This window comes from Phyllostomus discolor, chromosome 3 (assembly GCF_004126475.2).
Source record: "Phyllostomus discolor isolate MPI-MPIP mPhyDis1 chromosome 3, mPhyDis1.pri.v3, whole genome shotgun sequence".
Lineage (NCBI taxonomy): Eukaryota > Metazoa > Chordata > Mammalia > Chiroptera > Phyllostomidae > Phyllostomus > Phyllostomus discolor.
This window is the reverse complement of record NC_040905.2, coordinates 130,944,760-131,016,848: the sequence shown is the minus strand read 5'-3', so window position 1 is coordinate 131,016,848 and position 72,089 is coordinate 130,944,760.

Here is a 72,089-nt window from a genome sequence, read left to right as displayed (position 1 = left end):
AACAACAAGTGCTGCAAATTTTGGGATAAAAGAAAGCCTAGTACCCATTGGTGGAATGCAAACTGGTGTGGCCACTGTGAAAACCAGTATGGAATTTCCTCAAAAAAGTAAAAATAGAAGTACCATTTGACCTGGCAATTCCACTGCTGGGATTATACACTAAGGATCCTGAAACAGCAATTCAAAAGAACCTATGCACCCCAATATTCATAGCAGCACAATTTACAATAACCAAGTGCTAGAGACAGCCTAAGTGCCCATCAGTAAATGAATGGATCAAAAAACTATGGTACATTTACACAATGGAATACTACATACACAACAGAAAGAAAGAAGGAGCTCCTACCCTTTGTGACAGCATGGATGGAACTGAAGAGTATTATGGTAAGTGAAATAAGCTGGGCAGTGAAAGACAAGTACCTTATGATCTCACTTGTATGTGGAACCTGATCAACAAAGCAAACAACAAGCAAAATAGAACCAGAGAAATGGAATTAAAGTCCAAATTGACAGTGACCTGTGGGAAGGTGGTAGGGGAATAATATGGGAAAGAAGGGAAAGGATCAAGTCAAAGAACATGTATAAAGGACCCATGAATAAAGTCAATGGTGGGTGGGTTGATTGAATGTAGGAGATGGGATTGGGTGAGGCATGGGAGAGTAATGGGGGGGGGGGGGAATGGGGACCACTGTAATTGAAAAACAGTTAAAAAATGGAAGAAAAAAAAGAACATCAAATGTATTATGCAGATGTTTGATGTGAGCATGTTGCTGATTGGTGGTGCCATGGGCTTCAGTAGGCCAGCACCAGGCACAGTCTAGTTCTTGGAAGGCTGGGTTTGGAGAAGGGCAGGGTAAGTAGAGGTTCTTGTGGCCAGGAGAGGCAAAATACACTTTTTGAAATATGTGTAAATGTGTCTTTTGGAACTTGAAACTCACTTTCCTGTCAATGTGATCAAAGCTGGTAAGGTCCCAAGCCAACACACAAGTGCCAATTTAATTCACAATCAATTGACCACAGACTAATAAGGCAACTGCCAGAGGATTCATGTTTCCAGGAAGATGTATCTGCAGTGTCAGTGTGGGGTGCCAAGAAAAGTTACAGCATTGAAAGCAGATTTTATTCAGGAATTATTGCAATAGGGGGAAAGAAACATCAGTATAGAACTAGGCTCAGTTTCAAGAACAGCACAGACAAATGGGGATTTATAGCCAAAAAACAAGGTGGGATCAGTGGATGGAAAATCATTATGAGGACACATCAGTGATAAGGGGATATTGTGGCTAAATCAACTTGACAGGGGTGCTGAAGTCAGGCCAAGGTTATCAGACATCACTTGCCGAATAGAGAAGCATGAGGGAATTTGATTAGATATTGAAGGTAATCAGATGATGAAGGTGGGGTGTTTTGAAGAGGTTTGTTAAAATTGGGAAATGAAAAGGCAGACATAGAAGCCCAAAGCTAAGGATAATTTTAGAAGAGTGTTCAGAGGAGCCTGACAAAGTTTGGTCAAGTAGAGAGTCTTTATCAATAGCTTACTTCTGCCCCGAGTTCCCTTTCCACTTAGGCCTGGAGACAACAGGCAGGGTAAGACTGGAACTCTAGAAGGCTGGTGGGGAGAGGTTGCTGTAAGGACTTGGCCAGCAGAAGGCAGGTGATATGTCTGGGGCTGAGGATGGGGCTAGTGGGAAGGAAAGCAGAGTTAATTTTTCTCTTCACTCATTCTAAAATGTGTTTCCTTTCATATATGCAAAACACCATAGAATGAATATTGTACAGAGATTTTTTTATTGGTGCCAATGTAGAATCATTTAATAGTCACTTTAAGAAAAAGTGAGTAATATATTTCAATATTCACAAAAATGTTATTGCACTGTGCCTTAGTAAATTGATAGTGAATTTACATTAAGGAAATAGTATAAGGAGGAGAAATATAGCAGTCACTCATTCTTTTATTCAACAAATTTTCATTAAACCAGGATCTATTCTCAGGTTCAGGAAGATGGCAGTGAACATCAACAAAAATTCCATTTATTGAGATTCCATTCCTATGCAGGAATAAGCAGGTGGTTAAGTAATTAGTAATCTCTATGCTATGTTAGGTGGTAAGATTTTAGAGGAGTATTTAAAGTAAAGGAAGACTTTCCATCCATAAGGATGAAATATCCACATTCATTCTCTCTCTTGCAACTAAAATCCCTAAACATAATGCAATAGCAAGTATTAGAAGACCCTGAAAGGTTGAAAAAAGAAGGCGGACTGCCTGGGGACCACAGGGCATTAGAGTATCATTGTGGTGAGTTCTCAGGCTTTCTAATTGCCTCATTTATATCCCACAGAGAATTGGAGATGCCTGCAATCTGAGACTGCCAACAGACATAGACAATAACACTCCAAGAAGAGCTTGTTTGCCTGAAACATACATCTACCATTGAACTTAGCGATTATATTTTAGGACATTTGTTCAAGAGAAATGGAATATTAAGTTCACACAAAAACCTGCATACTAATGATCAAAGCAGCTTTGTTGTTAATAGCAAAAAGCTAGAAACAACCTAGATGTCTGTCAATGGGTTAACTAAACTGGTACATCCATACCATGAGATACAGCTCAGCAATACAAAAGGACCAAATTACCTTGGCCAGTGTGCCTCAGTTGGTTGGAGCATCATCTCATAAACCAAAGTGTAATGGATTCAGTTCCATTAGGGCATGTGCCTGAGTTGTGTGTTTGATAGCAGTTGGGATATGTGCAAGAGGCAACTGATGGATGTTTCTCTCTCACATAGATGTTTCTCTCCCGCTCCCTCCCTCCTTTCCCCCTTTCTCAAAAATCAATAAGTGAGGGATAATGGGGGAAAATAGAGGAGGGGTCATCCAAGAACATGTATGAAAGACACATGGACAAAGCCAAAGGGTGTAGATATGAGGCTGGGAGGTGACAATGTGTGGGGCAGAGGGGTGTGGTGGGGGGAAACTGGAGACAACTATACTTGAACAACAATAAAAAAAAATAAGTATGTATTTGGGTGAGTAAATTCCATTTACTGATGGGCATTTCAGCTGTTTCCAGGACTTGGCTATTGTAAATAAAGCTGCTATGAACACAGGGGTACACAGGTTCTTTTGAATTGGTGTTTTGGGATTCTTAGGGTATAATCCCAACAGTGTAATCTCACAGTAAAGAAAAAATCAGGAAAATAATGAAGGAACCAACCATATAGGAAAATATATATTTGTTAACGATACCTCGAACAAGGGTTTGATCTCCAAAATATATAAAGAACTCACATGATTCCACACCAAGAAGACAAACAATCTAATTAAAATATGGCTAAAGCAGTAATTTCAGAAACATATACTAATCACCTAATTGGGTTTTTCTGCCCTTAAATTCTATAAAAAGATATTAGATATCATTAATTCATTTTAAAAATGGTCAAAGGACCTGAATAGACACTTCTTAAAGGACGACATACAGAGGACACATAGGGATATGAAAGGATATTCAACATCACTAGCCATTAAAGAGATGCAAATTAAAACCACAATGAGATGCCACTTCGCACCAGTCAGAATGGCTGATCATTAACAAATCAACAAACAACAAGTGCTGGCAAGGTTGTAGGAAAAAGTGAACCTTAGTACACTGTAGGAATGCAGACTGTGGAAAACAGCACAGAATTTCCTCAAAATACTAAAGATGGAACTGTCTTTTGATTCAGTAACTATTTTAAATATAAGGGGATTAAACTATTCAACCAAAGAGAACACATCAGAAGAATAAATAAATGGATGCAATTATATGCTGCTACATAAAACTCACTTTAGATCTAAAGCCAAAAAAATGGGTTGAAAATAAGAGAATGAAAAATATATTCCATACAAACATTACCAAAAGAAAGCTAGGTTGCGATACTAATTTCAAACATGATGTCTTTTTGTGGAGGGCAAAATGGAAAGCAGGAAGATCCTAGGGGCCTTTATGACCACAGCAGAAACAGATTTTTCCATTGAGGACTCATGTGGTATTTGCCAACAGTGACTACAGCTGATGGAGCACCTGAAGTTCATGCTACTGCACCCTCCCTGGAGGAGAAGCCACTATTGTGCCCCCAGGAACTGGAACAATGGTACCTTCTTTTCTCGTTCTGGTGTCTTGTTCTTGTCTGAACCCGGAACCTTGGTGCTGCCAATACACATACATCTACACTTAGGACTGTGTCACAAAAAATATATATCCTTGGCTATAACCTCTTCCCAATGAGAGAAAATAAGAGCAAGCAGACCCCAGAAACCATTGCCATGGACACTCATGATCTTGGCTGCTGAGGATCCTAAAAGTCTTCATTGATGCTTCCTGGAGTCCATGTCATTGTGCCCCTGGACACAGAGCCACTGCTGTGTTTTTGCTCAAATTGCAGCCACTGTATCCCATCTAGCCAATGTCCCTGAACCACCCATAGGTGAAGGTTCTTCCCCACTGAAGCCACCAGTCCATAAAAGCTAAAATATGTGACAGCTCTTTCTACCTCACTGATATGAACCTAAGGCTATAAGACACACAAGAATAAAGAAAAACTGCCACTACCAAAGGAACAATTTTGCAGGAACTGATCCCAAAGAAATAGAGATCTACAAATTGCTTGACAAAGCATTCCAAACCATTGTTTTAAGGAAGCTGAGGGAGCTTAAATAATAACTCAGAAAAATAAACAAAGTCATGAAAACAATACAGGGAAGAACTGAGAAGTTCAATAAGGAGATAAAAAAATATTAAAAAGAACCAAACAGATTCTGGAGCTAAGTAATACAAAATAATGAAATTGTAAATAGTATAGGAAGTGTCAAGATTAGACTCAATCACACAGAAGAAAGAATCTCAAACTTCAAAAGTTGGTCATTTGAAATTAGTCAGAGGAGAAAAATAAAATAAAATAATGAATAAAGACTATGAGATTTATGAGACATGATGATGTGAGCAATCTATGCATACTGCATTCTAAGTGGGGAGAAGGGAATAGTAGATGGACAGAAAGTTTATGTAAAGAAATGATGGCTGAAAACTTCCCAAATCTTGGAAGGGAAATGGACATCCAGATTTAGGAAGCTGACAGATCTCCAAAGAGGATCAGCCTAAAAAAGACTACACAGAGACACATTATATTCGAGTTGTCATAAGTTAAAGACAAAGAGAAAATTTTTAAGTAGCAAAAGAAAAAAAAGCATGAAAGCAAATCCTCACATATGGAGTAATACCTATAAGACTATCAGTGGATTTATCAGAGGAACTTTGCAGGCCAAGAAAGAGTGAGATCATATATTCAAAGAAATTTTTTAAAAGCCCGCCAACCAAAAATACCATACCCATCAATTACCTTTGGGAAAATGAAAGTCTTCCCAGACAAACAAAAACTGAGGGAGTTATTCACCACTAGACCTACCTCATAAGACATGTTTAGGGTAATTTATAAGTTGAAATAAAAGCATACTAAGTGGCAACACAAAAGCATATGAAAGCACAAATTACACTGGTAGGAATAAAAATATATACAAATACATAAGACTTTAACACTGTAATGGTAGTATATAAATTACTTTTAATACTAATGTAAAAGTTAAAATATAAAAATTTATAAAGTGTAGAGTTTTGTGCGCAATTTGAGATGTCATTAATTTAAAGTAGATGTCTATAAATACAAGATACTTTAATGCAAAACTTGAGCTAACCACAAAGAAAAAATAATAGATAAAAGGTAAAAAGAGAATATTCAAAGAAAATCACAAGTAAAAAAAACCCCACAACTAATAAAGTAAGACAGCAGGAGAGAGAGAGGGACAAACCTATGACATAGAAAAAATGAAAATGGGACCCTAGATGGTGGACTAGTAAGTGGAAAATACACTAACCTCCTCCCAGGACCAACCTGGAATTACAACCAAATTGTAGAGAGTTCATCCTGAATAACCAACTGAACACTAGCTGGAGAGAAGCCTTATAACCATGGACAGACAGAAGAAATAACTTCACCACAACATGACAGGTAAGGAGTACAGAGGAGGCATGAGAGGGATGGCTGGATTCCTATGGGAACCAACTGAAGTTCCAGAGGGATATTTCAGTGGCCAGGGGATTCCCCCTGAGAAGTGTGGGATCTAAAGATCAGCTGGGCTCCTGAGCCTACAGCACCAAAGCTGAGAAAGGGACCATGGTAACATCCAGCTGTGAAAATCAGCAGGGTTTCTGTCTGACAGGGAGGGATGGCTGGAGATGCAGTGAGCCTCTTAAAGGGCCAATGCACAAAATTTCATTTTCAGTCACTTACCCTGGGCTTTCGCAGAGGGAGGGCAGAGTGGACTAGATGCATGAGGAGAGTCTGGAACTAGTGGCTCTATGGAGAGAGCTGAAGGATCAGCTACCAGGATCCCTGTGCTGAGTCATTCCCCATATGGCAGAAGCAATCTTTCACAGGCACAGCACTCCCCTATCACTGGCATCAGACTGAAGAGAAGCAATAGCCTTACTACAGGAATTACTCTGCCCCACCTTTTGAACTTTAAGCCAGGCTGCTGAGTAAAACTTGAGGCTATATCACTGATTAAGTTTAACAACTAAGGCATATCTCTGGGAGCTCTGAGGTTTACCTGACACTCTTCAAGGCCTGGTGCTGGTAAAAGACAGGCTTGGTGCATAGCCTGGCTTTTTCATCTTACAAACAGTCTCAGGTGACAGAGCCACATGCTGTGGATCACTGATAGCTCTGACAGTTGCCCAGAGCCAGTCACAAGCAGTGTTTGATAAAAGGTTTCACCAGAGTTTTTTCGATCTACCTAATATGTAGAAACTAATACAAAGGAGGAGCCAAATGGGAAGACAAAGAAACAGACCTGAAATGAAAGAACAAAGGACCTCTCCAGAAGAGGAACTAGATGAAATAAAGATGAACAATTTATCAGCTTGAGAGAATGATTATTAGTTTAGAGAATGGTTATAAGGATGCTCAACAGCATGAAAAAAGATATAGAAACCATAAAAAGGATGAGTCAGAAATAAAGAATGCAATATCTGAAATAAATAATACACTGGAAGGAATAAATAGTAGGACAAACATGGCAGAGGATCCAATCAGTGATTTGTCAAAGAAGGTAGAATAAAACACCCAAGAAAGCAGCAAGAATAAAAAAGTATTTTAAAAAATGAGGAGAGATTAAAAAAGAAACATTTTGGACAACATGAAGCATAACAACATCCACATCATGGGAATACCAGAAGAAAATAGTGAGCAAGGGATCAAGAACCTACCTATTTGAAGAAATAATGACCTGAACTTCCCTAACCTGAAAACGAAAAGAGACACACAAACCCAGGAAGCTCAGAGAGTTCCAAACACAATGGACCAAAAGAGGCCTACACTGAGACACATCATAATTAAAATGGCAAGGTCTAAAGACAAGCAGAGAACCATAAAAGCCACAAGAGAAAAGCAAGCATCTACATACAAGGGAGCACCAATTAGACTGTCATCTGATTTCTCAACAGAAACAATTTAGGACAAAAGGGAGTGGTATGAAATATGCAAGGTGATGAAAAGCAAGGATCTTCAACCAAGGCTATTTTACCCAGAAGGCTATCATTTAAAATTGAGAGGAATAAGGAACTTCCCACACAATATAAAGCTAAAAGACTTTAACACCAAACCAGTATTGCAACAAATGTTAAAGGGCTTGCTTTAAGAAAAAGAAAAGGAAGGAGAATAGAAGATAAGATAATAATTTAACAATAAAATGGCACTAAATAGGTATCTATTATAAGCATCTAAAATTTAAATGGTTTAAAAGCTCCAACCAAAAGAAACAGGGTAGCTGAATGGAAAGAAAACAAGACCTAATATATGCTGCCTCAGAGACTCATCTCAGGCCAAAAGATAGACTAAAAGTTAAGGGATGGAAAAGATGTTTCATGCAAATGCAAAAGGAAAAAAGCTGGGATAACACTACACGTATCCCACAGAATAGACTTTAAAACCAAAGCTATAGTAAAAGGCAAAGAAAGACACTACATAATGATAAAGGGAACTATCCAACAAAAGGATATAACTCTAGTAAACATTTATGCACCCAACATAGGTGCACCTAAGTATATAAAGAAAATCGTGATGAATATAAAGGGAGAAATAGACAGAAATACAGTTATAGTTGAATATTTTAATAACCCATTGGCTTCAATGGGTAGATCTCCTGAAATCAGTTGCATTTTACATGCCAATAAGGAACTATCAGAAAGGGAAATTAAGAAAACAATCCCATTCACAATTGCTTCCAAAGAATAAAGTCCTAGGAATAAACTTAACCAAGGATGTAAAAAATCTGTATTCAGAAAGTTATTAGACATTGAAGTAAGAAACTGAAAAAGATACAAGTGAGTGGAAGCACATACCATGTTTGTGAATAGGAATAATTAACATCATTAAAAATTCATACTACTCAAAGTAATCTGTAGATTCTTTTTTTTATTGTTGAAACTTTTTTTATTTTAATCATTGTTCAAGTACATTTTCTCCCCCCTACTCCCATTCCAGCCCACCCACCCAACCCTCCCCCCTTCCCCCCCATTACCCCCACCCCTAGTTTTTGTCCATGTGTCCTCCAAATTTGTTCCTGTAAACCCTACCCATTGCATTTACGCAATCTGTAGATTCAATGCAATTCCTATCAAGATTCCAATGACATATTTTACAGATATAGAACAAATATTTCAAAAATGTATATGGAACCCCAAAAGGCCCCTTATAGAAACAGCAATTATGAGAAGGAAGAACAAATTAGGAGGAATCACACTACCTAATATCAAACTAGACTATAAAGTCATAGTAATCAAAACAGCATGGTACTGGCATAAGAAACAGACACATAAGTCAATCCAAAAGAATGGAGAGCCAAGAAATTTACAGTCAATTAATATTTGACAGAAGAATTAAGCACATACAATGAGCTAAAGATATTTTATTCAATAAATGGTGTTTAAACACTTGGAGAGATAACATGCCGAAAATAAAACTAGATTACCTTCTTACACCATACACAGAATAAATTTTAAAAAATGAGTTAAATACTTAAATGTTAGACCCAAAACCATAAAAATCCTAGAAGAAAACACAGGCAGCACAATCTCCAACATTGCTCATAGCAGTACTTTATTGGATATATCTCCTAGGAAAAGAAACAAAAGAAAAAACAAACTAATGGGACTACATCAAACTAAAAAGGTTTTGCACAACAAAGGAAAGCACCAACAAAATTAAAAATACCCCATAGAACTGGAGAACATATTCATCATTACATCTGATAAGGGGTAAATATCCTAAATTTATAAATAATTTACAAACCTCAACACACACACACACACAAAAACCCAACCTAATTAAAACATGGGCAAAGAACCTCAACAGACACTTATCCAAAGAGGACATATAAATAGCCAATAGACATAGAAAAAGATGCTCAACATCACTAATCATCAGAGAAATCAAATTAAAACCACAAAATATAATCTCACACCTGTCAGAATGATTAGCATCAATAAATCAAAAAACAAGTACTGGCCAGGATCTGGAGAAAGGGCAACACTTTTGCAGATAGTGGTAATGTTACTGTAGAAAGCAGTCTGAAGACATATCAAAAAAATAAAAATGCATCTGTCATTTGACCCAGCTATCCCACTTCTGGGAATATATCTGAAGGAACCCAAAACACTAATTCAAAATAACATAAACACCCCTATTTTCACTGCAGTGTTATTTACAATTGCCAAAGTAGAAAAACAGCCCATGTCCTTCAGTAAATGGATGGGTAAAAACAAAACAAAACAAAACCGTAGACACAATGGACTGCTACTCAGCCATAAAAAAGAAATGTTTACCCTTTAGAACAGTATGAGTATATCTGGAGAATATTATGCTAAGTGAAATATGCCAGTGAGAGATAGACAAACACCATATGATTTCAATCATATGTGGAATCTAATGAACAAACTTAACTAACAAGCCAAACAAAGACAGATTCATAGATAGAGAGAAGGATGACAGCTAAGGGAGGGAAGGTTAGTTGTTAGATGTGTTGAGGAAAATGTAAAGGACTAAGGTACATGAACAACAGTGGAGTTATTGTGGGGTGGGTGGGTATAAGGGCATTAAATTGTATGACAAAGTCAAGGAACATATATAAAGGACCATGGACAATGACAATGGGGGAGGGTTTAATGTGGGAGGTGGAGGTTTGGGCAGGGCAGGGGAGAGTAATTCGGGGAAAGTGGGGACAACTGCATTTGAACAACAATAAAAAAGAAAAAATACAATAAAAAGAAAAATGAAAATGAATTAATAGGTACTTACCTATCAACAATTACTTTAAATATAAATGGCTTAAATTCACCTATAAAAAGGCAGAGTGGCCAAATGGATTAAAAAAAAAAAGCAGAATCCAACAATATGTGTCTACAAGAGACCTATATTAGCTTTAAGGACACACATAGGCTTAAAGCAGGGGTAACCATAGATGAAATAAAGTTCAATTCTAAGTGTCATAAGGTACAAAGAAGGTCATTATATAACAGCAGGGCCAATTCAACAGAAAGGTATAACATTTATAAATACATGCACAACATCAGAGCACTTACTATTACAAAGCAAATATTTACATATCTGATGACAGAAAGATAGCAATACAGTAATAGCAGGGGACTTTAATACACTACTTAGAATAACTGATAGATCATCTAAACATAAAATCAACAAGGAATCAGTGAACATAAACACTACAAATCAAACAGATCTAACAGATATACATAACTTTTGACCCAGGAACAGAAGAATATACATTATTCTCAATCACACGAGGAATATCCTCCAGGATACGACCCTTGTTAGGTTGTAATACAAATCTTTAAAAATTTAAGAATATTGAAGTCATCTCAGGTACTTTTCTGATCACAACATGATTTCTTCTTTGGCCCATAGTTTGTTTCGTTGTTTAAATCCCATATATTTGTGAATGTTCCCATTTTCCTTTTACTGATTTTTCTTTCATTCCATTGTGGTAAAAAAGATACTTGGTATGATTTTAATCTTCCAAAAAATATCCCCAACTTTATTGAAGTATAATGACAAATAAAGTAATTTATATTTGATGTGTACAATTTCATATTTTGATATATGTTGTCATCACAATCAAGCTCACATAGTTATCTTTATATATATGTGTGTGAACACTTAAGATCTACCCTAATGTCACCATGCTATACATTAGACTTCCAGAAATTATTAATTTTGCATAATTGAAACATTGTAACCTTTGACCAACATTCCTCCATTTCCCTCTTCCCCAAGCCCATGGAAACCACCATTTTCTACATTCTTATTTTACGAATTTGACCACTTTAGATTCCACATATAAATGGTATCATGCAGCATTTGTCTTTGTCTTGCTATTTTACTTAATATAATATCCTCTTGCTTCATATGTCTATAGGTTAATAATTTCATTGTATGTATATACACACTTCTTTACCCATTCATCCATTGATAGGCATTTAAACTGTTTTTCATATCTTGGCTATTGTGAATCATGATACATTAAAAATGGTAGTATGGATATTTCCTGTATCAGGTGATCCTGATTTTTATTTTTTGGCTATCTATTTTGAAGTTTTATTGCTGAATCATGTGTAGTCTTATTTCTAACTTTTTGAGAAACCTTCATACTGTTCTCCGCAATGACTGTATGAATTTACATTTCCCATCAATAGAGCACAGAGTCCCTTTTCCCCTACAACTTCATCAACACCTATCTTTTCTATTTCTGATATAACATTTCAAACAGGTATAAGGTTGTATCTCATTGTGGTTTTGATTTGCATTTCCCTGATGGTTAGTAATATTGAGTATCATTTTATATACCTGTTGGTAAATTGGGTTATTTGGTTTTTTTCACTTTTGGTTAAGTTTTTAAAAAATACATTTGTCTATTAACCCCTTATCAGATATATGATTTGCAAATTTTTCTCCCATTTCATGGATTGTCTTTACACTCTGTGGATTCTTTTGCTGTGCAAAGCTTTTTTTAGTTCTATGTAATTCCACTTCTTATTTTTATTTTTGTTCCCTGTGCTTTAGTGTTATATCCAAAAGTCTTTGCCCAGATGAATGTCAAAACATTTTTATGTGTTTTCTTCTAGATTTCATAATTTTAGGTCTTATGTTTATGTCTTTAATTAATTTGTGAGGTGATTTTTGTGTATGAAACAAAATAGGATAAAATTTTACTCTTCTGCATGCGGATGCCCAGTTTTCTCTACACTACTTATTGAAGAGCATTTTTTTTCCATTTTGTGTTCTTGGTGCTCTAGTTAAATATCAAATATCAACAAATCTGAGATGACTTTTTGAAAAGGTAAAGAAAATCAATAAACCTTTGGATAGAGTAGTAAAAAAGAGAAAAGACTCAAATAAAATTAGAAATAAAGGAGGAGATATTCCAACATCCATTATTGTAAGTGGGGTACTGAAATTGTTTACTATTATTGTATTGCTCTCTATTTCCCACTTTAGTTCTGTTAATATTTGCTTTATATATTTAGGAACTCTGACATGGGGTGCATATATGTTTATTATTGTTATGTCTTCCTGATAAAGTGAGCCTTTTATCGTTACATAATACTTTGACTCTTGTGACAGTTTTTAACTTAGACTCTACAGGGTCCAGCACAAATCATGCCCTTTTTATTAAAAAAATATTTTGTTACATAGTCATAAACGTATAATTCTGTAATATTACAGCATCATACTCAAGCACACCATATGATATTTTGGGTGAAATGTTCAAATTAAAACTATAAATTATAACTATATTATTATCCTACCAATCACACTCAGGCAGACATTACTTCTGCTGGACCCTGTATTTTGTCTGATAGAAGTACAGTTGGTCTTTATTTCTTTTGGTTATTATTGGCAAAAATATCTTTTTTCATTTATTTATTTTCAGCTGTGTGTGTTCTTAAACTTAAAGCAAATCTTTTATAGATAACATGTGGTTGGATTTTGCCTATTTAATTTTTTTTTATTTTATCCATTTAGCCACTTTATTTCTTAAGATTGGGAAACTTAATCCATTTATGTTTAAAATAATTATTGACCGGTAAGGACTTACTATTGTCATTTTATTCATTGTTTTCTGTTTGTTTTGTACTTTCTTTGTTCCTCTCTTTCCATTTTTCTCACATTTTACCTTCTCCCTCCTCACCATATTGACTTTTTTCCCTGCCTTGTCCCTTGATTATAAAATGACTGCTACTGGTTTATACTTTTATTTTGTTATGGTAATAAGGTATTTTTTGTATTATTTTAATTTTACTTTTTTCCCATTTTTAATTTTATTGTTGTTCAAATACAGTTGTCTGCTTTTTATCTCCACCCCAGCCATCCCCACCTCCCTTCCTTGATTCTACCCCCCTTGTGTTCTTTATAATTCTTCTACATGTCCATGTGTCCTTTATAATTCTTTTACATTTATTGAGACTTGTATTTATGGTCTCAAATATGTTTTATTCTTGAAAATGTTTCTTGTGCACTTGAGAAGACTGTACTCTGCTGTTATTGGATGTCAAGTCTGTTATGACTAGTTGATTTATAGTGTTGTTTAAAATCTTATATCTCTTTGTTGATTTTTTGCCTAATGGATAGTTTTTCATCCATTATTGAAAATTAGAAAACTAATGGACAGTTTTTCTTCATTATGGAAAGTGAATGAGTGAATCAAAAAACTGTGGTACATTTACATGATGGAATACTATGCAGCAGAAAGAAAGAAGGACCTCTTACCCTTTACAACAGCATGGGTGGAACTGGAGAGCATCACGCTAAGTGAAATAAGTCAGGCAGTGAAAGACAAATACCATATGATCTCACCTATAACTGGAACTAATCAACAAAACAAGCAAGCAAAATACAATAAGAGACATTGAAATAAAGATCAAACTAACAGTAACCAGAGAGGAGGGGAGAGAGGGATAATAGGGGAAGGGCCATCAAGGAACATGTATAAAGGACACATAGACAAAGCCAAAGGGGGTAGGTCTGAGGGTAGGAGGTGGGGATGGGTGGGACAGGGAGGTATGGTGGGATGAAAACGGAGACAACTGTACTTGAATAACAAAAACAAAAAAAGAAAGTGAGACATTAAAATCCCTAACTATTATTGTTAAATGTATACTTCTCTCTTTAATTTAGTCTGTTGTTGCTTCATGTATTTTGGAGCTCTATTGTTAGGTTCATATATGTTCATAATTATTTTTTCCTGTGATCTTGTTTTTTATAATTTTAATTGTTCAAGTACAGTTTTCTGTTGTTCATAATTATATCTTACTGTCATATTCATACTTTTTTCATTGTAAAACATCCCTCTGTATCTTTCATAACCTTTTCTTTTTGTTTTAAAGTCTCTTTTACCTGACTTTAAAATAGTGACTTCAGGTTTCTTACAGTTGTTTTTCAAATGATACATATTTTCTTATTTTTTTATTTTTAGCTTATTTATATATGTGAATCTAAATTGTGTCACTTGGGCACAGTATATAGTGGTATTTTCTGTTTTTTAAAATTCAGCTGAACAACTTCTATCTTTTTTTATTGTTGTTCAAGTACAATTGTCTCCATTTTCACCCCACCTCTATCTTTTGATTTGATTATTTAGCCATCAAAATTTAATATTATTATTGAGGGTTGGAGTTATGTATGCTATTTTACATTTTGTTTTCAATATGTTTCATGTCCTTTTTCCCTTTAATAATTCTTTATTGCTTTCTTTTATACTCAATTTTTTGGTGTATGATTTCAATTATTTTAATAATTATTATATATTTTATCTACATTTTATTGGTTTCTCTGGAAATTACAATATCCAGAAATATAAGTTACATCTTAACTTATACCTACTTCATATTTATACTAACAATTCATTAGGATATAGGATTCTTACTCCAATATAGTTCTCCTCCTTCTTTACTCATTTTGTGCTATCATTGTTATACACATTGCATCTGTACATATTATCATAATTATTACAATACATAATTATGTATTTTCTAAAGAAACTCTGAGTAGAAGATAGAGGAAGCATGTAGTATAGGGTTTGTTATATTAACCATATTTACTATATCTAGTTCTCTTATTTTGTCCTTGTGGATGTGAGTTATTCTGTCTTCATTTCCTTACTCCAGTATAGCTTTGCTCTTATCCATACCTACTCTGCACCATAATTTTTTTAAAAAATCTTTCATAATTGAAAAATATATTACAGAACTTCCAGCCAAAATGGAATGATAGATAAATGCTGTGTTTATCTTCTCACATGATCACATCACATGAAAATTACAACTAAACTACACAACAACCATAATTGAGAACTGCTTTATATCAAACTGAACAGATTTTCACTAACCAAGAATATACAGAGGAAGCCACATCCAGACTAGTTAGAGGCATTCTGACACAGAACAGACTGATACGACACCCTACATGTGATAGTTCAAAGTTGGAAGAGATATCTTGGATGTAGAAGTTCCCCCAAGAGGTAAAATGTTCCAGCCTCACATCAGGCTCCTTAATCCAGGGTTCCAGTGCTGGAAAGAGAAGTCCTCATAACTTCTGACTTTGAAGACCAGCAGAGATGATGACTGAGTGAAATGGAACACTTCCAGTTGCCCAGGCATTTCTCTTAAAGGGCCTGTACACAGACCTACTCACTGACAGGCACAATTGCTTTGAGATCCAACACTGGGGCAGCAGCTCAAAAAACAACAGGGACACCCACTGAATTGTGTGACTTCAGGGTAAGAGGTGAAGGGACAACTTTCTCCCAGATAGAAGTGTTGTCAGAAGTCTTCGTTCCTTTGTTGAACCCGACCCTAACACAGCATGCAGGCACAGGCGGGTGCCATATCTGAGTCTTCATCAACCTACCTAACACTGCCCTTCTCACTTTGGTGATTCCCTGAGACCCCCCAAGTTGCAGGCCCACCAAAGCTACTTCTAGCTACTTTTCCATATACATAGTATGTTTTGGCTCATGTTGTGGACTTTCCTAAAATCTGTTAGCTCACATCCCCAAACAAGCAGCAAATGGCCTCTGTGTACCTGATATGACTTGCTAAACAGCCCCAAGTCTGGCACTAGTTGTAACCAGCCATATTTTACAACTTGGCCTCTAGCAGGTATCTCTAAGTTCAGCACAAGTGGCAACCACCTGTAGATCATTTTGTAGCTATACAACAAAACCCCAGGAAGAGCACAGGCAGTGGCTGGCTTTGGTTTGCACAAGAGTCCTTCCCAAGAGACTCCACAAGCACACCAAGTGGCAAGGTCCAGAGTACACCAGAACACCATCTAACCAATTTTGAAGACAACGTAGAAAGTAGGTGGAAACCAGAAACAACAAAGACTCAGTAAATCCTGTTCAATGGGGTAAGCCCCTGCACAATAGCTCCTCCTCTGTCATCACAACCAGTCCTCACACCCAATCAGCCTAAGGGTCCATTCCTTCTAATTGATAATGTGTCAACAGCAATTAAGTCTCAACAGCAACAGGAAGGCACACACAGCTCACACAAAGAACATAGCTGGAGCACTCAGCTCATGTGACCATGGAGACTGTGCCACTGGGCTCCATAGGACACATACTACAAAAGGCTACTCTACAAATATTAGGAGATACAGTATATTTACTTAATACACAGATACAAATGCAAAATGAGGAGACAAAGAAATGTGTCCTAAATTAAAGAATAGAAAAAAAAACTCAGGAAAAGAAAAACAAAATAAAGACAAGCGATCTACCAAATGCAGAGTTCAAAACACTGGTTATAAAACTGCTCATTAAAGTTAGAGGAAGAGTAGATGAACTCAGTGAGAACATTAATGAAGAGATAGGAAACATAAAAGTGGAGATAACAAACATTAAGAAAAAACCAGAAATGAAGAATGCCATAACTGAAATGAAGAATACATTAGAGTTAATCAACATTAGATTAGATAAAAAAGAGAACCAAATCCAGAAAACACCAATTAGAAAAGCAAACCAAAGAAAAGAATAAAAATAAGTGAAGATAGTTTGAAAGGCCTCTGGGACAATATCAAGCATACTGACATTTGCATCATAGAGGTACCAGGAGAAGAGACAAAGCAAGGAATTAAAAACCTATATGAAGAAATAATGTTGGAAAACATCCCTAACCTGATGAAGGAAATAGACATCTAACACCAGAAAGCACAGAGCACCCAAAACAGGATGAACCCAAAGAGACTCACATGAAGACACATCATAATTAAAATGTCAAAGTTTAAAGATGGAGAATCTGAAAATCAGTAAAAGAAGAGTTGGTTATGTACAAAGGAGCTCCAGTAAGACTGTCATCTGATATCTCAACAGAAATTTAGCAGGTAAGAACAGATTGGCACAAAACAGTCAGAGTGATGAAAAGCAAGGACCTACAACCAAGATTACTCTGCCCAGCAAAGATATCATTTACAATCAAAGAACATAGAAAGAGCATCCCAGACAAGAAAAAGCTAAAGGATTTCATCACCACCAAACCAACATTACAAAAAATATATGTTAAAGGACTTCTTTAAGAAATAAAAAAAGATAAAAATATAAATAATAAAATAATGACACTACATACCTATTAATAATTACTCTAAATGTAATTAAATTTAATACTTCAGTCAACAGACATAAGGTGGCTAAATGGACAACGAAACAACACCCATACATATGCTGCCTACAAGAGACTTGTCTTCAGATCTAAAGACACACACAAACTAAAGTAAAGAAATAGAAAAAGGACTTCTGGCCAAGATGGAGGTGTAAGTACATACACTGTGCCTCCTCACATAACAAAAAGAAGGACAACAAATTAAAAGCCAAAAAACAACCACAACTGCCAGAAAATTGAACTGAATGAAAGTCTGAGAACCAAGGAGTTAAAGAAGAAACATTCATACAGAATGGAAAGAGGGGCAGAGATAGGCAGCTGGAGCAAGGCAGTGGCTGGAGGACCTGGGTGGGCCAGGCTGCAGCTAGCAGACTGGGTGGTTCCACATTTGTTTGTGGAAAAACCAGGAGGAACAACTAAAGATCAAGATAGACCACACAACCCAAGGTTTGAGGATGGGGAAATAAAGTCTCAAAACCTTTGACTGAAAAAACCTGTGAGGGTTGCAGCAGTGGGGGAAACTCCCAGCCTTACAGGAGAGTTTGTTGAAGAAACCCCCAGGGTCCTAGAATGTACACAAAACCACCCACCCAGGAATCAGCACCAGAAGGGCCCAATTTGCTTGTGGGTACCAGAAGTAACTGAAAGCTGGCCAAGAGCTAAGCAAGTGACATTGTTCCCTCTCAGACCCCTCCCCCACATACAGCTCCACAACACAGCAATGTGGGTTGCCCCACCCTGGTGAATACATAAAGCTTCACCCTTATTATATAACAGGTGTGCCGAGACCAAAACTACAGCCCAAATTAAAGAACAGATCAAAGCTCCCAAAGTAGAACTAAGTGATGCAGAGATAGCCAACCTATCAGATACAGACTTCAAAACACTGGTAATCAGGATTCTCACAGAAATGGTTGAGTGTGGTCACAAAATAGAGGAAGATGTGAAGGCTATGCAAAGTGAAATAAAGGAAAATGTACAGGGAACCAACAATGACAGGAAGGAAACTGGGGCTCAAATTAATGATTTGGAGCAGAAGGAAGAAATAAACATTCAACCAGAATAGAATGAATAAACAAGAATTCAAAACAATAAGGAGAGGCTTAGAAACCTCCTGGACAACTGTAAACATTCCAACATCCAAATCATAGGGGTGCCAGAAGGAGAACAGGAAAAGCAAGAAATTGAAAACTTATCTGAACAAATAATGAATGATAATTTCCCCAATCTGGAAAAGGAAATAGACTTCCAGGAAGCCCAAGAAGCTCAGAGAGTCCCAACGAAGTTGGATCCAAGGAAACACACACTAAGGCACATCAGAATTACATTAGCCAACATGAAAGATAAGGAGAGAATCTTAAAAGCAGCAAGAGAAAGGGAGACAGTTACCTACAAAGGAGTTCCCATAAGACTATTAGATGATTTCTCAAAAGAAACCTTATGGGCAAGAAAGGGCTGGAAAGAAGTATTCAAAGTCATGAAAGGCAAAGACCTACATCCAAGAATGCTCTATCCACCAAAGCTTTCATTTAGAATGGAAGGGCAGATAAAGTGCTTCCCAGAAAAGGTCAAGTTAAAGGAGTTCACCATCACCAAGCCCTTATTATATGAAATGTTAAATGGCTTGTCTAAGAAAAAGAAGATGATCAAAACTGTGAACAGTAAAATGACAACAAATTCACAACTATCAACAACTGAACGTAAGCAAAACAAAAACAATTAATGAAACAACTAGAACAGGAAGAGAATCACAGAAATGGAGATCACATGGAAAGTTATCAGTGGGAAGGGGGAGAATGGGGGAAAAGGTAAAGAGAATAGAAAGCTAAATGGTAGGCATAAAATAGTCAGGAGGAAGTTAAGAGTAGTATACGAAATGGAGAAGCCAAAGAACTTATATGTATAACCCACAGACATAAACTAAAAGGGGGGAGAATGATGGGTGGAAGGGGAGGTGCAGGGCTTATGGGAATAAATGGGAGAAAAAAATGGGACAAGTGTAATAGGATAATCAATAAAATATATTTTTAAAAAGAAATGGAAAAAGATATTTCATCAAAATTAAAACAAAAACAAAAAGTTGAGGTAGCAATACTTACATCAGACAAAATAGACTATAAAACAAGTGCTATAACAAGAGACAAAGAAGGACCCAGCTCTTTCACCTCTGGGTATTTATACAAAGAAACTTGAAACACTAATTCAGGAAGACATATGCATCCCTTTATTTACTACAACATTATTTACAATAGCCAATATGTGGAGAAAACCTAAGTGTCCATCAATAGACAAATGGATAAAGAAGAGGTGGTACATATGTTCAATAGGATACTACTCAGTCATGAAAAAATAAAATCTTGCCAGTTGCAAAAACACTGATGGACCTAGAGGGTATCATGTTAAGTGAAATATGTCAGACAGTAAAAGACACATGATTTCACTTATATGTGGAATCTAAAACAAAATCAACAAAGAAATAAAACAGATATAAACAAAGATACAGAGAACATTTTGATGGTTCCCAGATAGAAAAGGAGGTGGAAACATGGGTCAAAAAGGAGAAGGGATTAAGATGTGCAAATTGCCAGTTACAAAAATTACTTATAGGGATGCAAAATACAGCGTAGGAAATATAGTCAATAATAACTATAGATGGTTTCAGATGGGTACTAGAATTATCAGGGTATTCACTTCATAAGTTATATAAGTGTCCAATTACTATGTTGTACATCTCAAACTAATATAATATTGTATACCTTTATTGAAAAATAAAAAATTATTTATTCATTCATTTATTGGTCACACTATATTTACTCAGTTAAAATTCCTCTGCATTTAAAAATCATTTTGGCATATTTTTATTTCAAACTTTTTATATAGCTAGCTAATACTATTTATATCATTAGGTAGGCCAAAGTCCATTTATTCTTTTCCATAAAATAAAAGACACATTTTTCATTTTCACCAATAACTTCATTGATTTGGATATTTTGAGTATGTGGGCCATCTCCCACATGGTAGAATATTGCATGTTTTCAATTAATGTCTCAATTTCATAACTATCACTTCAACTTTTACCCAACTGTGGAGCATTGTCTCCAGCATGATACTTCACAAACCACTTTTGATATATTCAATCAGTTATAGCACCTTTTCCATACACTGTACAAATCTTTTGTTGCATTTCATTTGCATTTTTACCTTCATTGAAATAATAAAGCCTAATATGCAGAAAATGTTGCATATTTTTTCTACCTTCATTATTAAAATGGCTACCCCCAAATTCTCCAATATTGATAAGTTTTTAAATTATTTTTACTGGTCTTTTTTATTAAATCATTTTTATTGTAATTTTATTACAGTTTTCCCAGTTTTCTTTCCTTTGCCCTCTTCTGCCCATCCCACCCCCTGCTCCCACAGTCAGTTCTCACACTGCTGTCCATGTCCGTGAGTCTTAAAGTATATATTCTTTGTCTACTCCCTTCCTTTTCTTTCCACCATTAGCCTCTTCCCTCCGGTTACTTTCAGTCTGTTACATATTTTTTTTCAATGCACACTGATACTAGAACTGTCACCATACAATCTAAGTGAATGAAGTTAAAGACAACTAAGTACTGCTAGAGCCATCTTACAGAAAAAAACAAATGAACTTTTTGGTCAACCCAATATTTTGCACAACATATTTTCCACAGAAAATTTTGCACATATCATCTCATACTATTTTATTAGAAAAAAGAATATTTGCACATGGTAACCATTTCCAAAATATTTTTTAAAATAAGGTAAAAAAAAGTGATGCTTCCTTCTGTATCTGCTCCTATGGGCTATACCCCAGATGTACAAAAAATTAAAAAATATTTTTTAAAAAGTATGTTACATATCTGTGACAGGCCCAATAATGCAATTATATAAACATTATTTTTCATCAAGCCCTGGCTATTGTGGCTCAGTGGATTGAGCATTTGCCTGCAAACCAAAAGGTTGCCAGTTTGATTCCAAGTTGGGAGCACATGCCTGGGTTTTGGGTGCCATGTCACCAGGTGGGAGCATGTGACAGACAACCAATCAATGTATCTCTCACACATTGATGTTTCTTTTCCTCCTTTTCTCTTTTCCTTCCCCTTAAAAATTTTGGAAAATTTTCAGTCATTATGTCTTTTAATATTTTCTTTATTCTTCTCTCTACTATACACACATTGGTGTGGTTAATGGTATTCCACATTTCTCTGAGGCTCTGCTCCTTACCCTTGCTTCTTTGTTCTCTCTGTTCTTCAGATTACATATCTACCAATAGAATTTCAAGTTCACTTATCTCTTCTGCCATTTTAAATTTATTGTTGAGTTCCTGTAGTGATGTTTTCATGGCAGTTTCAGAATTAAGTTTTTTTCCTAGTTTCTATCTCTTAACTTGATCTTTTAATCTTATTGTTCTTTATTTGGTGAGACATTGTTATCATATCTTCCATTACTTCTTTGTGTATGGTTTTCTTTAGTCTTGTTAAAAAAGATTTTATTTATTTATTTTTAGAGAGAGAGGAAAGGAGGGAAAAAGGGAGGGAAAGAAACATGATGTGCAAGAGAAACAGCAACCAGTTGCTTTTCTCAAGCCCCCAACTGGGGGCCTGGCCCACAACTCAGACATGTGCCCTGACTGGGAATCAGACTGGCAAACTTTTGGTCTGCAGGTTGGCATTTAATCCACTGGGCCACACCAGTCAGGGCTTCTTTAGTCTTTAAAGGTAATTATGTGATCATAAAAGACTATAAATGCATACTTTTTTCTTCTGTCAATTTATTTAAGAAACAATTGCATAAAAGAATATGTAATAAAGTGTAAATACATGTTACAACATAAATAGACCTTAAATATGCTAAGTGAAAGGTCTACATATTGAGGAATTCCATATTTCTGAAAAATTCAAGATAAGCAAATATATATAGATTCATCAGATAAATCTGACATTTAGGTCCTCTCACAGGCAATTCATGTTACCTGATTTTTTCCCCTGTGTATAGTTTCCATCTTTCTATTTCTTTGCCTGTCTTGTAATTTTTTGTTGAAAATTTAAAATGTAGATAATATCACAATTCTGAATATTGATCTCCCTCACCTATTGGATCTTGTTGTTTCTATTTGTTGCTTATTTATTTAATTCTCTAGGTGGAGTATTTTATTTAAGTCTATTTTTATTGTAGTTTGATGACTGTGATGTCACTTTCTCAAGGGCACCATGTTGGGTTGGACACATGCACAGTCATTCTGGGATAGCAATGGTTTTTGCAGGGATTTTTTTAAGTACCTCTTTCTCTCCTCTCTCTTTTAAGCCATCTTTATTGTTATCAACCCAGTTATTATGCTAATAACTGCCATCATCTATCAGGTGATTGCGCTATTGTTTTCAAGAATATTCTGAGGCATTTTTTGCTCTACTGTCTGAACTATTTTTAAATTTAGGCTCCTTGCAGAGATAAATTTTGATACTTCAAAGTTTGTTCTGGCTCCAGGAGAGCTCTCAATAGCTGCCTCTTTTCTATTATTCTCTGTAACTTACATGACTTATGGCTTAGTTTGTTGACCTATCAGCCTCCTCTTCATTACTTACTGTTAAAATCTCTTCATTGTGTTTGAAATGTCCCTTAGGCTTCAACTTCCCTAATACTCTGTTCCAAATAAGTCAGTTTGTTTGAAGAGAGTGTTGGAACTCTCTGTTCTTATGGCCTGCCTCTTCTTATGAACAACATCTCAAGTCATTGACCTGGAACTGAGGAGAGAATTGACAATATGCTGCTTTATAGGCAGGACACTTTGAGGGGATTGTGGCCTGTGGTCTTCTCCACTTGCTTTTTCCTGCATGGAACTTATGCCCTGTCAGAAAGCTGGTATGAGGATGATAAGAATCTGAGATGTGTTCATTGGAATTTAGTCTCTGAAACACAGAGCTACAGGAAGATGAATAATGCTAGTGAGTTGCTCTGTCCCAGCCCAGAAAAACACCGTAGATTTTAACTGGGGAACAGAGGGGCAGATCTCTGTTTTCCTGGCATGCTTGAGCTGAAAGTAAAGCTTTCATCATACTGATCTGTGAGTGGGGAGAGCACAGATTGTGACTCAAGTGTTACAGACTCTTGCTGTTCTTACCAAATCTGTCTAGTTTTCTTGAATAAATACTTCTTTGTTTTCTGTATGTCCTTTGGACAATGTCTAGAAATTTTAATGGTTGAGTTATTTTATTTTATTTTTATTTTCATTGTTGTTTCTGTTACCATTTAGTCCCCTTATAACCCCTTTCCCTCTGCCCCCCAACAATCACATCACTGTTGTCCATGCCCATGAATCCTTTTTCCTTTTTGCTCAATCCTTCCAGACAGTTGAGGTTTCTATAGAGCAGGTCTGCAGAGTTTTTCATTCTACTGTTCTGGAATGAAGTCTGCCAAGTATTTTAAAAGTTCACTGAGAGTTCTGGGATACAAGGTCAAGGAGTTCAACCAGAAGACAGAAATAAGAGATAAATAAAAGAGAAGAGACAAAAGACCAGGAAAATAAATTTGAGTGTCAAACACTGAATAATAAGAGTTCTAGGTGAAAAAAAAAAAGAAAACATTAAGGGAAAACTTATCCAAAATATACTACAAGAAAATTTTTGAGAACCAATGAACACACATCTCTAGATTGAACATACCTTCCAAAAATTCAGCACAACAAATTTAAAAAACAAGGACAAAAGTACATAGTTATGGAATTTTAGGACACAAAACAATAAAGGAAATATTTAAAAGTCAGAAGACATAGACATTGTGGTGATTATTTTATAGTATATAAAAATATTGAATTATTATGTTGTATACTTGAAAGTAATCTAATCTTATATATGTTTATCAAAAATAAATAAGTTCCACTAAAAACAGAAAAACATATCACATTTACAAATATGTTTTCCCATACACTTGATTCCCTTTCCATTTCATTCATGTTTTCTTAACTGTGCAGAAGCTTTTTAGTTTTATGCAGTCCCATTTGTTTATTCTTTCCTTTATATCCATTCCCCAGGGGATGTACTGGTGAAAACACTGCTGTGTGGGATATTTGAAATTTTTCTGCCTATGTTTTCTTCTAGAACTTTTATGATGTCACGACCTATAGTTAAGTCTTTTACTCACCTAGAATTTATTGTTGTGTATGGCATAAGTTGGTGATCGAGTTTCATTTTTTTTTTTTTTGCATGTAGCTGTCCAGCTCTCCCAAGACCGTTTGTTGAAGAGGCTATTTTTACTCCATTTTATGCTTCTTCCCTCTTTGTCAATTATTAATTGACCATGGAGATGGGTTTATTTCTGGGCTCCCTGTTCTCTTCCATTGATCTATGTGCCTGTTTTTATGCCAGTGCCAGGCTGTTTTGATTACAGTGGTCTTGTAATACAGTTCGATATCAGGTATTGTGATACCTCCTGCTTTGTTCTTCTTTCTCAAAATTGCTGTGGCTATTTGGGGTCATTTATGGTTCCATATAAATTTCTGAAATGATTATTCTCTATCTGTGAAATATGTCATGAGTACTTTAATAAGGATTACATTGAATCTATAAATTGCTTTGGGTAGTATGGACATTTTGATGGTATTAATTCTTCCAATCCATAAACATGGTATATGCTTCCATTTGTTTGTGCCTTCCTTAATTTCTTTCTTCAGTGTTGTATAGTTTTCTGAGTACAAGTCTTTTACCTCCTTGGTTAGGTTTATTTCTAGGTACTTTATTTTTCTTGTTACTATACCAAATAGGATTTTTTCCCTGATTTCTGTTTCTGATATTTTATTGTTGGTGTACAAAAATGCCTTTGATTTCTGAGTATTGACTTTGTACCCCACTGTTTTCCCAAATTCACTTGTTAGGTCAAGTCATTTTTAGGTGGAGTTTATAGGGTTTTCTATGTACACTGTCATGTCAGGTACAAACAATGATACTTTTATTTCCTCCTTTCCAATTTTGATGCCTTTTATTTCTTTGCATTGTCTGATTGCTGTAGCTAGGACTTCCAGTACTATGTTGAATAGGAGTAGTGAAAGTGGACATCCTTGTCTTGGCCCTGATTTTAGTGGGAAAGCTCTAAGTTTTTGTCCATTGAGTTGATGTTGGCTGTAGGTATCTTTTATATGTCCTTGATTATGTTGAGGAATGCTCCCTCTGTTCCCACTTTGCTGAGTGTTTTGATCATAAATGGGTGCTGTACCTTATCAAATGCTTTTTCTGCATCTATTGATATAATCATGTGAGTTTTGTCTTTGCTTTTGTTTATGTGGTGTATCAGGTTTATTGATTTGCAATTATTGTACCATCCCTGAATCCCTGGATGAATCCCACTTGTTCATGGTGTATGATCTTTTTAATGTATTGCTGAATGCAGTTTGTCAATATTTTGTTGAGGATTTTAGCGCCTATGTTCATCAGCGATACAGCTCTGAGGTTTTCTTTCTTGGTTGTGTCTTTATCTGGTTTTGGGATTAGGATGATCCTGGCTTCATAAAAGGAGTTTGGGAGTCTTCCATCTTCTTGGATTTTCTGTAATAGTCTGTGCAGGAGAGGGGTTACCTCTTCCTTAAATGCTTTGTAAAATTGTCCTATGAAACCATCTGGTCCAGGTGTGTCAGAAGGTTTTTGATTACTGTTTCAATTTCTTCAGGCTATTGGTCTGTCCAGCCTTTCTGCTTCTTTTTCATTGAGTTTTGGAAGATTATATTTTTCTAGAAATTTGTCCATTTCACCCAGGTTTTCAAATTTCTTGTCATACAGTTTTTCATAGTAATTTCTTACAATCCTTTGTATTTCTGTCATGTCAGTTGTAATGTCTCTTCTTTGATTTCTGATTGTGTTTACTTGGATCCTCTCTCTTCTTTTTCTTGATGAGTTTGCTTAAAGGCTTGTCAGTTTTGTTTATCTTTTCAAAGAACCAGCTCCTGGATTCATTGATCCTTAGAATTGTGCTTTTAGTATCTATGTCATTTAATTTTCTCTTATCTTGGTTATTCCCTTCCTTCTACTTGCTCTGGGTTGTCTCATTGTTCCTTGAGTTTGTAGGCAAAGGGTTAGGTTGTTTATTTGAAATGTTTCTATCTTTTTTAGGTAGGCCTGTATCACTATGACCTTCCCTCCCAGGACTGCCTTGGCTGTGTCCTATAAGTTTTGGATTGTTGTGAGTTCATTTTTGTTTGTTTCCAGAAACTTTTTGATTTCTTCCCTAATCTCATTCTTGACCCATTCATTTTTTGTTTAATAGCATGCTATTCAATCTCCATGAGTTTGAGTGTTTGGGGTTTTTTCCCTTGAGGTTGGTTTCTAGTTTCATTCACTTGTCAGAGAAAATGCTTCATATGATTTCAGTTTTCTTGAATTTGTGGAGGTTTGTTGTGTGTTCTATCATGTGGTCTATCTTTGAAAATGTTCCATGTGCATTTGAAAAGAATGTGTATTTAGCTTCTTTGGGATGAAAGGCTCTCTATACATATCAGTTAAGTCCATTTCATCTAGGGCATTATTGAATGCCACAATATGTTTGTTGATATTTTGTTTGGAAGATCTGTCCATTTTTGACAGTGGGGTGTTAAAATATCCTACTATAATTGTGTTGCTGTCAATATCTTTCTTGAAGTCCTCCAAGATTTTCTTTATATATTAGGGTGCTCCTATGTTGAGTTCATATATATTTACAATGTTTATGTCTTCTTGATGGATTCTTCCCTTGAGTATTATGAACTGACCTTCTAGGGCTCTTTTTATTGGCTCTTTTTTTGAAGTCTATTTTGTCTGATATGAGTATTGCTACCCCAGCCTTTTTTCCTTCTGCATTTGCTTCAAATGTTTGTTTTCAGCCCTTCACTTTCAGTCTATGTAGGTCTTTTGTTCTGAGATGGGTCTGCTGTTGGTAGCATATGTGTGGGTCATGTTTTCTTATCCATTCCTCTCTTCTGTGTTTTTGATTGGGGTATTTAATCCATTTACAGTAAAGGCTATTATCCATAGGTACTTATTCATTGCCATTTTTTTGTACCTGTGTTTTTCTCTCTTTCACTGTTTTTCTTCCTGTTCTTAAAGCAAACCCTTTAGCATCTCCTGCAGAGTTGGTTTGAGGAGGTATATTTTTTGAGGCTTCTTTTGTCTGGGAAGCTTCTTATTTGGCCTTCTATTTTAATTGAGAGTCTTGCTGGGTAAAGTAGTCTTGGTTGCAGGCCTCTGGTTTTCAGTACTTGGAATAGTTCCTGCCATTCCCTTCAGGCTTGCTGCATTTCCATTGAGAAGTCAACTGCTAGTCTTATCGGGGCTCCATTGTATGTTATTTCTTGTTTTTTCCCTTGCTGCCTTTAAGATTCTCTCTTTGTCTTGGTATTTTGCCATTTTAATTATGATATTTCTTGATGTGAGCCTCTTTGGGCTCCTCCTGATTGGAACTCTCTGCGTTTCCTGGATTTGTGTGACTTTTTCTCTCATCAAATTAGGGCAGTTCTCCATCATTACATTTTCAAACAGGTTTTCTATCCCTGGCTATTTTTCTTCTCCTTCTGGTATCTTTATTATATGGATGTGATTATGTTTCATATTGTCCTTCATTTCCCTTTACCCCGGTTCATTCTTTCTGAACCTCTTTCTATTTTCTTGCTCTATTTGGGTGTTTTTTTCTACCTTGTCCTCCAGCTGAATGATCCGATCCTCTGCTTCATCTAGCCTGCTTTTGATTCCTTCTACTGTGATCTTCAGTTCAGAAATTGTATTCTTCATTTCCTCTTGGCCCTTGTTGATGATTTCTATTTCCTTTTTCATGTTGATGTAGTTTGCAGTGAGTTCATTGTAGTTTCCATGTAGTTTTTTGGAAATATCTGTGAGCTCACTGAGCTTCCTTATCATCATTGCTTTGAACTCAATATCTGATCGTTGAGTTGCCTCTATTTGATTTAGCATTCTTTCTGAGGCTTCCTCCTTCCCTTTTATTTGGGGATTGTTTCTTTGTCTTCCTATCGTTTGCAAGACTCTTCCTTTTAGCCTCTGCTTCTGAGTGGTGCAGTCTCCTAGATAGATCTCCTGAGCTCACTGGTCTTCGGCTGTCATTTAAGTTGGCTCTGTGTTTGTCTTTGTGTTTTGATTGTTGTTGGGTCTTTTTGGTGGGTCCTTCCCTCCACCTGGTTAACTGAGGGTCACTCTGTCCACCACCTCTTGTAATCTGTTGTGCAGGTGTGGGCAGGTTGTGTTGAAGCTGGTTCTTCTATGTGAACAAGGTTTTGAGGATTCTCTCTTGTTCCGGTGTTTTTTCTGAGTAATTTCTCCACTATTTAGTTGTATTTTCAGATAGGTCCTGGGTTGAATTAGTGTGGCTTCCACTCCCTCCTTCACCTTTTTCTATTGTTATTGGTTGGTTCCTTTGTTGGTGTGTTTTCTCTTCCAGCAGATATCCTGGTGTTCACAGCTTCCACTTTCTCAGCTCTTGGGATGCCCCCTCTTTGAATCCAACTCTGGTATTCTCAGAGTTCCAGGTTTTATTGTCTCACATCTCATTCTTCAATGCCCTCTACAATTTTTGGTCTCCAATATTCACATATACTGGTGTACTGTTGGCCATTTGCTCTGTTCCTCAGAAGATCGGCTGGGTGTTTGACCCGTGTGCAGGGGCAAGTATACTTCATTTCCATATATCTTGCCACCACCTTCTCTCACCTGTAGGAGGGGCAGAGAAGGGGAGATGGCAGAGAGGAGTCACAGCAAGGCAACAGCTGGGGGACAAGGGTGGGCAAGGTGTTTGGCCAGCCCACTATGTGGTCCATATTTGAGTGTGGACAGGCTAGGAAGAACAACTGGGGAGTGAGACAGATCCTGCAACCTAGCATTCCAGCAAGGGGAAACAAAACCCAAGAACCTCTGACTGAAGACATCCATTAATGTTGAGGTGTCAGGAGAAACTCCCAGCCTCACAGGAGAGTTCACTGGAGAGACCCACAGTGTCCTAGAATGTACACAAACCACCCACCTGGGAATCAATGCCATAAGGGCCCAATCTGCTCTAGGAAGCACAGGAAGTGACTGAAAACCCACTGAGAGCCAAGCAAATGTCACAGTTCACTCTCTGTCCCCTCTTATCCTACAATTTTCTTAATCTCTTTCAAACTTTATTAACCTTTGCTCAGTTGCTGTTGATATTGTTAATGTGGGGGGGCATTTTTACTGGTATGGGTTTAGTTTTCTGGGTAGTTTTGCCTTGTTCTGCCAGCACTTACAACAGTATGCAAGATATGGTGGGGGTTGTGAGTCTCAGCCAGCCAGCTGGAGGGGAGAACCCACCAATGAATGAGTCATCAATAATCAAAGTCTAAAGATAACAAGATATCTCATGTAAACTGAAAACAGGGAATAGCCATGGCATCCAGATCAGATCAAAGGGACTGTACCACTGAGTCCCACAGTACTCCTAATACAGAAGGCCACCCAACAAATATAAGTAGTCAAAGCAGAGAAATCTAACATGCAAAAACAAACAAAAGGAGTCAAAATGGGGAGAAAACAAAACAACAGCCAATCAAAAGGAAAGGAGGATTCCTGAGGAAAAAAAGCTAAGTGAATCTGAGGCTAGCAATCTATTAGTCATAGAGTTCAAAATAATGTTTATAAGGATGCTAAAGGAACTCAGTGATAACTACAAGGAACTTTATGGGAGCTACAAGGAATTTAGTAGTAACTACTGCAGCATGAAGAAGGACATAGAAATTATGAATAAGAACCAAGAGGAAATGAAGAATACCAATATCAGAAATTAAGAATACACTAGAACGAATTAAAATCAGGCTAGATGAAGCAGAGGACCAAATAAGTGAGCTGGTAGACAAGGTAGAAAAAAGCACCCATACAGAGCTAAAAAATGAAAAAAAGACTAAACAAAGGGATGATAGTTTAAGGGTACTTCATGACAACATGAATTGTAACAACAGTCACATAATAGGAATATGAGAAGGTGAAAGAAGGAGAAGAAAAGGAGCAAGGGAGAGAAAACCTGTTTGAAAATATAGTGACATAAAACTTCCCTAAGTTAGTGAGGGAAAAAGTCATGCAAATTCAGTGAGCATAAAAAGTCCCAGTTAAGATGAATGCAAAGAGGCCTATTCTAGGACACATCATAACTAAAATGGAAAAATTTAAAGACAAAGAGAGAATCAAAGGTAGCAAGGGAAGAACAGCTAGTAATATACAAAGGAATTCTGATAAGACTATCATCTGATTTCTCAACAAAAACAGTATAAACCAGAAGGGATTGGGTGGAAGTATTCCAAGTAATGAAAAGCAATGACCTACAACCAAGGCTGCTCTATCCATCAAGGCTCTCATTTAAAACTCCAGGCAAAAATAAAGAGCTTCCCAGAAAAAAGAAGGCTAAAAGAGCACATCTCCACCAAGCCAGCACTGCAAGAGATGGTAAGAGGCTGCTTTATGAAGAAAAAAATGGAGAGAGAGAGAGACAGAGACAGAGACAGAGACAGAGACAGAGACAGAGACAGAGAAACACAGATACACAATGGAAAAAGGACAGTGAACAGGTACCTATCAATAATAAAATTAAATGGTAATGGATTAAATGCTCCAATCAAAAGAAATAGAGTAGCTGAGTGAATAAGAAAACATGATCCACAAAGATGATATCAACAAGAGACCCATCTTACAGCAAAATATGTACACAGCTAAAAATGAACTGATGGAGAAAATATTCCAAGCACATAGACATGAATCAAAAGCTTGTGTAGCCATACTTACATCAGACCAAATAAACTTCAAAACAAAAGCCATAACAACAGACAAATAAGGTCACTACATAATACTTAAGGGAGTGGTCGAACAAGGGGATATAAGCCTTGAAATATATATGCAACCAGTATAGAAGCTACAAAATACATTAAAAAAAAACCTTTTGAAAGCCCTGGATGGTGTAGCTCAGTGGATTGAGTGCAGACTATGAATCAAAATCTACTTGACCTAATGATTGAATTTGGCAAAACATTAGGATACAAAGTCAATATTAAGAAATTGAAGGCATTTTTGTACACCACCAATGAAATGCCAAAAACAGATATCAGGAAAAAAAATCCATTTGCTATAGTAGCAACAAAAATAAAGCATCCAAGAATAATCATAACCAAGGAGGTAAAAGACCTGTATTCAGAAAACTACACAACATTGGAGAAAGAAATTAAGGAAGACATAAATAAATACAAGCCTATACCGTGTTCATGGATTGGAAGTATTAACTTTATCAAAATGTCCATACTACCCAAAGCAATTTATAGCTTCAACACAATCCCTATTAAAATATCAATGACATATTTCACAAATATAGAGCTAGAATTTCAAAAATTTATGTGGGACCATAAATGACCATGAATAGCTGCAACTTTCAGAAAGAAGAATAAAGCGAGAAGGATCACAATACCTGATGTCAAACTATGTTACAAGGCCATGGTAGTCAAAACCACTCTTCCTTTTTTAAAAAATATATTTTATTGTTGTTCAAGTATGGTTGCCTGCTTCCCCCCCGCCTACTATTCTTCCTCTACCCAAGCCATCCACATCTCCCTCCCCTGATTACACTCCCCTTGGTTTTATCCATGTGTTTTTTACAGTTGTCCCGGAAAACCCTACTTCCAGTTTCCCCCCTTATCCCCTCCTGCCTCCCCTCTGGTTACTGGCAAATTGTTCTTAATTTCAATGTCTCTGCTTATATTTTGCTTGCTTGTTTCTTTTGGTGATTGGGTTCCACTTAAAAGTGAGGTCATATGGTATATATCTTTCACTGTCTGGCTTATTTCACTTAGCATAATATTCTCCAGCTCCACCCATGCTGTCACAAATGGTAAAAGTTCCACCTTTCTTTCTCCTGTGTAGTATTCCATTGTGTAAATGTACCATAGTTTATTTTGGGAGGAGGTTGTTTGTTTGTTTAACTTAATAGCTTTTATTTTCCTTCCAGAATTCTTTTTTTAATTTTTATTGTTGCTTAAGTACATTTTTCTGCCTTTTTCCCCACCCCAGCCCAACACTCTAGCCCTTCCCACCTCCCTCCCCTGTTTCCACCCCCCCTTCTAATTGTCCATGTGTCCTTTATACTTGTTCTATAAAGCCTTCCCCTTTTCCCCTGGAATTCCCTCCCCCCTCTGCCCTGGCCATTGTCAACCTTTTCTCTATTTCACTGTCTTTGGTTACATTTTGCTTGTTTGTTTTGTTGTTTAGGTTCCTGTCAAAGGTGAGATCATATGGTATTTGTCTTTCACCACCTGGCTTATTTCACCCAGCATAATGCTTTCCAGTTCCATACATAATGTTGCAAAGGGTAGGAGTTCCTTCTTTCTTTCTGCTGTGTAGTATTCCATCATGTAAGTGTACCACAGTTTTTTGATCCATTCATTTACTGATGGGCATATAGGTTGCTTCCAGTACTTGGCTATTATAAATTGTGCTGCTATGAACACTGAGGTGCATAAGTTCTTTTGGATTGGTGTTTCAGGGTTCTTAGGATATAATGTTAGCAGTGGAATTGCTGGGTCAAAAGGAAGTTCCATTTTTAGTTTTCTGAGGAAATTCCATACTGTTTTCCACAGTGGCTGCACCAGTCTGCATTCCCACCAATAGTGCACTAGGATTCTTTTTTCTCCACATCCTCTCCAACACTTGTTGTTTGTTGCTTTGTTTATGATGGCCATTCTGACTGGTGTAAAGTGGTATTTCATTGTGGTTTAATTTGCATCTCTCTGATGTCTAGTGATGCTCAGCATGTTTTCATATGTCTCTGGGTCCTCTGTATGTCCTTCCTGGAGAAGTGTCAGTTCAGGTCTTTTGCACAATTTTAATTGGAGACCACTTTTATTATGATAGTTGGTAGTGGCATAAGAAGAGACACATAAATCAATAGAAGAGAATACAAAGCCCAGAAATAAATGAAATGTCTATGGTGAATTAGTATTAAACAAATGGTGTAGAAGCATAAAATTAATAGAAGTAGCCTCTTCAACAAATATTGTTGGAAGATCTGGACAGCTACATGCAAAAAATGAAACCCAATCACAAACTTACACAATACACAAAAATAAATTCATGATGAAGTAAAGACTTTAATGTAAGTAGTGACACCATAAAAGTCCCAGAGAAGAAGAAAGGCAGGAAGATCTCAGATATTCCAGGCATCAATATTTTCACCAATGTGTCCACTAGAGCAAGTGACATAAAGGAAAGAATAAGCAAATGGGACCTCATCAAAATGTAAAGTTTCTGCACAGCTATAGAAAACATCAGCAAAATTAAAAGGGAAACAATCATATAGGAAAATATATTTGCCAATGACATCTTGAACAGGGGTTTGATCTCCAAAATACATAAAGAACTCACAGGACACCACACCAGGGAGACAAATAATCTAATTAAAAAATGGGCCAAGGGCCTGAACAGACACTTCTCCAAGAAGGACATACAGAGGGCCCAGAGACCTGTGGAAGGATGCACACTATCACTAGCCATCAGAGAGATACAAATCAAAATCTCACTTAGACCCACTTCACACCAGTCTGAATAGCCATCATAAGCAAATTAACAAACAACAAGTGTTGGAGAGGATATGGAGAAAAGAGAATCCTAGTGCACTATTGGTGGGAATGCAGACTGGTGCAGCCACTGTGGAAAACAGTATGGAATTTCCTCAGAAAACTAAAAATGGAACTTCCTTTTGGCCCAGCAATTCCACTGCTAACATTATGTCCTAAGAATCCTGAAACACCAATCCAAAAGAACTTATCCACCTCAGTGTTCATAGCAGCACAATTTACAATAGCCAAGCACTGGAAGCAACCTAAGTACCTATCAGTGAATGAGTGTATAGAAAACTGTGGTACATTTACACAATGGAATACTACACAGCAGAAAGAAAGAAGGAACTCCTACCCTTTTTTGACAGCATGGATGCAACTGGAGAGCATTATGTTAAGCAAAATAAGCCAGGCGGTAAAAGATAAATACCATATGATCTCACCTAGAAATGGAACCTCATCAGTGAAAGAAACACCCAAAGGAAATATAACCAGTGACATTGAAATAAAGAACAAACTGACACTTACCAGGGTGGATGGAAATTTTGGGGAAAAAAAGAGGAGGGTCATCAAGGAACCTGTGTAGAGGATACATGGGCAAACCTAAAGTGGGGTAGGATTGAGGATCAGAGGTGGGGATATGCGTGGGGGGGGGGTTGGGAGGATAATGGGGACAACTACTTGAACAACAATAAAATTAAATAAATACTCAAAAAATCAATATCAATTTTCATAGATATATAATAAATATTCCAAAAATACATGTAAAACAAACAAACAAAAAAGCCCCAAATACTCTCAGTAATGCTGAGAGACATTACAAGGTCACTATAATCCAGTCTGGTACTGGCATAAGAACAGACACATAAATCAATGGAACAGAATAGAGTCCAGAAGTAAACCCATGCCTCTATGGCCAATTAATATTTGACAAAGTGGGCACAAGCATGCAGTGGAATAAAAACAGTTTCTTCAAAAAGTGGTGTTGGGAGAACTGGACTGGTATATGCAAAGAAAAATGAAACCAGACCACCAACTTACACAATACATCAGAATGAACTCAAAATGGATAAAGACTTCAGTATAAGTCCTGATGGCATGCAAGTCCTGGAGGAAAATATATTCAGGAATATTTCAGATATCACATATAGCAATATTTTAGCCAATATATCTCCGAGGGCTAAGGAAACAAAGAAAAAATTAATGGGACTACATCAAATTAAAGTTTCTGCATAGCTAAAGAAATTATCATCAAAATGAAAAGGGAACTGATTGTATGGGAGAACATATTTGCCAACGATACATTGGAAAGGGTTTAATCTCCAAACTATATAAAGAATTCATATGACTCAACACCAGGAAGACACACGACCCAATTAAAAAATGGGCAAAGGACCTGCATAACTTCTCCTAGAAAGACATACAGATGGCCCATAAACATATGAAAAATGCTCAACATTGCTAGCCACCAGAAAGATGCAATTTAAGCCCACAATGAAATATCAATTCACACCTGTGATTCATTAATAAATAAACAGACAATAAGTGCTGGTGAATATGTGGAGAAAAGGGAACCCTAGTGCACTGTTGGTAGAAATGCAGACTGGTGCAGCCACTGTAGAAAACACTATGGAACTTCCTAAAAAAATTCAAAATGGAGTTGCCTTTTGACCCAGTGATTCCAATGCTGAGAATATACCCTAAGAATCCCAAACTACCAATTCAAAAGAACTTAAGCACCCTTCTGTTTATAGCAATGCTATTTACAATAGCCAAGTTTTGGAAATGGTCTAAGTTCCCATCAGTAAGTGAGTGGATCAAAAAACTGAAACGTTTACACAATGGAATACTACACACAAGAAGGAAGGAACTCCTACCTTTTGCAACAGAATGAATGGAAATGGAAGATATTATGCTAAGTGAAATAAGCCAGTCAGAGTAGGACAAATACCATATTATCTCACCTATAGTAAGAATCTAATGAGTAACATAATCTAATCTAATGAGCAACATAGAACCAGAGGCCTGGCAACATGGACCAGACCCACAGTGACCAAAGGAGACTGAGGAGGGGGATAATGGTAGAAAGGAGGGAAAGGAGTAGTCAAAGAACATGTATGAATGACCATGGACATGAACAATGGTGTGAGGATTGACTGTGGGAGCAGGAGATGGGCTAGCTGGAGGAGGGCAAAGGGGAAAAATTGGAACAACTATAATATAATAACAATAAAAAATAAATAAAGGATAATGTGCCTCTGTAACTAAAAGTCATGCTATTACTACACTTCAACATAGATGAAGGGAAGAAAAAGTAGTATTAGAGATCTCACTTCTCAGTTACCAGAAGTTAAATAATATCTAAATTTGAATGAATCAAAAAAAAAACAAAGTAAGCATATCATTTAGTGTTATGGAGATAGCAACATAAAATAACAGGTAAAAGTGTTAAAAAGTACTTGCTACTGAGAAACATGATGGATTTCTTTCAGAGAGTTATTTTTTACAAGATTTTGGTATAACTTAATATTTAAATCATATATCATTTTAATTTAAAATATAAATTTTACTTTTAAATGCTTGTAGTATAGCAGAGATCTTTACTAATAATTTGTTATGATTTTTTTCAATATAGTTTATTGATTATGCTATTACACTTGTCACACATTTTTCTCCCCTTTATTCCCCTCCATCCTGTACCCCGATCCCACTATCATTACCCCACCTTAGTTCGTGTCCAGGGATCATACATATAAGTTATTTGGCTTCTCCATTTCCCGTACTATTCTTAACCTCCTCCTGTCTATTTTGTGCCTACCATTTATACTTCTTATTCCCTGTACCTTTTCCCCTATTCTCTTCCCACTCCACCCCCACTAGTAATCCTGCAAGTGATCTCAATTTCTGTGAATCTGTTCCCATTCTGGTTGTTTGCTTTGTTCATTTTTGTTTTTGTTTTGTTTTGTTTTAGGTTTGGTTATTGATAGTTGTGAGTCATCATTTTATGGTTCATATTTTTTATTTTCTTCTTTTTCTTAGATAAGTCCCTTTAATATTTCATACAATAAGGGCCTGGTGATGATGAACTCCTTTAACTTGACCTTATCTGCCCTTCCATTCTAAATGATAATGTGCTGGATAGAGTAATCTTGGATGAGGGTCCTTGCCTTTCATGACCTCGAATACTTCTTTCCAGCCCCTTCTTGTCTGCAAGGTTTCTTTTGAGAAATCAGCTAATAGTTTTATGGGAACTCTTTTGTAGGTAACAGTCTCCTTCTCTTTTGCTGCTTTTAAGATTATCTCCTTCACTTTAATCTTGGCTAATGCAATTATGATGTGCCTTCATGTGTTCCTTCTTGGGTCCAACTTCTTTGGGACCCTCTGAGCTTCCTGGATTTCCTGGTAGTCTATTTCCTTTGCCAGGTTGGGGAAGTTCTCCCTCATTATTTGTTCAAACAAGTTTTCAACTTCTTGTGCCTCCTCTTCTCTTTCTGCCACTCCTATGATTCAGAAGTTGTAATGTTTCAAGTTGTCCTGTATGTTCCTAAGACTCTCCTCATTTTTTTTAATTCCTGTATCTTCACTCTGTTCTGGTTGGATGTTTATTTCTTCCTTCTGGTTCAAACTGTTGATTTGAGTCCCAGTTTCCTTCCCTTCGCTGTTGATTCCCTGTACATTTTTCTTTATTTCACTTTTCATAGCCTTTACTTTTTCCTCTATTTTGTAACCATACTCAACCATTTCTGTGAGCATCCTGATTACTCATGTTTTGAGCTCTGCATCTGATAGGTTGGCTATCTCTTCATTGCTTAGTTGTGTTTTTTTCTGAAGCTTTGATCTGTTCTTTCACTCCAGCCACATTTTTGTCTCATTGCACCTGTTACATAGTAAGGGGTGGAGCCTTAGGTATTTGCCAGGGTAGGGCAAACCACTTTGCTGGGTTGTGGAGTTGTATGTGGGGAAGGGATGTGATAGGGAACAATATCACTTGCGCAACTTTCAGTTATTTTTCAATCTCTTCCCCTGCTACCCACAAGTAAATTGGGCCCCATGATGCTAATTCCTGCAGGCGTGCCTTCTGTACACTCTAGCATCCTGTGGGGTTCTCCAATGAACTCTCCTGTGAGGCTGGGAGTTTCTCCTGCTGCCTCAGTCTCCACACGTTTTTTCAGTCAGCTGTTTTGAGGCTGTATTTCCCCAACTGGAAACATGGGTCATGTGTTCTGTCTCACTCCCCAGTTGTTCCTCCCAGTTTATATGCACACAAATGTGGGACTGCTGCTCCACCAGCCACCACCTTGCCCAGTCTGCCAGCTGCTGCCTCACTCATCCCAGCCTCCAGCTACTGCCTTGCTGCCAGTCTTCTTTTCCCGACCTGCCTGTCTCCACCCCTCCTACCAATCTGGATGAATGTTTCTTTTTTAAGTCCTTGGTTGTCAGACTCCCATACAGTTTGATTTTCCTGCAGTTGTGGTTATTTTTTTGTTTTTAAATTTGTTATTGTTTCTTTTGGTTGTATGAGGAGGCAGAGTATATCTACCTATGTGTCCATCTTGGCCAGAAGTCTATTATTTTATTTTAAAAGCAAATGCAGACTTCTGGCCAAGATGGAGGCATAGATAGACACACTGTGCCTCCTCAAACAACCAAGATAGGTACAAGAACATTTAGAAACAGAATAACAACCAGAACTGAAAGGAAATTGAACTATATGCAAGTCAGACAACCAAGGAGTTAAAATAGACACATTCATCCAGGCTGGTAGGAGGGGCAGAGTCAGGCAGCCAGGCAAGGGTTGCAGTGCAGAGATCAGAGAGCACTGGGACCCAGCAAGAAAGGCATCTGGGGCATGCAAGACTGAAGCAGGCAGACCCTAGTCGAGGGGTGGCAACTGGCAGACCCAGCGAGGCAGCAATTGTGAAGCAAGGCACTGCGTGCAACCCAGGATCCCAGCACTGGGATATAGAGCTGTGGGCACTGATTGAAAACACCTGTGGGGGTTGAAGCACAGGGAGAAACTCCCAGCCTCACAAGAGAGGTCACTGGAAAGTCCCACAGGGTGCACAAGCCCACCCACATGGAAATTGGCACCAGAAGGGCCCAGTTTGCTCAGGGGAAGCAGCAGAAGGGACTGAGGTCTGACAGAGTGTGGAGCAAGCACCATGGTTCCCTCTCAGACCCCACCCCCACCTACAACATCACAACCCAGCAACTGGGGTACCCCACCTTAGTGAACACCTAAGGCTCTGCCCCTCATATGTAACAGGCACAACCAGACAAAAGGAAAAAAAAGATAGCTCAAACAGAAGAACAAATGAAAGCACCAGAACCAGTACTTTTAAGCGACCAAGAGATACCAACCTATCAGATGCACAGTTCAAAGTACTGATGATCAGGATGCTCACAAAATTGGTTGATTTTGGTTGCAAATTAGATGAAGAAATAAAGGCTACAATAAGTGAAATGAAGAAAAATACACAGGAAACCAATAGTGATGGAATAAAAGCTGGGTCTCACATTAATAGAGTGGACCAGAAGGAAGAAAAAAATACAATCATAAAAGAATGAAGAAATAAGAATTCAAAAAAAAATGAAGAGAGGCTTAGGGACCTTCAGGACATCTTTAAACATTCCAACATCCAAATTATAGGGGTACCAGAAGGAGAAGAGGAAGAGAAACAAGTGGAAAAGTTATTTGAGCAAATAGGAGAATTTCCCCATTCTGGCAAAGGAAATAGACTTGTAGGAAGTCCAGGAAGTCCAGAGAGTCCCAAAGAAGTTGGATCCAAGAAGGAACACACCAAGGTACATCATAATTACATTAGCCAAGGTAAAAATGAAGGAGCAAATCCTAGAAGCAGCAAGAGCTAAGGAGACAGTAACCTACAAAGGAGTTCCCATCAGACTGTCAGCTGATTTCTCAAAAGAGACCTTACAGACAAGAAGGAGCTGGAAAGAAGTATTACAAGTCATGAAAAGCAAGGACCTACATCCAAGATTGCTCTATCCAGCAAAGCTTTCATTTAGAATGGAGGGACAGATTAAGTCCTCCTTAGATAAGGTCAAGTTAAAGGAGTTCATCATCACCAGACCCTTATTTTATGAAATGTTAAAGGGACTTATCTAAGAAAAAGAAGATAAAAAAACATGTATAGTAAAATGATAGCAAACTCACAGTTATTAACAACCACACCTAAAACAAACAAACAAAAAGAAACAAAGTAAACAACTAGAACAAGAACAGAACCACAGAAATGGAGATCACATGGAGGGTTAGCAACAGGGGAGTGGGAGGAGGAGAGACGGGGAAAAGGTATGGAGAATAAGTAACACAGATGGTAGGTAGAAAATAGACAGGGGGAGGGCAAGAATAGCACAGGAAATGTAGAAGCTAAGGAACTTATGACACATGAACATGAACTAAAGGTGGGGGCATGTGGGTGGGAGAGAGTGTGCAGTGTAGAGGGGAATGAAGCAGGGGTAATGGGACAACTATAATAGCATAATCAATAAAATATATTTTAAAAAATGTTAAAAGCAAATGCAATACCCAGCATATACATGTCAACAATTCATGAGCTGCATGGACATACAGAAAGACTTGTGTAATTTACCTGTACCTCATCCTGTGAAATTTGTTTTATTTTCCATATGAAATTATATAAGTTTCAAGTTGCTCCACAGAAATTCCTAGATTGTTATTGCCCCTGTATATCAATCCCTGATTTAGCCTTTTTCCTTTCTGTTGTGGCCTCTTAGCCAAAACCAGTAGTCCCTGTATAGCTGCCTGTGTCTTTTGATCTCTCTCCACTGTCTGTGAGGCACTGACTTGATGTTTTTCCCTATAGATTAGGAGTCCTAAATTCTTCCCAAGAACATAGCCTTTTTCTAAAATAAGTAGAACAGACATAAGGCAAGTCAGAACCAGACAGAAATTATTCCTTTTGGGAAATTTTGAACTTTAAGAAAGTTTTCTAGAGCCTAAATATTCTTTAATATCTGTTTTATTTATTTATGTGTTTGTTCAACATTTTTGTATTTTGTGATTTGCACTTTGGTAGTATTAAGTCTACTTATTGTTACAAAGGACATTTTTCTCTGTTTCCCACTTTATAGGAAAAAGATCACCCAAGTCCCCCCAAGGCAGTGCCTGTCCAACTCATACTTCCCTCCACAACCACACCCCTTTGCTGAGAGGGGCATTTGCTTTAAAAGTTTTAAACTTCCAAATTCCCAAGTGCTACCCCTCATGTTGAAAACTCACAAAGTTCTTCCACTTATTTGTATCTTTTTCAATTTCTTTCTTCAGTACTTAAAATTTTCCAAATACAGGTCTTTTATGCCCATGGTTAGGTTTATTCCAAGTTATTTTATTCTTTTTGAAACAATACCATGAAAAATATCTATACTACCAAAGCAATCTATATATTCAATGCAATTCCTATCAAGATTGTAATGACATATTTCACAGAACTATAATAAATAATTCAAAAATTTATGTGGAACCACAAAAGGCCCCTCATAGCAACAGTGATCCTGAGAAAGAAGAACAAATTTGGAGGAATCATGCTACCTCATATCAAACTATACTCTAAGGCTATAGTAATCAAAACAGCACAATACTGGCACAAAAAGAGACATATAGATCAATGGAACAGAGTAGAGAGCCCAGAAATAAACCTACAACTTTATAGAGAACTAATATCCAACAAAAGCAAACACATATAATAGGCTAAAGATAGTTTATTCAAGAAATAGTGTTGGGGATTCGACTTCCGGCAAGATGGAGGAATAGGTGGACGCACCGTACTTCCTCCTACAACCAAGATTAGAAAACCAATAATTTACAACAATAATTTACTATCAGAATAACACCCAGATCCGGCAGAGGATTTATCTGAATGGAAGTCGGGCAGCGAAGAAGTTGAAGTAGACGCATTCATCTGGACTGGTAGGAGAAGACCAGCCGGGCGGGCGCGGGGCTGGCTCAGGTTGGCGGCGCGTGGAGGTCGGGGAAGGTTTGGCGCGAAATCGGCGCAAAAGCCATCCCGCGCGCAAGAAGGCAGCGGTGATCCCTGAGTACGCAAGCTGTGGCTGGCAGACCCAGAGGGGCAGCAATTGTGGACCAGGGCAGAACTCGCGGCCCGGAAGCCCAGACAAGGGTCTGAGTCCAGGGGAACGGAACTACCGCCATTGTTTTCTCCCGCCCCGCTCCCGCCCCCACATATAACGTCATAATCTAGCGACGGGGGCGCCCAGCCCCGGTGAACACCTAAGGCTCCGCCCCCCACCGTAACAAGAGCAACCAGACCGGAAAAAAAAAGGAGAGGCAGGGGAAAAAAAAAAATATATGTTTTCAACAGAGCAGATCAGTCCCCCGGGACTCATCCTTTTGAGCGACCAAGAATTAGCCAATCTATCAGATGCGCAGTTCAAAACACTGGTGATCAGAAAGCTCACGGAACTGGTGGATTTTGGACGAAATTTAGATGAAAGAATGCAGATTACCATAAAACAGATGCAGGAAGACACGCGGAGGAGAGCCAATAGTGAAAGGAAGGATTATGAGTCTCAAAACAATACAGTGGACCAGAAGGAAGATAGAATCAACCAAGCAGGAAAGCATGATGAAATAAGAATTCAAAAAATTGAGGAAAAGATTAAGAGCACCCAAGACACCTTTAAACGTTCCAATATCCGAATTATAGGGGTACCAGAATCAGAAGGGGAAAAGCAACAGATTGAGCACATATTTGAACAAATAATAAAGGAGAACTTCCCCAATCTGGCAAAGGGAACAGTCTTCCAAGAAATCCAAGAAGCTCAGAGAGCCCCAAAGAAGTTGGACCCAAGAAGAAACACACCAAGGCACATCATAATTACATTAGCCAAGGTAAAAACGAAGGAGAGAATCCTAGAAGCAGCAAGAGGTAAGGGGACAGTCACCTACAAAGGAGTTCCCATCAGACTGTCAGCTGATTTCTCCAAAGAGACCTTACAGGCAAGAAGGGGCTGGAAAGAAATATTCCAAGTCATGAAAGACAATGACCTACATCCCAGATTGCTCTATCCAGCAAAGCTCTCATTTAGAATGGAAGGGCAGATAAAGTGCTTCTCAGATAAGGTCAAGTTAAAGGAGTTCATCATCACCAAGCCCTTATTTTATGAAATGCTAAAGGGACTTATCTAAGAAAAGAAGATAAAGAAAAGACATGTATAGTAAAAGGACAGCAAACTCACAATTAATAACAATCACACCTAAAGCAAAACCAAAGCAACTAAGTAAACAATTAGAACAGGAACAGAACCACAGAAATGGAGGGCACATGGAGGGTTAATGGCAGCGGGGTGGGAGGAGGAGAGAGGGGGAAAAGGTATAGAGAATAAGTAGCATAGAATATAGGTTGAAAATAGGGGGAGGGCAAGAATAGTACGGGAAATGTAGAAGCTAAAGAACTCATAAGTATGACACATGGACATGAACTAAAGGGGGAAATGTGGGTGGGTGGGGGGTACAGGGTGGAGGGGAGAGAAGGGGGGAAATGGGACAACTGTAATAGCATAATCAATAAAATATATATATAAAAAAAAGAAATAGTGTTGGGAAAATTGGAACAGATACCTATGAAAAAATGAAACTATACCTCATTCTTACACCACACACAAGAATAAATTCAAAATGGATTAAACACTTAAATGTTAGACCCAAAACCATAAAAATACAGAAGAAAACATAGGCAGAAAAAATCTTGAACATTGCTCATAGCAATATTTTTTCTGATATACCTCCAAAGGCAAGAGAAGCAAAGGAAAATATAAGCAAATGGGACTACATCAAACCAAAAAGTTTCTGCACAGCAAAGGAAAACATCAACAAAATAAAAAGACAGCCCACAGGATGGGCGAACATATTCACCAATACATCTGATAAAGAGGTAATATCCTAAACTTAAGACTTTATGAAACTCAACACACAAAAAAACAAACAATCCAATTAAAAGAGAGCAAAGGACCTGAATAGACACTTCTCCAAAGAGGACATAAAGATGGCCAATAGACATAGGATGAAATACTCAATGTCACTAATCATCAGAGAAATGCACATTAAAACCATAACAACATATAATCTTGTACCTGTCAGAATGGCTATCATCAATAAATTAACAAACAAAAAGTTCTGGAGAGGATGTGGAGAAAGGAAAATACTTTTGCACTGTTAGTGGGAATGCCACTGAGGGAAGTGGTATGGAGATACCACAAAAAATTTAAAATGGATCTGCCTTTTGATCCAGTTATCACACTTCTGGGGATATATCCCAAGGAACCCAAAACACTAATTCAAAAGAAACATGGACACCCCTAAGTTCATTGCAGCATTACTTACAATGGGCAAGACATGAAGCAGCCCAAGTGTCCACCAGTAGATGAGTGAATAAGACAACTATGGGACTTTTACAGAATGGAATACTACATGGCTGTAAAAAAGAAGAAAATTTTACCTTTTGCAACAGTATGGATGGACAGTTAGGACATTATGCTAAGTGAAATATACCAGTGAGAGATAGACAAACACCATACGATTTCACCCCTACGTGGAATCTAATGAACAAAATGAACTAACAAGCAAAATAGAGACAGACTCATAGATAGAGAGCAAGATGACAGCAAAGGGTGAGAGGGTAGGAGGTGGAGGGGCTGGGCAAAAACAAAAAAGGACTCATGGACATGGACGACAGTGTGGTAATTGTGGGGGGAAAGGGTGTATAAGGGGACTAAATGGTAAAGGAAAAAACACAACAAAAATGAAAAAGAAAAAGGTTTACAGTAGAAAAGAAATGAAGATCTTTCCACTACTCATATTTATTTTCATTTGTTAATTACAAATGCAAGAGATAGAAATTATTGAAAGTCTTCAAATTCCATACAAGAAGCCAAGCATAGATAGTTTAGGTAAAATATCAGGGAAAAAATGATTATCACAATTCTCAAGCTTAATTACTGATTTTATCAATTCATAAACAGAACTTAAAATTGGTTTTGAGGCCCTGGGCAGTTGGCTCCATTTATTGGAGTGTCATGTCCCATGTACCAAAAGGTTGTATGTTCAACCACTGGTCAGGATGCAAACGAGAGGCAACTGATCAATGTTTCTCTCTTTCTCTTCCTCTCTCTACACATCAACAAAGACGTCCTCAGGTGAAGATTAAAATATAATCAGTTACAAAGTTTTAAAATTAAATATTTATTTATTAAAAGGTAGTTAACCCAAATATTTTATTATTGCTAACATTTCTTTCTTTCAGGGGCAAAGGCCAAGTTTCTTATAGTGTTTGTTTTTCCTGGGGTCTTATTACTAATGCTTTTGAAAACATATAATTAAGTGGGCACCCCAACCTGGACAATCTCCAGAATTTCAAAATTTACATGCAGGAAACATAATGATTCATCTCAAAATTTACATAAGCTTTGAAATCTTGGGAAGAATTACTTACAAACAACAAAGCAATGCAATAGATGTTTTGGGCCTGTAATGTTTACAATTTAAGCCATTACAATTACATATTATGTAGTTTTCACCAGTGTACATCAACAAAGAACATACTCAGTACTGCTTATGGAAATACAGAATTGGTGACCAAGAGCACCAATGCTGTGTTCAAGGGGAAAGACTGGCAAAAAAAAATAGGCCATGTATTTGGTGGGAAAAGCTTCCCCAAAGCTTTTTCATTAATGCCATCCTTTGAGCACCTTATTCACAGGAAGAGAATTCTAACCCATGATACTTGGTATTAAACCACAGCATTCAGCATGCAATTCACTCCACAGCAGTTTCTCCATGCCAGCCTTCACCTTCGATGACAATGTCTAAGAGGTTATGTAAGAGGAACAGAAACCATATTCTTTTTTACATCTGAGAGGATTTCTTTTGGCATAGAGTATGTTATGATAAAAAGAAAGTAAAACAAGGAAGCAAAGTAGAAATGCCAGATTCCTTTACTGTCATTTATTCATTCATTAATTACTGAATTAATTACCGAATACATAACATAGGTTAGGCCCATGCTGAGAGCTGGGGATACTATGGGGAGAAACGCACAGTTGTAATCTCATGTTGCCTCCTATATAGGACTCTTCCATGTCACTTATCTTTCTTGATCTGCAAAATATATAAGTGTACCAATGAGCAAAAAATAACTACTAAAAAAGTTTTACGTAGTGGTCCTTACATAGTGGTCTTACATAGTGTGAATCATATTTTTTAATTTTATTTATTTTTTATTTTTAGACAGAGGGGAGGGGAGGGAGAAAGAGAGGGAGACAAACATCAGTGTATGGTTGCCTCTTGCCTCCCCACCCCTTACTGGGGACATGGCTTGCCATTGAGGCATGTGCCCTGACTGGGAATAGAACCCAAACCAGGGGCCCTTTGGTTCACAGGCTGGCGCTTAATCCACTGAGCCATACCAGCCAGGGCTCATTTTATTTTATTTAAGTTTTTACCAAAACAAAAACTTCCTCATCCTTGGATTAAGCATCTCTCTATTTTAACCCCTCCTGTTATAGCAAAAGAAAAAGAGTGAACCAGCATCTGCTCCCTCTAGGTTTTCTTTTTTCATCTGTCATTTTCTCAACTTAAGCAGAAATGTTGAATAATGCAGCCCCTGGAGCATCAACACCCTTTGAATGCAAGATGAGACAGACTGAAGGATGGGGTGCAAGGTGGAGTGAAGGGTGGAGGCATGCCAGGAGGTAAAGAAAGGTCTAAGGCCACAAAGCACAGACAACCCACAAAGGGAGGCTTTGACTGGTGGCACCTGCAACTAGCCAGTAGTGCAGATTTGAAATGTCTTTTATTCTTACACGATCCATGGAGAAATTTGTATTTACACATAATAAAGGAAATAGTGGTGGCTGTGAATAGATTTGCCTTACCTCAGAAAAACCATTCAAAAAAGCAACAGTTAAAGAAAAGCCAAATTGGATAAACCTGATTGGCACTTTAGGTTTCATGAGGCTGAGACCTCAAGGCTTGTGATAGGTATAGATTTAGAAATCACACCAAAAGACCCTGACTTCCACTGTGTAGGCAGATCTTCTACACCTGCAGTTACAGAAATGTATTACTATATACAAATACAAAAGGTTAGTTTCTGCACAATCAATTGCTAATATTCCTTAAAAAGTTCTTTTTTAATTTAGTCAAATAAAAATATTTTATTGATTCTCACTGTGTTGGTAAGAATCTTAGTTGCAATGTGAAAACTGGAGTTCATGGATAATCTGACACTTTCTGTAACAGAGTAAGACCAATATTAGTGAAGAGCACTACAGAAAGTGGCTGTGGCATGTTCTCTGCACAGTGGTTTAAAAAATGTCCTAATATACGAATCCAGACACTTCTAAAATTTACCCCTAAAAGCTTTTTCTCCCTTTATATGACTTCATTATAAGTTGTGACACCATAAAAGTCCTAGAGGAAAACATAGGCAGGAAAATCTCAGATATTCCACACAGCAATATTTTCACCAATATGTCCCCTAAAGGACATAAAGGAAAGAATAAACAAATGGGATCTCATCGAAATAAAAAGCTTCTGCACAGCTAAAGAAAACAGCATTAAAATGAAAAGAGAACCAACCATATGAGAAAATATATTTGCCAATGATATCTCAGACAAGGGTTTGATCTCCAAAATATATAAAAAACTCACATGACACCACATGAGGAAGACAAACAACCCAGTTAAAGAATGGGCAAAAAACCTGAAGAAACACTTCTCCAAGGAAGACACACAGAGGGTTCAGAGACCCATGAAAATATGCTCAGCATCACTAGCCATTAGAAAGATGCAAATCAAAACCACAATGAGATATCACTTCACACCAGTCAGAATGGCCATCATAAACAAATCAACACACAAGTGTTGGAGAGGATGTAGAGAAAAGAGGACCCTAATGCACTGATAATGGGAATGCAGACTGGTGCAACCACTATGGAAAACAGTATGGAATTTCCTTAGAAAACTAAAATTGGATCTGCCTTTTGACCCAGCAATTCCACTGCTGGGATTATATCCTAAGAGCCCTGAAATACCAATCCAGAAAAACCTATGCACCCCAATGTTCATAGCAGCATCATTTACAATAGCCAAGTGCTGGAAGCAACCTATATGCCCATCAGTAAATGAATGGATCAAAAGACTATGGCACACTTACATGATGGAATGCTGCACAGCAGAAAGAAAGAAGGAGCTCCTTCCTATTGTGGCAGCATGGATGGAACTGGAGAGCATTATGCTAACTGAAATAAGCCAGACAGTGAGGAACAAATACCATATGACCTCACCTTTAAGCGGAACCTGATCAACAAAACAGACAAGCTAGCAAAATATAACCAGAGACATTGAAATTAAGAACAAACTGACAGCAACCAGAGGGGAAGTGGGAGGGGATAATGGGGGTAAAGAAGAGACAGGTTTTCAAGAATAACTATAAAGGACACATGGACAAAAATGAAAGGTATGGGAATCAGGGAGGTAGGTGGGGATGGCTGGGGTGGTGGGGAGTGGTGGGAGAAAATGGAGACAACTATACTGGAACACCAATAAAATAATTTTTTAAATTTTTAATTAATATATAAATAAATCTAAATAAAAAGATTCAAAAAATCTTCAAAAATTTGTGAACTAAGTAAAATACTTTTATGAAAGAACTTTGAAGGAAAAATCAAAGTTCACATGAATATGTGGAACTAAATAAAAGTAAAATGCAACTTATATCAAAAAACTGGTGAAACACTGCTAAACTAGTGGTGAAGGGAAATTTTATCACACTAAATGTATATAATAGAAAAGAGTAATTGCCTTCATAAGGAGAGCCAAATAAACTTAAAGCAAGCAGAAGGAAGGAAATGATAAGGAGCAGAAATGAATTCAATTGAAAACAGTAAAACAATGGAAACTACCAGCAAAATAGTTGATTTTTGAAAGTATCAATAAATTTGGCACAGAAAATGCATTTCAACAAAAAGCAACATTTGTTCAGGATAATATATCTCATTATCTGGGAAAAGAAGGGAGCTTTCTCAACTTGATAAGGGATGTCTATCAGAAAGTATAGTGTAAGACTGAATGCTCCCATCCGAGAGCAAGATGTTCTTTTCCTAGGACCACCAGCACTGCCCTTAGTAAGAGACTTCTGCCACACTTCTGCCAAGCTTTCAGTCTATTGTTCTGATACAAAAAACACAAGACCATTCAAATAAGGAACCTGTGTTCTCATCTTCTTCCCCTCTAGATTCAGGTAATAGAGTCAAATAATGTTCTATTATAACCATGTATTAAATGCAAATTATTTCCTTAATGAATGGTTTATGTCATGCAAACATGCACAGTGGGAAAAATGCTTTTATAAACCGTGTTTTTATTACAAGGGGAATGATATTTTTTCATGTGGCATAAATACAAGGATTTGGAAAATGATTGTATATAACACAGCAATAACATAGGCGTACTTATGTTCTTTTGAATTAGTGTTTTGGGTTCCTTCAGATATATTCCCAGAAATGGGATAGCTGAGTCAAATGGAAATGCATTTTTAATTTTTTGATGTATCTCCGTACTGCTTCCCCAAGTGTCTGCACCAACCTACTTTTCCACCGACAGTGCAAAAGGATTCTCCTTCCTTCACATCCTCATCAGCACTGTTCTTTGTTGATTTATTAATGATGGCCATTCTCACAGGTGTGAGATGATATTTCATTGTGGTTTCAATGTGGTTTCAATTCAAGATGGCCTATAATTCGCCATCTGCATGTCCTCTTGGGAGAAGTATCTATTCAGGTCCTTTACCCATATTTTAATTGGATTGTTTGTTTGTTTGCTTTGTGTTGATGTTTGTAAGTTATTTATAAATTTAGGTTTTTAACCCCTTATCAGATGTATTGGCAAAAATCTCCCATTCTGTGGGTTTTTATTTTGTTGATGATTTCCTTTGCTGTACAAAAACTTTTTCATTTGATGTAGTTACATTTATTTATTTATTATTTTGTATCCCTTCCCTGGGAAGATATATCCGATAAAATATTTCCACAAAAATGTCATAGATTTTGCCATCTATGTTTTCTTCTAGTGTTTTTATGGTTTTGTGTCTAACTTTTAAGTCTTTGGTCTATTTTCAATTTATTCTTGTGTGTGGTGTAAAAAGGTCGTCTAGTTTAATTTTTCTGCAGTATCTGTCCAATTTTCCACACCATTTATTTATTAACTATCATTAGCCCATTGTATGTGCTTGCATTCTCTGTCAAATATTAAATGATGATAAGTGTGTGGGTTTATTTCTGGGCTCCCTCTTCTGTTCTACTGATCTATGTGTCTGGTTTTATGCCAGTACCATGCTGTTTTGATTACTATGAGCTGGTAATACAGTGTGATATTAGGTAGTGTAATTCCTCCAACTTTGTTCTTTCTCAGGATTGTTGTTGCCATGCAGGGCCTTTTGTGGTTCCATATAAATTTTTGAAATATTTGTTCTAGTCTGTGAAATATGTCTTTGGAATCTTGATAGGAATTGCATTGAATCTATGGATTTGGGTATGTGGACATTTTAATGATGTTAATTCTCCCTATTCATGAACACTGTATGTGCTTCCACATATTTGTATCTTCTATTTCTTTCTTAAGTGTCTTACAATTTTCTCAGTACAGGTCTTTATGTCCTTGGTTAGGTTTATTCCTAGGTATTTTATTCTTTTTGTAGAAATTGTGAATGTGATTGTTTTTTTAATTTCCCTTTCTGTTAGTTCATTATTGGCATATAAAAATGAAACTGATTTCTAGATATTAATTTTGTATCCTGCTACTTTGCTGAATTTATATATTAGTTCTAGTAGTTTCTTGGTGGAATATTAGGGGTTCTTTATGTACAGTATCATGTCATCTGCATACAATGACAGTTTTACTTCTTTATTTCCAATTTGGATGTCTTTTATTTCTTATTCTTGACTGATTGCTATGGCTAGGACTTCCAATACTAGTTGAATAAGAGAGGTGAAAGTGGACGTTCCTGTCTTTTTCCTGATCTTAAGAAGAATGCTTGTAGTTTTTGCCCATTGAGTACAGTGTTGGCAGTGCATTTCTAATATATGCCCTTATTATGTTTAGGTATGTTCCCTCTAATCCAATTTTGCTGACAGTTTTTATTTTAAATGGGTGCTGGATTTTATCAATTGCTTTTTTCTGCATCTATTGATATGATCATGTAGTCTTTATCCTTCATTTTCTTTATATGGTGAATCATACTTATTGATTTGCAAATGTTCTACCAACCTTGCATTCCCAGAATAAATCCCACTTGATCATGGCATATAATCTTTTTGATGCATTGCTGTATTAGGTAATATTTTTTAGGGGGTTAGCATCTATGTCCTTCAGGGATATTGGCCTATAATTTTATTTCTTTGTAGTGTTTTTATCTGGTTTTGGAATTAGCATAATGCTTGCCTCATAAAATGGTTGAGGGAGCCTTTCCTCTTCTTGAATCTTATGAAATAGTTTGAAATCTTATGAAATAGGTGTTAGCACTTCTTTGAATGTTTGATAAAATTCACCTGAGAGAGTTCTTGCCAAGATTGAGGCATAGATAGAAACCCTTCAGTTCCTCACACAACCAAAAGGAGGGTAACAACCAATCTAAAATCAATAAACAACCAGAAGCACCAGAAAAATCAAACTGCATGGAACTCCAACAATGAAAGAATTAAAGAAAAAGTAAACCTGAACAACCAAACTGGTAAGACCTCAAGGTGAGGTCGTGCGGGCAGGGCTGGCTAAGAAAAACTGCAAAAAATATTAGCAAACCTAATACAGCAATGCACAGGTGGGGCTGGCTCAGACAAACTGAGGCAAGGCAGTGAACCACATGGGCAGGGCTGGCTGAAGGCAAAACTGAGACTCAGAGTTGACTGAGGACTGTAGCAGTTGCCACAGTGGGAGAAACTCACAGTCCCACATGAGAGTTGTTTGGAAAGTGGGCTAGAGACAGCAGGTGGGCTGCACTGTTCCTTTTCTGGCCCCTCCCCCACAGGCAGTGCTGCAGTGCAGCAAAAAGGGTTGCCCTGCCATGGTGAATACCTAAGGCTCTGCCCCCTTACACCTTAACGGGTGCACTTGAGACAAAAAAATATGGACCAAATGAAAGAACAGAGCAAAACTTCAGAAACAGAGCTAAGCGATGAGGAGAGAGCCAACCTATTTGATGGAGAATTTAAAGCCCTGGTAATCAAAATGCTCACAGAACTCATCGAGCTTGATTGCAAAATGGAAAAAACAAGTGAAGGATACCCAAAGTGAAATAAAGCAAAATATTCATGCAACCAAAAGTGATGGGAAGGAAACCAGGACTCAAAGCAATTATTTGGAACAAAAAGGAAAAATAAACATCCAACCAGAACAAAATGAAGAAACAAGAATTCAAAAAAGTACAGAGAGACTTATGAACCTCTGGAGCAATCTGAAGTGTTCCAATATCCAAATTATAGGGGTGCCAGAAAGAGAAGAACAAGAGCAAAAAATTGAAAACTTATTTGAACAAATAATGAAGGAAAACTTCCCCAATCTGGCAAAGGAAATACACCTCCAGGAAGTCCAGGGAGCCCAGAGAGTCCCAAAGAAGTTGGACCCAAAGAGGAACACACCAAGGTACATCATCAAGTTACCCAAGATTAAAAATAAGCAGAGAATCTTAAAAGCAGCAAGAGAAAAGGAGAATGTTACCTACAAAGGACATCCCATAAGGCTATCAGCTGATTTCTCAAAAGAAACCTTACAGGAAAGAAGGGACTGGAAATAAATATTCAAGTGATGAAAGGCAAGGACCTACATCCAAGATTACTCTATCCCGAGAAGCTCTCATTGAGAATGGAAGGGCAGATAAAGTGCTTCCCAGATAATGTCAAGTCAAAGGAGTTCATCATCACCCAGCCATTATTATATGAAATGTTAAAGGGACTTATCTAAGAAAAAGTAGATAAAAAATATGAACAATAAAGTGTCAATAAACTCACAGCTATCAACAAATGAACCTAAAAGATAATAAAAACAATGAACACGAAAACTAAGCAAACAACTAGAACAGGAACAGAATCAGAGAAATGGACAGCACATGGAGGTATTTTAGTGGGGAGGGGGAAGGGAAGAATGAGGGAAAAAGTACAGGGAAGAAGAAGCATAATTATTAGGCATAAAATAGATGGGGAGAGATAAAAAACAGTATAGGAAACAGAGAACTCAACTTATATATATGATCCATGGACATGAACTAAGGGGTGGGAATGCTGGAGGGTTGGCGGGGGCAGGAAGGAGGATGGATAAAGTGGGAAATTGGGAAAGCTGTAATAGCATCATCAGTTAAAAAATACTTTAAAATAAAACAAAATGAATACAACTGGACAGCAGAGTATCAGGATGATACCTGTAAAGAGAGAAGCCAGAGAGATAGGTATCTCACTGATGGAGGGCTTATATGCTAATAAATTGAATTTAATAAAATGAAAAGCCTCCTGCTCCCTCAGACAGGTATTTTTAAGGTAAAGTTTTAATATTTATACCAAATTTAAAACTCACAAGTTGCGTACATAAAAAATTCTCTATAAAGCCTATGTATCTTGACTCATTAAAAAAAATTTTCACCTGTGAAGCCATCTGGTCCAGAGCTTTTGTTTGTTGAGAATTGTTTGATTGCTGTTTCATTTTACTGGGTTTAATCTCTATTTTCAGATTCTCTGATTCTTCCTGATGTAGTTTTATAAGATTCTATGTTTCTAGGAATTTATCAGTTTTGTCCAGGTTGTCCCATTCATTAGTATATAGCTGTTCATATTTTCTTACAACCCTTTGTATTTCTTTGGTGTCACTTGTTATTTAGCCTCTTTCATTTCTGATTTTATTAATTGGGTCCTCTCTCTCTCTTTTTTTTGTGAGTGTAGCTAAAAGTTTGTTAATCTTGTTTATCTTTTCCAGGAACCTGTTTGTGGATTCATTAATTTCTTGTACCATTTTTTAGATACTATTTTACTTATTTTTGCTCTGGTCTTTATTATTTCCTTCCTTCTATTCAGTATGAGCTTTATTGTTCTTTTTCAAGTTTCTTTAAGTGTAAATTCAGATTGTTTATTTGAGTTTTGTTTTTTTTTTTTTTTAGATTGGTCAGTAATGCTATGAAGTTCCCTCTTAGGATTGTTTTCCCAGTGTCCCACAGATTAGGGATTGTTTTGTCCTTATTTTAATTTGTTTAAAGGTATCTTCTGATTTCTTTCTTAATCTTGCTATTGACCCATTCATTGTTTAATAACATATTATTTAGCTTCCATGTCTTTGCCTGTTTTTCAATGTTCTTTTTGTGATTGACTTCCAGTTTCATAGCAGTATGGTCAGGGAAGGTGCCTGATATGGTTTTAATCTGTTTAAATTTATTGAGATTTGATTTGTGCCCTAACAGGTGGTCAATCCTAGAATTCATTTCATGTACACTTGAAAAGTATGTATATTCTACTGACTTGGGGCAAGACGCTCTGATGATATCAATTAAATCCACTTGATCTAATGTTTTTCTTATGGCCACTATCTCCTTCTTGAATTTCTGTCTGGAAGTTCTATTTATTGATGTCAATGGAGTGTTAAAATCCCTATGACTGTATTTGTTTCGACCTCTCCTTTATGTCAATCAAGATTTGCTTCACATATTTAGTTCTCCTATGTTGGGTGTGTAAATGTTTACTATCCTCTTAGGTATGTATCCTCTTGTTGGATTGTTGCTTTTATCATTATGTAGTGTCCTTCTTTGTCTCTTACTGTAGCCTTGGTTTTAAAGTCTATTTTGTCAGATATAAGTATTGCAACCCCAGCATTTTTTCCTTTCTATTTGCATGAAATATATATTCCCATTCCTTTACTTTTAGTCTGTGCATATCTTCCATCTGTAATGTTTCACTTGGAGGCAGCATATATATGGGTCTTGTTTTTTTATCCATTCAGCTACCCTTTGTCTTTTGCTTTGGAGCATTTAAGCCATTTACATTTAAGGTCATTATTGATAGGTATGTATTTAGTGCCATTTTATTGTTACTGTTTTCATCTATATTTTTTGCCTTTCCCTTCTTCTTTTTCTTAAACCAAGCCCTTTAACATTTCTTGTAGTGCTGGTTTGGTGTTAACAAACTACTTTAGATTTTTTTTTGTCTGGAAGCTCCTTATTTTTCCTTCAATTTTAAATGATATCCATCTGGATAAAGTGTCCTTGGTTGTAGGTTCTTTATTTCCATCACCTTGAATATTTCATGCCACTCCCTTCTGGCCTGAAATATTTATGTTGAGAAATCAGATGACAGTCTAATTGGTGCTATCTTGTATGTAACTACCTGCTTTTATGTTGTGGCTTTTAGGATCCTCTCTTTGTCTTTAAGCCTTGTCACTTTAATTATGATGTGTCTCCGTGTAGGCTTCTTTGTGTCCAACTTGTTTGGGACCCTCCGAGCTTCCTGGACTCATGTGTCCTTTTCCTTCACCAGATTAGGGAAGTTTTTGATCATTATTTATTCAAATAGGTTTTCAATCCCTTGCTTGTTCTCTTCTCCTTCTGGTTTTCCAATATGTGGATGTTGTTATGCTTAATGTTGTCCAAAAAGTTTCTTAACCTCCCTCATTTTATTTAATTTTTTTCTTCTTTTTGCTACCCTGTCTGGGTGGGGTTTTTTCCACCTTGTCTTCCAAATCACTGATTTGATCTTCTGCTTCTACTAGCCTTTTTCTTTAGTCCTTCCTGTGTATTTTCTATATCAGATATTGCAATCTTTGTTTCTGACTTGTTCTTTTTTATGGTTCCTGTGTCTTTTTTTTTTCATGCTGTTGAGTATCCTTATAATCATTACTCTAAACTCTCTGTCTGATAAATTGCTTGCTTGCATTTCATCTGGTTCTTTTGGAGAATTCTTTTTTTTCTTTCATTTGGGATCTGTTTGTGTGTCTTCGCTTTTTATCTGCTTCTTTGTATTAGTTTCTATGTATTAGGTAGATCTGCAAAGACTGGGGTAGGCATTTGTCCAATGCTCCTTGTGACTTGCCCTAGTCGACCTGTTTGGAACTATCAGTGACCCACAGCACGTGGTTCCCTCAGCTGGGCCTGTTTGTACAAAAGAACCAGTCTGCACAACAAGGCTGGCTTTTATCAACACCAGGCTCTGAGGAGGGTCAGCTGAAGTCTAATAGAGCTCCCAGAAATCTGTGTTAGTTGGTAAACTAATCAGTGATATAACTTCAAGCTATAATCAACAGCCTGGCTTAAGCTTTACAGGGTAGGGGCAGAGTAATTCCTGTGGGTGGGGCTCTTGCTTCCCCTCAGGCTGATGCCACTCATAGAAGAGTGTTCTGCCTGAGAAACACGTCTCCTGCAGTATGGGGAATGACTCAGCATAGGGATCCTGGTGGCTGTTCTTTCAGTTCTTTCCCCAGAGTCACCAATCCTAGACTCTTCTCAAGCACCTCTAGTCCATTCTGCCCTCCCTCTGACAGAGCCCAGGGTAAGTGGCTGCAAAAGAAATTTTTTTGTGTGTTGGCCTTTTAAAAGGCTCTCTGATTCTCCAGCCATCTCTCACTAGGGCTGACGGAGACTCTACTGCTTTTCATGGCTGGATATTATCTGGTTCTTTGCTGGCTCTAGTGCTATAGGCTGGGGAGCCCAGTTTGAGGTTTAGACCCCACATTTCTCAGTGGGAACCACCTGGCCACTGAAATACCCCTCCAGAACTTCAGCTGCTGCCTGTGGGAGCCCAGCCAGCACTCTTGCATTCCTCTGCACTCCCTACCAGTCCTATTGTGGTAAAGTGGTTTCTTCCATCTGTGTATTTACAAGGCTTCTCTCCAGCTAGTGTTTAGTTGGTTATTCAGGATGATTTGTCTACAATTCTGCTGCAATTCCCTATTGGTCCTGAGAGGAAGTTAGCATAGCTCCTACTTACTCCTCCACCATCTTGGGTCTTATGAGCTTTTTAATTTTTTAAAGAAATTGCTGTTGATCTGAACAAAATGAAACTGAGATGAGAAATAGCCTGTCAGTATTAGAAACTAATATCTTTGTTTATAATATCCAAGTCAGGCAAAATAATGCATGCTCCATGATCTTCTATTTTTTAAGTCCCAAACTTCTACCCAGCCTCTATTTCCTGAATAAGCATTTGCTAATAGAATTCTATGAACATCCAGAGACTAGCACTTTTTTTTATCAGTTAATTGTTAGCAAAGATTCTTGGATAATAAGGTTTTACTAATATAAGAGTGAGTGTAGACAAACTTCTGAATGGTGTTGCCTGAGAGAAGACTTTATCAGAGGTGAATACTATAATTTGTGAAAGAAAATAAATCTTTACTGTTTGTAAAATAGGGCCAATTCACATAGTTATGTCCACAAAAACTTATCACCATCCTGTTCAGCACTCGATATGCAAGAAAGTCTCCTACCTAGGTTTTTATAAAGTCCATATTTAAAAATATGGGCTTCGTCAACAGCATGCATAGAATTAGAGAGTATTATGCTAAGTGAAATAAGCCAGGTGGTGAAAAATTAATACCTTATGATCTCACCTATAAGTGGAACCTAGTCAACAAAATAAAAAACTGAGCAAAATAGAACCAGAGACAAGGAAACAAAAACAATCTGACAGGGACCAGAGGGGTGGGAGAAAGGAGATAATGAGGGAAGGAAAGGAAAGGGTCAATCAAGGAACATGTATAAAGGACCTATGGACAAAGACAATAGGTGGGAGGATTGAATGTGGGAGGGAGGGTGGGCAGAGCAGGGGAGAGCAATCAGGAAAAATGGGGACAACTGTAGTTGAACAACAATAAAAGAAATTTTAAGAAAAAGAAATAGCCCTGGCTTGTGTGGGTCAGTGGATTAAACACTGGCCTGTGAACCAAAGGGTCATGTCACTGGTTCAATTCCCAGTCTGGGCACATGCCTGGGTTACAGGCCAGGTCCCCAGTAAGGGACTCGTGAGAAGCAACCACAGATTGATGTTTCTCTCCCTTTCTTTCTCCCTCCTTTCCCCTCTATCTAAAACTAAATAAATAAAGAAATAAACTTAAAAAGAAAAAAGGAAAGACACTATTGATTAAAATTAAAAAGCAAAAATAAACAAACAAACAAAAACAAACAAACAGGTTTTGAAAGAAGAATGCCATCTCTTGAGGCATGATATAGCCACTCATCACTAAGCATTGTGTCACAGGACACCAACCGGCAAAAGAAATTGCCTCAATCCAGAACCTGCCACTCTTTCTGTGTAGAAAGACCTTTGTTTGGACTTCAAATCCAGGTAACAGACTTTCTCCTATGCCAAATTAAATTTAAAAATTTGTAGAAATACAAGATTCATTTGTTGTAAAGAAAATGAGTCAGATGACCAGTTTCAACATGCAGACACCTCTCCATGGGTTTTGCTTTGGGTTCTGGCCATTTGGGGGAGACAGCAGACCCTTTGACTGTGGACATGAGCTGCTCCTCTTTTTCTGTCACCAGTGGAGCATCTAGCCATGGCCTCAAGATTATCTCTCATGATGGCCTGAGGTCCTCAACCTGCATTTACTGCTGATCAATCCAGTTTTTTCTAGAGAAATTTTGAGTTTCTGAATTCAGAATTTTAGAATTTTGTAAAATCCATGTTGAAAAATAATGCATCTAAAGAACCGAGTCAGTAAAGAAAAACTTCCCAATATCATTTTCTGTATGATATTTTATATACATAATCACATATAATTAATATTTTATATAAATAAACTTGTATTTATATTCATGTATTTGAAGTATATATGTGTGTGCACACATGTCTAAATAATAAGAACAGGTTGAGCTAGTGGCTCTAAGATGTTGCATCCCTTGTTTGAAAATCCATGTTCTTTCTAACCACAAGTGTGGCAGCCCCAGGCATAGACAACTCATTTTCCTTAGCTGCCTTCACATAGCACCATGCCAGGCAAGAGCTGTGCATGAATGTTTGTCCATAATTGTGAGTTTGAAGAATCTATTTCTCCTCCCTCAGGTCGAATCCCAGTTCTCAGTGGTCATGACCATGTGAGAAGGTAGAACCTGCTCAAAGCTGCAGGGGCTTTTAGTAGCAGAGCCCCTGAGAACCCAGACCATCCCCTGGAGCCTGGCACCAGGGCAATCTGGAGAGTATTGAACAGTAGGCAGCCCTGGTTTCTCTTTGCTGAGGTGTATAAGGTGGAACTCAGACAACTTATACACTTCAGCCAGAGGTGGTGCTCCTACATTTCCATCATTATTCCCTCAGGACACAGGAGTTGAATTTCATCCTGTTTCCTGCCCCCTCATCCCAGGAACAACCTAGATGAGGTCTATCCCCCTCCCCCAACTCCTCGGGTCTTAGCCACACCACCAAATGATGCCTTATTGAATGAAGAGCTCACTCCACTCAACCACTAGCCTGTCCCCAATCCTACATTTTGATTAAAGTGCAGATTTTGCCCATAAAACAAGGAATTTGATTTTTTTAAACTGCAGTGAAATACAAAGGCTGCTTTTCTTTCTGAACCAGATTTCCTGATTGTTGACATTTTCTCAGAGATATTCTCAGCCAGAAAATTCATGAGGCCAAATGAGAGACAGGGAAATTCCTCTGAGGGTTCCTGAATTGAATGTAAATTCTACTCTGATGTGGAAAATGACATTTCTCTCAGTCATTCCCCTGTCCACATTCCAGAGCTGGCCTTGTCATTATAGCTGATTGGTTCAGCCTCCTCTATGAACATGCTCCAGGAAACAGCTTTTTTATTTTATTCATTTTACAGATAATATATTTAAGTTAATCAAATAAGTAAAATGTGTGAACGTTCCTTCTCACCCCGCACCCCATCAAGCCTTTCAAATGTCAGCCCTAATTTTTTCATTTCCAACCTTGACCTGATGTAATGGGACATTCTTAGGGCCTTGAATTTGGTCTTTCAGAGCTGGTTCTGCCCCACGTCCTTAGTGACCTTTCATTACTTTCTTCCCTACCACTTGTCTGAGCTGCCCATGACTAAAGGGAACCTATGGCTCTCAGAGAGTGAAAGATGAGAGAGAGAGAGAGAGAGAGAGAGAGAAAACCTGGATATGAGCATAACAGAGCCCATTTGGGAGGCTCTTAGCCATTCAGGATGGCTGGTTCATGGCTGAAGTGTTATTTTACCTCTTTATATTATTCTGAGTTTCTATGTGTTTGTGAGACTCTGGGATGCCAGTTATAATTTTCATTCTTTAACATACATCCAAACATGAGCTACATGGAGAAATATGCATTACTTCTGTCACTTTATGAGTGACAGAGGCACTCAGGAGTTCAGTAGAAGGTATGGACCCTAAACTTGTCTTTATTTTATTTTATTATTTACTAGATAACAGCAAGTACTTTTCCAACTAAGGTGCCATGTATTTCCAGTGCCAACACAAGAACAGTGAAGGATCCTTCAGGGTGGGTGCAACTTTCTGCCCACCAGGACCTTGCCCACTCCCCATCTTTAAAATGAGCCCAGGCTAGCTGTATGGGACACAGGTTGAGGGGCTGGTGGGAAATTACGGTCATGTAGTTCATTAGCCTCACACAACTATCCTGGGCTCAGGACAGTTGTCTCTTACAGAGGACCTCATTTTGTTACAACAAAGGGCTGGATGTAGAGTAGGTAGAAGGATCACACTGTGATGACTCCCTTTCCAGGCAAGAGAAACCAGAACTGCAAGTTGGAATCTTTGCTAGTCAGTTCAGGACAACTACTAGTCAGGAGGGAAAGGTTGTCATGGCTACTGAGAAGCCATATGTCTAGGGGTTCCATCTGTCAAAAGTGGCTAGTTTCCTCAGCGGCTACAATGTCACTTCAAGGCACTATTCACTTTTGAGAGAAAAAGAGTGGACTCTTTGTCTCCTTTCTCCCTCATTCAACATAGGCTGAGGCCTGTAGGAGGCTGGAGGTCCTGTTTGCATCCTAGAAACCTTGCATAGATTTTCACTCTGCATTTGGAGATGCCTAACAATAACATCACCAGTTCCAGGGCTTACAAGTCTCACTCAGAAATGACTCCAATTCTTTTGGTTAAGCAGGAGCCTGGAACAATTTTTAAAATCAACTCTATGGAGGGAGGTTCAATTTATATACAGCATCCTGCATATATTCAAGTCCATAGTGCAGTGAGTTTTAATAGCTGTGCATCATGTGAGCCAGACAGAACACTCCCATAGCCCCCAGAAATTCTTCCTGATGCTGTGCTGTCCATCACCCCCTCTACCTCCACCCAGGCAACCACTAAACTGCTTTTTGTACTAAAAGTCAGTTTTCACTCCCTAGGATTTTATTTAAAGGAATGATGTATAGTATCCAGCCTTTTGTCAACTGGTTACTTTTGTTCAGCATAATGACTTTGAGATTCACCATACTTAGGCATCTAACAGTAAGTAGTTTGTCGTTTTTGTCTTGAGCATTCTGCATTATGCAGGCATGTCTCATTTTGTTTGTCCATCCTGTTTTTGGACATTGTGAGGTCCCAGTTTTAGGATATTATGAATAAAGCTGTTATGAACATTTGTATATACACTGTTATGTGGATATTTCCCATGGATAGATATCTTACTAATGAAGTGGCTGGATTAAATAATCACTATATAGTTAAATTCTTAAGAAATTCCCTGTTTTTCAGAGTGGTTACACCATTCAGTTGGCTGCCATCTTTGCCCAGTACTTGGCATGGACAGCCTCTTCTCTTCATTTACCCCAGTAGGTGTGGAGCAATATCTCACCTTGACTTTGATGTTGAGTATCTCTTCATGTGTTTGTTGGTTTTTGAGAAATGTTTTTCCTAATTATTTAAAAAATGGGTTGTCTTCTAATTACCCCCAACATTTCAGGTAATTATTATTATTTTTATTTTATATAAAGTCTGTAGTCATCTGCAAGAGTTTCAGTTTGTTAGGAGTTCGATCCACACAAGGAAGCAGAATTCCTGGTCAACTTTAGAAACAAGTCTCACTCCCTGGTTGATGTGGGGGTGATTTAATCAATGGCTACATTCGAGAGATACATCCTTTCATTATAGAAAAACAAAATGATTTAATTTTCAAGAAGAAAGTTTTAAACAGCATGTTTTCCTTCTGGTCAATTACACCACCAAGGTCATCTTTTGTTTTCCAGTAAAATATTGGAACACAGCTGTCTCCATGTTCTTTTATTATATTTTTTAATTTTCTTTATATACTAATTAGTTGACTAATCATTTTAAAAACAACTTGTTATTTGAATTCAATCACTGACATAAAAACAATGTGTATTTAGAGACAACCAAATTGTTAAAAATATATTCCTTCTCATGGGATCTGTTTTAATATATACATAAACATTATTTTATTGGGCAAATTATTTAATTTGTTTACAGGTTATTTTAAGTACTTAAGCAGTTTTGCTCACAGAGGCTAAACATCATTTCCACATTCTGAAGACAACAATAACTTGTGTAACACGCCTTTTCTTTATCTATATTACCAACTCAAACTACAGTATAAGTGAAGTCTGAATGATCTTCAAGTTCTGAATTAAAGGAGTCCAAATTAAGGAGTTTAGCAGACTTCAGCGCCAAACACAACTCTCTTCACCTACCACCCGTGTTTCAGGTTTGGAGTATTGTACAACTAGTTGGCACATATTTACATCTTATTTCAAGCATTCCTCTTTCTATAATCTATCTATCTACTTTTAAATGAAAGTACCTAACAAATTTTAGAAAGTAAACTTTGTCTATTTATAAAGCTTTCCTATTTCAAAAGAGTGGTTTTGTTCACTGAATGTTAATCAGTCTTCTCTGATTTCAATGTCAGCCCAGGTGTTAATAGAAGGAAAATTTGGAAATACATACTTAACTCAAATTTATACTTTTATTGATGTGTCAAGTCCTGACACAGACTAGCTCACCAAAAAAAGAAAGATTCCGCATTCTTTGGCTACTGATTTAGCTTGGGTAAGAAGGTGAGGGTTCTTCTTTTTTAAAATATATTTTATTGATTATTCTGTTACAGTTGTCCCATTTCCCCCTTTTATTTTCATCTGCCCTGCACACCGCCTCCCACCCACATTCCCCCCACTTTAGTTCATGTCCATGGGTCATACATATAAATTCTTTGTCTTCTCCATTTCCTATACTATTCTTAACCTCCCCCTGTCTATTTTCTACCTATCATTTATGCTATTTATGCCCTGTACCTTTTCCTGCTTTCTCCCCCTCCCCTTCTTCCACTGATAACTCTCCATGTGATCTCCATTTCTGTGATTCTGTTCCTGTTCTAGTTGTTTGCTTAGTTTTTTGTTTGTTTGTTTGTTTTTAGGTTCAGTTGTTGATAGTTTTGAGTTTGCTGTCATTTTGCTGTTCATATTTTTTATCTTCTTTTTCTTAAGTAAGTCCATTAACATTTCATATCATAAGGGCTTGGTGATGATGAACTCCTTTAACTTGACCTTATCTAGGAAGCACTTTATCTGCCCTTTGATTCTAAATGATAGCTTTGCTGGATAGAGTCATCTTGGATGTAGGCCCTTGCCTTTCATGGCTTGAATACTTCTTTCCAGCCCCTTCTTGACTGTAAGATTTCTTTTGAGAAATCAGCTGATAGCCTTATGGGTTCTCCTTTGTAGGTAACTGTCTCCTTTTCTCTTGCTGCTTTTAAGATTCTCTTCTCATCTCTAATCTTGGGTAGTGTAATTATGAGGTGCCTTGGTGTGTGCTTCCTTGGGTCCAACTTCTTTGGGACTCTCTGGGCTTCCTGGACTTCCTGGAAGTCAATTTCCTTTGCCATATTGGGGAAGTTCTCTTTTATTTTTTGTTCAAATAAGTTTTCAATTTGTTGCTCTTGTTCTTCTCTTTCTGGCATCCCTATGATTTGGATGTTGGAACATTTTGGTTGTTCCAGAGGTTCCTAAGTCTCTCCTCATTTCTTTGAATTCTTGTTACTTCATTCTGTTCTAGTTTAATGTTTATTTCTTCCTTCTGGTCCAAACCATTGATTTGAGTCCTGATTTCTGTCCCATCACTGTTGGTCCTCTATACATTTTCCTTTATTTCACTTTGCATACCCTTCATTTCTTCCTCTATTTTATGACCATACTCAACCATTTCTTTGAGTATCCTGATTACCAGTGTTTTGAACTGTGCATTTGATAGGTTGGCTATCTCTTCATTGCTTAGTTGTATTTTTTTGGAGCTTTGGTCCATCCTTTCATTTGGGCATTTTTTTTCTCAGAACTTCTGTTATGTAGTAAGGGACAGAGCCTTAGCTATTCACCAAGGTGGCACAAGACAAGCTGCTGTATGTAGAGTAGCAGTCCGAGAGGGAACACTGCCCCTTGCTCAGCTCTCTGCTGGCTTTCAGTCACTTCCCCTTCTACCTACAAGCAAATTAGATCCTTCTGGTGTTGATTCCCAGGTTAGTGGGCTTGTGTATGTTCTGGGACCCTGTGTGTCTCTCCAACAAACCATCCTGTGAGGTTAGGAGTTTCTCCCACTGCCACAATGCTCACACATTTTTTTTGCCAGAGGTTTTGAGGCTTTATTTTTCTGCATTGGAACCCCAATCACCCAGTCTGTATTGCTCCCCAGCTGTTTCTCCCGGTTTATCTGCATGCAAATGTAGGACTACCCGGTCCAACAGCCACTGCCTTGCCTGGCCTGGCAGCTGTCGCCATCTTGTGTATGTCTTCACCCAGCTGCCCGACTCCGCCCCTCCTACTGGTCTGGATGAATGTTTTTTTTAACTCCTTGGTTGTCAGACTCCCATACAGTTTGATTTTTTGGAAGTTCTGGTTCCTTTTTGTTTTTAAATTTGTTGTCATTCTTTTGTTTCTGCAAGTAGGCACAGTGTGTCTACTTATGCCTCCATCTCAGCCAGAAGTCCCAGACAGTGAGGATTTTTTAGACCTTTATCCTAACACAGTATAAGTTTTGTCTTGCAAATGAAGAGATTTTCTATCAGTAAATGATTGTAATTGATTAATTATAGTGTAGGGATGACATTTCTGTAATAATGAGCCATGTCTCTATCCTCTTGAGTATTTAGCATGTTAATGGAAATAATATTTTAGTGATATTTCTCATTTTTTTCTGCAAGTCAATCAGTTTTTCCCTAACCCATTCTCTAATCCATATCTTCTGTCTTTAGGAACAAGGCAATAATGTTTGTCTCCCAGGAGAAGGTATGGAACAGGGGGACAGAGATGTCCTAGGTAAGAAGACACAAAAGGATATGATGTGTGGGATGTTCACACTACATAGGAATGGGATGTTCTTTTAGAGCAGGGAAGGAAGAGAGAGCAAATTAGAGATATTCCATGAGCCTGGGAAAAGTGACCTAGCACTCTGTCCACTCTTCACACAAAGGTGGTTTGTAAAACACTTTTCCATAGGAGCTGAGCTGGGCTGAAGGACAACATTCCTACCCCTCACAGGATGCCTGGGGTGGCAGAGTAGCAGGAACAAAGAGGTCTTGAAAGATAGACCTGAGATGATTACCTGGCCTCCTGAAGGTACACCTGTGGAATGCAGGTGACCCAAAGAGTAAGAGGCAATTTAAGGACCACTGGACTGTCAGAGCCCTAGGTTGCTGAAGAGTATGAGGACCTTGGTGAGTGGAGAGTGACATATTAGAGACCTTTGCACTTCAGCAGCAAGTACCAGGAGGAAACCCAGAAGTAGAAGGAGCTTTGAATACCTGACATCAGCATTAGGACCTCAGGAACCAGGCCAGGCTATTCAGTTTCAGTTGCCAGACACAAACCAAACTTCCCCACACCCATGCCAACCAAAGGAGGGAAGGATGACATGAGAACTTGGCCTTTAAATTCCTATTACCCAAAGTGAGCATTTTCCTGAAAGAGTGTTCTTCAAATCCTAAGAGGCAAGCTTCCCTTCAGCTGAGAACCATCACTAACCCTCACTGAGTATGTAGTGCATGCCAGTCCCTGTTCCTAGAGTCCTTAGGACAACTCTATGTGGTTGGTGCTCCTGGTCACCCCCAGGTCCCAGACAAGCAACTAAGTCTCTGGGAGGGGAACCTCTGAATCTGGGAGCAGAGAAACTGTATGTGAACAAGGATGCTTACCATTTCCTAGACTCAACACCCCCAGGGCAGCTGCTGCCATGGGGGTGTTTGGTTTTCCCCACCAGATGCGGGGCCATCACACTGGGAGTACACACTCAGGGGCACCATGCTTCTGAGATCTGCATCATGCACACAGTTCAATCCTGTGTATAGCTTCCCAAATCTAGTAACTTCTCTCCCAACACAAGGACAAAGAGGGAGGCCATTTGGAAGGAGATCCATTACTTTTTAATTTTAGCTAATAATATAGAACACTGGTACCATCAAGCTATTTATTGTGCCCTCTAAAATACATCTAAAGTAACTTATTTAAGTTAAAATCGCCACCTGTCTTCTGGTGCCAGTGTAAAATATATGTTGAATGACTAGGTTCAAACAGCAGCTCTGGCTGTTCTCATCCTGAGTGCTCAGACAAGTGAGTGTGACCACAGCCCTCTGCTCAGATCATGTTAATAGAAAAGAAAGTCTCCCTCCCTCCCCCTCCCAGTCCTGGTAAACAAACAGATAAACAACCAGTGAAACAAAACACCTGGGCACTGGTGGTCGGGCATGTGTTCCTTTGACACTAGACTGAGCAGTCTCTAAGAGCCCTGCTACAGAGAAGGACTCAGGGCTACCATAGTAGGTATGAGTCCCATACAAGAAGCTACTAGAAAGCAGGGCAGCAGGAACTGCAGCAAGGGTGTCTGTCCTTGTCCCCAGACCTTCCTTTTTAATGCCTTATCCCACAAAGCTGCAGGTCCATGAATCAAGCATGGCTTCTTAATGGGCTGAGTTATGCCCCCCAAATTGATATGTTGAAGTTTTAACCTCCACCACCTCAGAATGTGACTGCAGGTAGAGATGAGGTCTTTACAGAAGTGATTAAGGTAAAATGAGGCCACTAGGGTGTGCCCAATCCAACATGACTGGAGATTATGACGCAGACACAGATTAGAGATGACCTTGTAAGGACACAAGAAGATGACCATCTACAAGCCAAAGAGAGAGAGGCCTCAGAGGACACCAACTCAGTCAACACATTGATCTAGGACTTACAGCCTCCAATGCCTGAGGACTTACAGCCTCCAGGACTATGAAACAATTAACTCCTATTGTCTTTGCTGCCTGTGTGTGGCATTTGCTATGGCAGCCTGAGCTGACAGATACACCTTCCCAAGCATGAGCTTCAGCCACAGATCCTTGCCCCAAGCTTTGCCTCCAGGTCTGACCCAGCACCAGTCTCCTGACATGGCCACTCTTCTGCCTTTCAACCTTAGACCCTATGTCCCTTGCTGAAAAGGCCTCTCTCAGGGGTCACAGTTTTCTCTTTTTTCAAATGAGTCATAACAACTTGTTTCCAGGATCACCCCAACTTGTCTATCCTCTCTGCTGTTTTCTCAGCAATGAAAGAAATTATGACCTTTCCCTCAAGAGCATTATATCTGAAACTTAGTAAATGTTGCCACATTTGAAGTGGTCACCTCAGAGGTCATACTCATGTCAAGAAGGCTGCCACTTTTCCAAACAGCTTCTGAAATTTCTTAGCAGAATGGCACCCTTCTTTGAATCACCTCAGACACAGGCGATCTGGCCTTGACATGGTCTGATTTTTAGAAGCAACATCACTGCTTTGTGGAGTGAATTGTTATTGGAAGAGACCCTGGAGTTGGGGTGGGGGGAATGTTGTTAGAATCAGAAGTTCTTCTAACAGTACATGGGGAGCCCTCTCACCAAGGCCCTGCTAAACTCAGAGTTTCTTTGTCCCATATAATGAGGGACACCATGGGGACACCAGTAAATCTTTGTCACAGAATAGGATATGGTGGTGGTAATAAAGTGATAACCCCTAAGTCCAGTCACTGCACATACAATATTTCTTGTCTTTACTCCTGTCTTACAGTTGAGGAAATGGGGCTCGGAAAGTTTGAACAACCAACTTGGCAAAGACAGTTACAAGTTCCATTTCACCTTCAGTTGCCAATCTACCAGGCACTACATTAAGTGATCTAATTACCTCATCTTATTTCATCCTCCCAATGACCTACTGAATATAAAGTTACTTTTACTTTTTTTGTTGTTGTAGTTCTACAGACAAGGGCACAGATCATTAAAGAGGGTAAGCCATCAACCCAAAGCCACACAACTAATAGACTGCAAACCAGTGTAGATGTAAGCCTTTCCAGCTGCAAGTTTCACCTGCCAACCCTTTTTTCCTAATGCCTTCCAAGTCGTGCAGCTGGCTGTAGTCTGGTCCTGCCATGGAGCACAGTCCTCCCACTCTGCCTTTCCCATCCAGGTCCCTCCTCTTTCCCAAGGAGCTGCACAGTTATAATCTGGGAAGGCACTCCTGCAAGAGAGTTGACTTTCCAGTCCCCAGCATGCTGAGCCCACAGTTATGACAGAACCACTCCAAAGTATCCTTCTGAAGACATTTGAGGAGCTTTGAGAAGCTGGAGCATTCAGCTTATACATTTTTAAAAATGTTTCCCAAAAAATATAACTAAATCCATCAAAGATTTGAATGTATTCCCAGCCAGGGTACATGCCTGGGTTGCAGGCCATGACCCCCAGCAACTGCACATTGATGTTTCTCTCTCTCTCTCTCTCTCTCTCTCTCTCTCTCTCTATCTCTATCTCCCTTCCCTCTCTAAAAAATAAATAAATAAAATCTTAAAAAAAAGATTTGAATGTCTTGGTGTTTGCTTTCATTGCAAAAGATGTACTCACATGGTTTGGCATTTGGAAAACAAATGGAACCTGTACTAAACCCATTATCATAGGACTTCAATATGCAAAGCTGCACCAAAGAGCCTCCCTTGGTTTGCAAATTATCTGGGAAAGCAGAGGTCTTGCCTTCTATTTAAGTTCCATGTACCTCTCACTGTGAAATTCTTTGCTTCTGCATTCTCGTCTATGTGTATAACCTGGACTTACCTGGAGGAGCTGGAGTGTCTGTATTCTTACAGAACAATATATGTGAATGGAGAGAAAAACTTCTACAGAATGGCCCTCACATGTAAGATATCTGGAGATGTCCCCTCACTGTGATCAAGTAGGTGTTAAACAACTGATGAAATGAAAGTTCTCATCATCCTCTCAAGACCTTGGCCCACCCGCCTTCCCAGGGTTGGCCCAAATCTGCAGATGGTGAGCTGAGCATGCTGCCAAGTCACATCATCACATACAGGTCTAAAAACAGAGCTGCTCAGCAGGTGTGGTAGCCCTGGGGGTGGATTGTGGATGTGTCCAGAAACTCACCAGGATAAACATGTGTGACTGTTACAGAAACAGCAAGGGGAGACCTGGGACGATATACTACTACTGAAAGGAATGCCCCAGGTTCATTATGCCCACTGCCAGAGGAAAGACATCTCTCAATGCCAGAGATTCATGAAAATGAAAGGAAATGTTTATTGATTGCTATACAAACTTAAAGTAGTGACCTAACGTCTTCATCAAAATCCCAAAGTTCCTTAAAACACCCACAAACACTCACAGTCCTCCCTTCCCCCTTTGTCCAGTCTGGGGTACCATATCTCAGGAAAAGAAATAGAAGTCTGTGGCTCAGGCAGCCCCCAGTTCTTCTCAGTAATCCGTCTCAGCTGGTAAGCCTCCCTCAGTTCCCAGCACCACCAGCTGTGTCTCCAGGATCTCTGCTAAAGCCGGGTGGTGGTTCCCCCTTCTAAAGTTGCGGGGGTCCCCACTCTGGCAAAGCCTTGAGGTTCTCTCTCTACTGCCACAGCCACATGGTCCTCTTTGCACAATGGCTGTGGGAGTCTCCGCTCTGGCAAAACTGCACAGTTCTCCCTCCTCAATGGCTGCAAGGAGGGGGCTCACCACTCTGCCAAAGCTAAGTGGTTGTTCTCTGCTAAAGCTGCATGGTGATTCTCTCTCACAGGGCTACGGGAGTCTCCACTCTGCTAAAGACTGAGAGGTTCTCTCTCCACTCTCATATCCTTCCAGCTTTACCGGGCTACCATCCTGAGTCTGGACATGTGTGGCCCCGTGTCATGGAGCCAATCTTCTCCAAGCTCCCATGCAGGCGCTGTAACTCGGGGATCTGTCCCCCAGTTATGTCTTGGGGGGGAGTTATTTCCATTTCCCTGGCTCAGAGCATGGCCACAGCTATTTAACATATCTATGTAACCAGTTAAAGGTTATAGATATGTTAAATGACCACACCAGAGGTTAGCTGCAAGACTGTGGCTCTGCAAAACAGCTCTCAATGGCCCTGCTCCATTTGTCCCTTCCCTCAACCCACACCTATAGGGGAAGGGGTGAGGACATCCTAATACTTCCTGAACACCTTGAGTTCTGGACCCCATTTCAAATCCTTATTTGGGGCCCCCCTCTTGGATGCACCCTGTTACATGACCAAGGGGACAGGAAGATGAGGCACTTAAATGATGTAGTCCAGTGTACGGTGAACTGTGCTGTGATGTACATCTTCCCAGCTTCCCACACATAAGGGAAGAATATTGATACCATCCATTATTAAGAAAGTCTCCCATAAATGAGTGCCCTAGGGCTCAAGTATAAAAGCTTTTTGAAGAAGCTCTTATAAAGCTAGTTTGGCAGCTCAGAAGCACTTCTTAGACTGTGCACTGTTCTAGGCACCCAGACAAGTGGGGAGTGCCATCATCCTGTGTCTTGGCAGGATGTTTCAGGAATTTTCCTGGGACACACCCAAAAGACACTCAAGAAGGCGGTCTGCTGGCTACCATGTTGCTGGCATAAGACTCAGAACCACAGGTTACACAGGCCTTATTTGGAACATGGTTGGAAGCACCTTTGTACAGGTGGCCCTCAGCTGCCCCCACAGGTGATGGCAAAGCACATCCCAGATGGGAAAGAACCATGACGCAGAACCCATGTTTGTTTGGGACAGGCTGAACTGGACAACGATCTCTAATGCCCAAGTAGAACAAGCCCAGTCATTGCATCCAGCCCCAAAGCCACAGGGCAGAAGACACTTCTTCACAGGAATGAGTCATTCAGAAACCTGAGACACTTCCCAGCTCAGAAACAGTAAAACCCCAGTGAGTCATTGTCTGCAAGCTGGCTCACAGTTCATACCCACAAGGGATAGGGAACTGCCAGGTAATCTGAAGCAATCCCAATGCTTATGTCATTGCCCAGGAAAACTCAGAGGTCCTACAGGAACCTGGCTCCACACTGCAATTCTAGCCAAATCATTCAACTTGTCAAACCTTCCAGTTTTCTTATGTGTGAAAAGGATATTGACCCCAGATGTCACAGTCATTGTGAAGGTTACATGAGAGAGCAAATGCTATGCCCTCCCTCGTCTAAAGCATTTGCTGTGTGGGCCAGTTTAAAAGTCACAGAAAAGAGGGTGGCATGGACAGATCCAGAAACTCACTGAATCTAAGGGCATGATGGTTCTCCCATGTCCATATGGTCCCTGTGACCACTGGGGAGAAGAGTGTGTGCCCCTGTCATCCCAAAAGTTAGCTCTCTGGCCCAAACACAAACAAGCAGCCTCCATTCTCCCTTGAATACGAAGCTGGTTTTGTCATCACAAGCCATTCTAGGTTCATTTTAGGAAAC